General features: G+C 47.5%; 2 protein-coding genes across 2 annotated transcripts in view; both read left to right on the forward strand.

Annotated features, from left to right (window-relative positions):
* The window catches only part of LOC139241175 (zinc finger protein 226-like), a 7,776-nt gene extending 56 nt beyond the window's left edge, over positions 1-7,720 (forward strand). Inside the window, exons 1-2 of the mRNA XM_070869832.1 lie at positions 1-237; positions 5,740-7,720. The exon at positions 1-237 is cut by the window's left edge and continues 56 nt beyond it. Coding sequence (XP_070725933.1) covers positions 1-237; positions 5,740-7,045 — 1,543 coding nt within the window. The 3' untranslated portion in view covers positions 7,046-7,720. The remainder of the gene's footprint in view (positions 238-5,739) is intronic.
* Positions 7,721-16,910: 9,190 nt separating this feature from the next.
* On the forward strand, positions 16,911-49,580 carry LOC139241176 (zinc finger and SCAN domain-containing protein 2-like). The gene is made up of 2 exons (XM_070869833.1): positions 16,911-17,018; positions 48,516-49,580. The coding sequence occupies exons 1-2, from the start codon at positions 16,911-16,913 to the stop codon at positions 49,320-49,322; spliced, it is 915 nt and encodes a 304-aa protein (XP_070725934.1). The 3' UTR covers positions 49,323-49,580.
* The last annotated feature ends 13,146 nt before the right edge of the window (positions 49,581-62,726 follow it).

Consider the following 62,726-nt stretch of genomic DNA (forward strand, 5'->3'; position numbering starts at 1 on the left):
CTGGCACTGTCTGAGCAGCCGGCGCAAGCCCCGCCCCGCCCCTCCTACCCTGCTATTGGTGGAGGACCCGCCGCCACCCCGGGCCAAGCTCCGCCCACTCTCTCCCTATTGGTCGAAGCTGCAGTCAGTCATGGCCGTAACTGAGTCACATGGCCCAGCGAGGCTCCTGCCGGAGACACCGAGCGGCGGCCGCAACATCCGCTCTGCCCGGGGGCCGGGGGCCGGCTGCACGCTCCGGTTTGTATTGGCTTTTCATTTATCTGCCCGCGCTCCTCTCCGCGACCTATTTTGGAAAAGCTCCTCATAAAACTCACCCCGCCGGTGATCCGGGCCTGGCCCAGAATGCCTCACGGGGGCCCGCGCGCGGGGCGCCAGGAGCATGCGCAGTGTCCCGCCCGGCGCCGAGCATGCGCAGTGTCCCGCGGAGGGTGGGGAGGCGGGGCCTTTCACCTTCAGACCCAATCAGTGAGGCGGATCGGGCTGTTTGTGGAGCGGGGAGGACGCCATGTGATGAGCAGCCTGCCAGGGGAGGCCAAGTCGGTGCAATATGTGCACAGAGGAACAGGAAGCTCAGAAATGGGAGCAGGAGCCAGCCCCTCGAGCCTGCTCTGTGATTCAATCAGATCATCGAAACTTAGAAATTTACAGCGCAGGAGGAGGAGGCCATGTTGGCCCATCGTGTCCGCGCCGGCCGACAAAGCCACACGGCCCTCGGTCAGCAGCCCTAAAGGTTACATATAAACCTCTGAACAATGACCGAAAGGCTAAGAGCACCCAGCCCAACCCGTCCGCCTCACACAACTGCGACATCCCTTATACTGAAAACATCTACACTCCACCCCATCCGGAGCCATGTGATCTCCTGGGAGAGGCAACAGCCAGATAAAAACCCAGGCCAATTTAGGGGAAAAAAATCTGGGAAAATTCCTCTCCGACCCATCCAGGCGATCGACGCTAGTCCGGGAGATCACCCTGACCGTATTCGATTCCCTGCAGCACCTATCATTATATCTGTGCCAGCCAACAAGAGGTTATCAAGTCTAATCCCAATAAGCAGCTCTGGATCCGTAACCCTGCAGGTTACGGCACTTTTAAGTGCCCATCCAAGCACCTTTTAAATGTGGTGAAGGTTTCTGCTTCAACCACCCTTGCAGGCAGTGAATTCCAGACCCCCCACAATGCTCTGCGTGAAGAAGTCCCCCCATTCCCTCTGAACCTTCCACCAACCACCTTAAAACTATGCCCCCTCCTAATACGTGGAAGTGGTATTAGTGGGAGAGCACTTGGGTGTCAGTGACCATAATTCAGTCACTTTTAAGGTAATTATGGGTAAGGACAAGGATAGACCAGGAATAAAAGTCTCAAATTGGGGCAAAGCTAACTTTGGTAATTTGAGAAGTGATTTGACCACAGTGGACTGGAAACAGCTACATGTAGGTAAATCAGTGTTGGAACAGTGGGAGGCATTCAAGGAGGAGATCCAGAGGGCTCAGGCCAAACATGTGCCTTTAAAGAAAAAGGGTGGGAATAACAATTCTAGAGCTTCCTGGATGTCTAGGGACTTACAGGGGAGGATAAAGGAAAAAAAGGGAAGCTTATGTCATATACCGACAGCAAAATACTGTAGAATCTCTGGGGGAATATAGAAAGTTCAGAAGTAAAATTAAAAAGGATATTAGGAATGCTAAGAGAGAGTATGAAAAATGTTTGGCAAATAAAATTAAGGAAAACCCTAAGATGTTCTATAAATATATTAAGAACTAAAGAAAGGGTAGGGCCTATTAGAGACCATGAGGGTAATCTTTGTGTGGAGGCGGATGATGTTGGTATGGTTCTTAACGAATACTTTGCGTCTGTTTTCACAAAGGAAAGGGGCAATGCAGGTTCTGCTATCGAGGAGGGGTGTGATATTCTGGATGAAATAAACATAGTGAGAGAGGAGGCATTAAGGGGTTTAGCAGCTTTGAAAGTGGCACAGTCCCCAGGCCTGGATGAAATGCATCCCAGGCTATTGAGCGAAGCAAAAGAGGAACTAGCAGAGGCCTTGACTATCATTTTCCAGTCCTCTTTGAATTTAGGACTGCTTAATGTGGTACCCTGGTTTAAGAAGGGAGAAAGGGATAGGCTGAGTAATTATAGGCCTGTCAGCCTAACCTCAGTGGTCAGGAAATTACTGGAAAAAGTCCTGAAGGGCAAGATAGATCTACATTTAGAAAGGCAAGGATTATTCAGCCCGGATTTGTTAAGGGAAGATCATGTTTGACTAACCTGATTCAATTTTTCAAGGAGGTAACCAGGAGGGTCGATTAGGGTAGTGCGTGCGATGTAGTGTCGGGGCTGGTATAAAAGCAGGGAGGTTTTGCTACAGTTATACAGGGCATTGGTGAGGCCACACCTGGAATACTGCGTACAGTTTTGGTTTCCATATTTAAGAAAGGATATACTTTGGAGGCAGTTCAGAGAAGGTTCCCTAGGTTGATTCCGGAGATGAGGGGGTTGACTTAGGAGGAAAGGTTGAGTAGGTTGGGCCTCTACTCATTGGAATTCAGAAGAATGAGAGGTGATCTTATCGAAACGTATAAGATTATAAGGGGACTTGACAAGGTGGATGCTTCCACTGATAGGGGAGACTAGAACTAGGGGGCATAATCTTAGACTAAGGGGCCACCCATTTAAAACTGAGATGAGGAGGAATTTCTTCTCTCAGGGTTATAAATCTATGGAATTCGCTGCCTCAGAGAGCTGTGAAAGTTGGATCATTGAATAAATTTAAGACAGAGATAGACAGTTTCGTAACCAATAAGGGGTTATGTGGAGCGGGCAGGGAAGTGGACCTGAGTCCATGATTGGATCAGCCATGATCGTATTAAATGGCGGAACAGGCTCGAGGGGCCAAATGGTCTACTCCTCCTATTTCTTCTGTTCTTATGTATATGGACTTTAGCAAAGCTTTTGATAAGGTCCCAAATGGCAGACTGGTCACGAAAGTAAAAGCCCATGGGATCCAGGACAAAGTAGCAAGTTGGATCCAAAAATTGGCTTGGAGGTAGGAAACAAAGGGTAATGCTTGATGGATGTTTTCGGTTGATTCCGGAGATGAGGGGGTTGACTTATGAGGAAAGGTTGAGTAGGTTGGGCCCCTACTCATTGGAATTCAGAAGAATGAAAGGTGATCTTAACAAAACATATAAGATTAGGAGCGGGTTTGACAAGGTGTATGTAGAGAGGCTGTTTCCACTGATAGGGGAGACTAGAACTAGGGGGCATAATCTTAGAATAAGGTGCCGCCCATTTAAAACTGAGATGAGGAGAAATTTCTTCTCTGAGGGTTGTGGATCTGTGGAATTCGCTGCCTCAGAGAGGTGTAGGACATGAATAAATTTAAGATAGAAATAGACAATTTCTTAAATGATAAGGGGTTATGGAAAGCGGGCAGGGAAGTGGACCTGAGTCCAAGATCGGATCAGCCATGATCATATTAAATGGCGGAGCAGGCTCGAGGGGCCCTATGGCCTACTCCGGCTCCTATTTCTTATCTTAAGTTCTTATGTTTTTGTGACTGGAAAGATATTTCCAGTGAGGTTCCGTAGGGCTCAGTACTGAGTCCCTTGCTTTGGTATACATCAGTGATGTAGATTTGAATGTAGGGAGTATGATTAAGAAGTTTACAGATGACACTAAAATTGGCTGTGTGGTTGATAATGAAGAGGAAAGTCATGAACTGCAGGAGGATATCAATCTACTGGTCAGGTGGGCAGAACAGTGGCAAATGGAATTTAATTTGGAGAAGTGTGAAGTAAAGCACTTGCGGAGGGCTAATAAGGAAAGGGTATACACATTAAACGGTAGGCCACTTAGAAGTGTAGATGAACAAAGGGAACTTGGAAAGCTTGCCACAGAAATCTGAAAGTAGCAGGCCAGGTGGTTAAGAAGGCATATGGAATGCTTGCCTTTATTGGCTGAGGCGCAGAATATAAGAGCAGGGAGGTTATGCTTAAATTTTATAATACTCTGGTTAGGCCACAGCTGGAGTACTGCGTGCAGTTCTGGTCGCCGTATTATAGGAAGAATGTGATTGCGCTGGAGAGGGTGTAGAGGGGATTTACTAGGATGCTACCTGGAATGGAGCTATGAGGACAGATTGGATCGGCTGGGTTTGTTCTCCTTGGAGCAGAAGATGCTGAGAGGAGACCTCATTGAGGTGTATAACATTTTGAGGGACCTGGATACAGTGGATAGCAAGGGCCTATTTCCCTTGGACTGGTCAATTATGAGGGGGCATAGTTTTAAAGTGGTTGGTGGAAGGTTTAGAGAGGATTTGAGAGGAAGCTTCTTCACGCAGAAGATTGTGGGGGTCTGGAACTCATTGCCTGGAAGGGTGGTAGAGGCAGAAACCCTCACCACATTTCTTCATCATCATCATAGCCAGTCCCTCGAAATGAGGATGACTTGCTTCACCGCCAAAAAAGGATAAGTTCACAGGTGTTCCAATAAAGGACCTAAAATTCCAGATCCTGAACTACATCCTGAAGGGTGGAAGATGCCTGTGCGTGGATTTTTTTAACGTGAGGTGGCCGTTGCACACCAGCCACCACACGGGCTTGACAGAGCGAGGTCTTGGTCCAGTGGCAAGGGTTAACCAAGACGACTGGAGACCTGCTCTGCTGCACGGACCACATTTTAAAGGTGCTTGGATGGGCACTTGAAGTGCAGTAAGCTGCAGGGTTACAGACCTAGAGCTGGTAATTGGGATTAGACTGGATGACCTTTTGTTGGACAGAGTAGATATAATGGTAAGTACTGCAGGAAATAGAAAACGGCCAGGGTGATCTCCTGGACTAGTGTCGATCACCTGGATGGTTCGGAGAGGAATTTTCCAGATTTTTTTTTCCCCAATTGGCCTGGGTTTTTATCTTTTTGCTTCTCCCAAGAGATCACATGGCTCCGGTGGGGGGTGGGGAGGGGAAGGAATGTAAAATGTTGCGATACATGGGATATCGCAGTGTGGGGCGGACTGGTTGGGCCGGATGCTCTGTCTTTCCGCCATTGTTCATTGTTCCTAGGTTTATATGTAACCTTCAGGGCTGCTGACCGAGGGCCGTGTGGCTGTTTGTCGGCCGGCGCGGACACGATGGGCTGAAATGGCCTCCTCCTGCACTGTTTCTAATAGCCGTGAGCGGCCTGCGCAGGACCTTTCCCGTTGCTGCCCGACCGCGCAGCTTAGGAAAAAACAAAGACTTGCATTTTTGTAGCGCCTTTCACGACCACTAGATGTCTCCAAGCGTTTCACAGCCAATGAAGTACTGTTGGGGTGTGGTCACTGTTGTAACGTGGGAAAGGCTGCAGGCAATGTGTGCACAGCAAGCTCCCACACACAGCAACGTGATAATGACCAGATAATCGGTTTTAGATGTTGAGTAGGGGATAAATATTGGCCAGGACACCGGGGATAACTCCCCTGCTCTTCTTCGAAATAGTGCCATGGGATCAGTTGTGACCACCTGAGAGAGCAGACGGGGCCTCAGATTAACGTCTTGTCTGAAAGACGGCACCTCCGACAATGCAGCTCTCCCTCAGCACTGCACTGGAGGGTCAGTCTGGATATTTTCTGTGTTCAAGTCTCTGGCGCAGGACTTGAACCTACAGCCTTCTGACTCAGAGGCAACAGTGCTACCCACAGCCGACATTGGAGGGAACATTGTTTTTGCCCCTTCTTACCTTGTTTGTAATCTCTGACAGGGTGTTAGAAATGGAGGATTTGCAGACGGGAAGCTCAGACCAAACATCACGGCAAGATGCGACGGAGTCGCTCGATTCCCCGGGGCCCGAGTGCCGTCGGCTTTCGCGTGCAGAAGGGAGAAGCGCCGGGGAGAAACCGTATTCCTGCTCGGCGTGCGGGCTGGGCTTCAGCCGCTCATCCAACCTGGCCCGGCACCGGTGCAAGCCGATTGGGGAGCGGCCCTACCAGTGTGCAGACTGTGGGAAGGGCTTCAACTACCCGTCGGAGCTGGCCATTCACCGGCGTCGCCACACCCGCGAGCGGCCTTTCGTCTGCCCGGCCTGTGGGAAGGGCTTCCTTTACTCCTCCAACCTGCTGACCCACCAGCGGGTCCACACCGGGGAGCGGCCCTTCGCCTGCTCCCTGTGCGGGAAGGGCTTTACCCGTGCCTCCAGCCTGGCGGCCCACCGAGCTGTGCACTCACAGGACCGCCCCTTCGCCTGTCCCCACTGCCCCAAGCGCTTCAAGAGCGCCAAGGAGCTGAGGGTGCACGGCGCGGTGCACTCTGCGGCCCGGCCCTTCCCCTGCCCCGCGTGTGGGAAAGGCTTCACCCAGCTGGCCGCCCTGATAGCCCACCAGCGCGCGCACTCGGGGGAGCGGCCCTTCACCTGCTCCCTGTGCGGGAAGGGCTTTGCCCGCTCCTCCAGCCTGGCAGCCCACGGGGTGGTGCACTCCCAGGAGCGGCCCTTCCCCTGCCAGGCCTGCAACAAGAGCTTCAAAAGCGCCCGGGAGCTGAAGGTGCACGGGGCAGTGCACTCGGAGGCTCGACCCTTCCCCTGCTCCGTGTGCGGGGAGCGCTTCCGGCAGGCCCGCAACCTGCTGGCTCACCACCGCACTCACACCGGGGAGAGGCCCTTCGCCTGCGGCCAGTGCGGCCGGGCCTTCGCCCGCTCCTCCTCGCTGCTGTCCCACCGGCGGGTGCACAGCGACGAGCGCCCCTTCCCCTGCCCCCACTGCCCCAAGCGCTTCAAGAGCGCCCGGGAGCTGGCCACCCACGGGCGGGTCCACACGGGCCAGCGGCCGTACTCCTGCCCGCTCTGCCCCCGCCGCTTCACCCAGCCCTCCATCCTGCAGACCCATCGCCGCACCCACTCGGGCCAACGGCCCTTCGCCTGCCCCCTCTGCCCCCGCCGCTTCATCTGCTCCTCCAGCCTGCTCAACCACCGGCGCACCCACACCCGCGAGCGCCCGTACTCCTGCCCTGTCTGCGCCAAGCGTTTCCGCCAGTCAGCCAACCTGCAAGCCCACCGCCGGCTCCACCTCTGACTGACGCGGGACTGAACCACACCAACTGGGGCAGCGGGGGTGGATCGATCCGGATCAGCGGACGCAGGACTGAACCACACCAACTGGGGCGAGGGTGGTTCTGTTAATTCCCGGATTCTTTTACTTCAATCTGGTTCAGTAAAATTACTGAGTCGAATACCTCTTGTGCTTTGAACAAAGCAGTCTTTATTACCGGCCAGTAAGACCTATCAGACAGAAGATATACTCTCTGGATAGAGCGTACACACTCCCTACGGATAGGTGAAGTTACATCGTAAAGCGTTAACAGTTATACAGTTTAGAAATCAGATAACAAAATACAAATGGATTGACAGTCTAACTCAGCCACTCATTAGTCAATCTATATGAGATGTTCTTCTTGAAAGCTCAAGCATTGCCTCTAAATGTTTCAATCTAATGGTGTGACTATTAACTGAGACCTTGCAATTCTGCAGATGTATTTCATGTTACAATTATATATTATTGGCAGGATTAGTGACTTGAAACCTTGAGAAAGACTGTTAGCTATGCTGATGTTGCACTATTTGCAATCTGACATTCTCCCAGCTATTCTTCCATGGCTTATACATTTTCATATATCCCGTTTACCTTACTGTCCTTAATTCCATATATTCCGTTCAGATATCCACATCCCCCCTTTTATCATTCTATGATAACATTTAGGATCATTCTATGAGTATTGCATTGTTGAGTAGTTCTCTAGTTTGTTGGATCATAACCCGGGAACCCTTGACCACAAGAGGGTCTGCTAACCTTGTCATTACTTTACAGCAGAGGTTAAGGCAACCAACAATCAAACAGCAGGTAATTACGATGAGAACAATTGCCCCATGTATTAGATAGGATCTCCAAGATCCACCCAGAAACCAATCAAACCTGCTAAGTTCTTTTGCTGGTGTGGATAACTTTTTCACCTCCCTCCTTACGTGATCGGCAAGGTGGGTTATGTTTTCTGAACTATCAGGAATGTAAGTGCAACATTCAGATCCTATCAGGGCACACGTTCCCCCTTTCTCAGCTGACAGGTAATCGAGGGCCATTCGGTTTTGTAATGCTACGGTCCTTATCGCTACCATTTCAGCTGTGATGCCCTCCAGAGCCTCAGCAGTGCGGTTAGCTACCTGTTCCAATATCGTTTCTTTGAATCCATCTAACAGTCTCAGTTAGGGTCAGTGGAACGGTGTGCAAAGGAATTCTCCCTTTGGAATGTATAGGGATATGTGAACACACCCAGCATCTAGTGAAGTGCCCTTTTTCCGCATAAACGTAAGACATATACAAAAAGGTGTTTACATGGAGCTCTCGCCTTTGTCTTCCTTCCCGTGCACCAAAACTGTCATATATCAACACTATTATGCAGACAGTAGCATACAGACACAGTCTCATCTTATAAATAGTCCAATTATTTAGCTGATAAAAAGAGTTCTGTTTTCCCGTTTCCCTTCTTCAGGTCTCCGTCAGTGTATTTGGCTGTCTTATGGGTAAAAGTTCAAACTGATCCTCCTTCAACTGCCTTGTTCAGCTATGGGGAAGAGGAGATCTGGAACAGAAACAGGAATTAGACTAACCAACAAAATTTGTTTAAATGGTGATTTGCAATGGTGCAGGTGAACCCAGGCACTTTTCCCCTCAACCTTGGCTGCAGTGGGGGTAGTGAGTGACACCTAAAAAGGCCCCTCCCATTGTGGCTCTAATCCCTTCCGAATCCATACTTCCCTGGTGCCACGAGGGACAATTCGGGTAAAACTGGGAGGTCGAGGTGAGCAACTTGAACCTGGTTGTGAACTAGTCGCAGAGCCTGAGTCAGAGAAAGAACATAGGTGGTCATCAGTCTAGCTGAGATCTCATATCTAGGAACAATTTCCCTCATTAACACCTTAACAACAGTCTGAGTCTTATTGTCCAGGTTAGGGTAGGCTTCAATCCATCTGCTAAACACATCTACTATTACTAACACATATTTGTAACACTGAACTTTTTGCAACTCAATGTAGTCCAACTGAAATGTCTCAAAGGGACCTTCAGGTAGGGGCTTTTTACCCCAATCACAGGGGACTCCCTTCCCTGGATTATGTTGCTGGCCAACCAGGCAACGACTACTGATGTTCTGGGTGAGCGCCTGGAGTCTAGGGTGCCACCAAGTAGCCAAAAGCGTATCACTTGTTGCCCTTGCTCCACAATGAGTAGCAAAAAGCAGACATTCTATAACCCATGAGGCCAACTCGTCAGACATGCAAGTCTGTTCCGCGGGAGTGGTCCAGAGTTTAGAAACATTGTCATAAGTACATGCATAATATTTCCACAACAGTTTATCTTTTTCAGGAGCGTCCTCCTGTGCTTTTATAACATCTTGGATGGTTGGCATTGGTTTTTCCGAGGCTAACTTATCCTTCGCAGGATTTTTAGTCTGACTCATAATTTTGGGCACTACCATCTGTTGGTCACGAGAGGCCTGTTTGGCCTCTTGGTCAGGACAACGATTCCCTATATCAACCAGAGAATTTCCGGTAGTATGGGCGGTACATTTGACAATGGCAATGCGTTTGGGGAACATGAGGGCTTGCAACAAATCAGATACTAGCTGTTTATGAGATATCTCATTCCCCTGTGAGGTTAGGAATCCCCTATTTTTCCATAATTGTCTGAAATCATGGGCCACCCCAAAGGCATACCTAGAGTCGGTATAGATATTGACTTTGAGATCTTTGGCCAAGATACAGGCTCGGGTGAGGGCGAATAGTTCAGCTTGTTGAGCAGAATAGGCGGTTTCAAAGCGGCAGATTCCAAGACCTGATTCTCCTGGTTTACTATGGCGTATCCTAAGATTCGTGTATCTTCTGGATTAATAGAAGTACTTCCGTCAACATACATAAACAATCATGACTGGGTTCTTCCTCATCTTGGGGTGGCTCAGTAAGAATACAGTCTGGATCTTCCATTGGTACATCAACTAAATCTTCGCTGACTGATGTGGCCTCTTAAATTAAAGATAAGCAATCATGACTGGGTTCTTCCTCATCTTGGGGTGGCTCAGTAAGGAAACAGGCCGATTTAATTGCAGTACAGTGCCGAAAGGTCAGTTTAGGATTGCCTGTGATTTCAGTGGGTTCTGTCGGATAGAGGGCCAGTCCACACAGCCCTGCACTGGGATCTCAATCGGATCAATGGGAGTATAACCCACTTGGGAGGGGTTCTCTGCCCACACATGAGGATCCACATAGTCAGGTATGCCGGAGCCAGTATGATGCTGTAGAGTCCTTAAGACCTTCTCGGGGTCCCCATGAAATTGGACTGTTCGGCCATGTTTTACGATTTGCACATCCCGGCTGGTAGGGTCAGCCTCATCTATGGCCTTGCGTACCATAACTCCCAAATCTTTAGCATGGTGAGGGGCTAATACTTCACGAGCAATATGTGGTGCCATTGTTAGGGGCTGTTTCCACAGATTCTTATCCACTTCCACAAAATCTGCCTCTCTTTCCAGTCCAGTCACTCTAGCCCTTAATAGAATTCCCTTCACTTCCCCTTCGTGATCCTGATAAAAGTTCTGCAGGTCCTGATTCTTTCCACTGGGATCGTATGCTAGGGTCACGTGATAGGGTGCCTGCGGCAGGTCCAGAGACCACCACTGAGGGGTTCTAGTGGTATAATACTGCCGCTTAAGGGTTTCCTGTTTTACAATAATCCCATTATCTCCATACTCCAAATGCAACTGGAATTTGCAAAGGAGGTCTCTAGCCATCAAGTTACAGTCCAGATTGGTTGTGATAACAACTCGATGTTCCACCGATTCTTCCTGGTAACCCATTTTAACTGGTTCTGACACTGGGAATGTCGAGATTTGTCCCAGGAATCCTGAAAGTTCCTGTGTTTCAGTAGAGGCAGGGAGTTTAAGCTTTGATTGTACAGAAGACATGAAGGCTCCCGTATCTATCAAAAAGGGTTGCCACTCATTCAGAATGGGTTCGTCGTCCGGGGAGGATCCCTGCACAATCAAGCTGTGTAGTCAATTGGGGGACAATTGACCAAAGGTGTTGTTTCTGGGAGAAGTTAGTGTAAGATCCTCCTTGCCCCCCCCCCCTCCTCTTCCTTTTCCATGCTGACGGTAGGGGCAATTTTTATTCCAATGTCCTTCCTGCCCACAATTAACACAGTTAATTCCTCTTACCCAGTCCCGGCCTCTTCCCATACCATGCCGGGGACAATAGGGAGGTTTATTAGCAGGGCTCGGGCCGTTTGGTTGTTTAGTATAACCGTATCCTTGCTTATCCATCCAATCCTGTATGCAACACTACGGTTCTATTGATCCTTCCTCCCGAGATGGCTCTTCCTTTCTAGTCACGTATTCAGTCTTGACCCGGGTTGGGGGCGCACCTTCCCCCTCCCCTTTCTATCTAACTATCCTCTCCATCTGTCCGGATAGCGTGAGCAATCAAATAGTTGTTTGAAGATCACAGACATCTATAGAGAGATGGTCTGCAGCTTGTTGTGCATCAGGGTTTGGCATTGGTCTGACAGGGAATTGGTGTTGGGACTTTGGGATCTTGGAAATCATTTCTAGGTCGGAGGATGTTTCGGAGCTGTCTGACTGCTTGACAGTTCTGCGTCTCGATCGGCGGGGGTGTTTGCTATGTCTTTCACAACTTGGACTGGTAGATTGACTAGAAGATTTACGGGACTGTTTGTGATGTTGAGATATAGTTCTGCCCTTTCGCGTGTGAGATCTGGTCCTTTCGGCTATATTGCCTGTGAACTGGGGATCCGAATCGCTATCAGAGGATGAGGAGTCAGTTTGGGTTAGTTGCTTTGGTGATATGGGGTTGTTCCTAATTCTTTTTACCGGAGTGTTAGGTGGAGGGTGTTGGGAAGAGGACTGGAGCAAGAGGCCAGGGGGTGCGGGAGGCGCCGTTGGGCGCTGAGTCAGTGGCCACTCATCAATTTCATCATCAGCCTCGGTTAACACAATGCCAGCCATTTTAACTCGTAGTTGATCAATACCTTTCTCAGAGGTCCCAGAGGATCTCTTAGTAAGTTTCTCGTGCGCACATTCTTTCTTTAAGACGTCTACAGTTTTAACATGTGTTCCCTCTGTCAATGCAAATCCTAATTTAATAGCATTTGTTTGCCAACTTGACAGAAGTGATGCATCTTATAATTTCTGACAATAATGTCGCCAGGTTGCAATTAAATTTTTATCCCCTTTTCCTCGTCCCCTTCTTCAAATTAATCCCTGTGCTTTTTTTGCTACCTCTACGCTTCTAGTGCCACCTAGAGGCCACTGGTCATCCCCTAATAATTTGTTCAGGGCTCCTGATAATTTTCTAAAGTCTTCAGCTCTTTCAGGGAATTCCTCACATAGCTTTTGTAGCGGACTATCCGCATCCGTGGTTTTATCTAACTGATTACCCATTTTCACGCTGCCTCTCGTATTACTGTGTCGCTACGCGTTCGTGTCGTCGTGCAATTTAAACAAACTTAAAAATAGACACAGACTTTACAGAAACTAACACTGACTTTAACTCCAAATAACCAAACTTTACTAATGCTAACACTTACCCGCGTCGCCGCGCGATTTAGGATACTAAAACTACCACGTCGCCTCGCAGTTCACGTCGCCGCGCAATCCGCGTTGCCTCGCAGTTCACGTCGCCGCGCAATCCGCGTCGACCCGTGGCTCGCGTCGCCGCGCGAGTTAAGATACTTAAAACTTTAAAAGATAAATAAGGACTTCTAACACTTACCCGCGTCGCCGCGCGGTTCACGTCGCCGCGCGATTTCAATACTTAAAACTTTACTTAAAACTCTAAACACTTAAGACTTACTGACATTAGCACTGACTTTTGCGATTCGCGTTGCTGCGCCTCTACGTCACTGCGCGTTTACGTACTGCGCGTCTACGTCACTGCGCGTCTACGTCACTGCGCGTTTACGTCACTGCGCGTCTACGTCACTGCGCGTCTACGTCACTGCGCGTTCGCTTTACTGCGCGTTCGCTTCCCTGCGCGTTCGCTTCGGCCCTTCTCTCGGCCGCACGCTCGCGTTGTTTGTGCGTCTGCGCCGCTGCGCGTCTCGCGTTGGCCCTACCTTCCGAGTTGCTGCGGGGTTTTTTTTTTAATTCAATCAGAGCCTAGACGGGCCAAGTGATATACAAGGTCGACGTCGTACCTGAGTTGAACACCTATCCTCTATTTAAATCCCCATTTTATTCCCTGTGAGTCTAATTTTCTAATTTTGATTTCTTATGAGCCTTAATTTCTTTCAGTTTCCAAATTTCCCTATCCTTTCACGTTACTGCGCAGTTTAAATTCAATCAGTCAATGAAAGCCCTAATTTAATGGAGTTTTTCTGCCAACTGGACAGGAGTGATTTATTTTACTGCAGTGGAATTTTTTTCATAATTTAAAATCTCAGAACATTTTTTTTTCAGCACCTATTTAGTACGTAACTTTTTTTTATAACTCGAGAGAAGTCTGGCACGTAGGCTGTGGACTGCTTTTCGTTATCTCAATTGTTCCAGCCTCAAGGTCGTGTTATTTAATATAATTTTTTTTTTTTTAATCCTTTTGAATCCATCTCGGTTGTTTTGCTGTGCCTTCTCTGAATGTTTTCTTTCAACAAGTTTTTCTCTTTTTTTTAACCACCGGGACCATGTAATTTTTTCTTTTTTTTTTCAACAAACCTATCCTTTGGGCATTTCCTGGCTCCGTAACTTATCATCCGAATATACGTAATTCAATAAGGTTCACACTCTTAAACTTCCCACATACAGGACAACACTACGAAGGGTTAAAACAAACTTTCATTCTGTTTGAGATAAAACAAACCACAACTCCCCGGCTTTTTTTTCTACAGTAAAAATCACAGAAGCATTTCTCATTTAAACAGACATTCACAAGAGTCTCTTTTCTTTCCTATTAATTTTTGGATCCATGATTGATCATCTATTCCTATCTAGCTCTAACTATAACCTATCTTTCCAAGTCGCCGCTTGGTTTGCGTCATCGCGCAATTTCCCTATCTCTATCCCTATTCTAAGTTTGAAAGGTATTCACCAGATTGTCCTGGATCTCGTTCAGACACTACCTGAGAACCAGCGAGTGGCTAAACTTTCCTCAGACTTTTGAAACCGGGGGAAACTGGAGCAGTATTGAAATCATACTCACTCCAGTGGCCACTTTCCCCTCGTCTCGTCCAAGGCTAGTCTGGCTCTTAATTCGCAAGTTTTCGGCAGTCGTCCGTTGAGATCCCACTTCTGACACCAAATGATAATTCCCGGATTCTTTTACTTCAATCTGGTTCAGTAAAATTACTGAGTCGAATACCTCTTGTGCTTTGAACAAAGCAGTCTTTATTACCGGCCAGTAAGACCTATCAGACAGAAGATATACTCTCTGGATAGAGCGTACACACTCCCTACGGATAGGTGAAGTTACATCGTAAAGCGTTAACAGTTATACAGTTTAGAAATCAGATAACAAAATACAAATGGATTGACAGTCTAACTCAGCCACTCATTAGTCAATCTATATGAGATGTTCTTCTTGAAAGCTCAAGCATTGCCTCTAAATGTTTCAATCTAATGGTGTGACTATTAACTGAGACCTTGCAATTCTGCAGATGTATTTCATGTTACAATTATATATTATTGGCAGGATTAGTGACTTGAAACCTTGAGAAAGACTGTTAGCTATGCTGATGTTGCACTATTTGCAATCTGACATTCTCCCAGCTATTCTTCCATGGCTTATACATTTTCATATATCCCGTTTACCTTACTGTCCTTAATTCCATATATTCCGTTCAGATATCCACAGTTCTATCCAGATCAGTGGACATGGGACTGAACCACACCAACTGGGGCAGCGGGGGTGGTTCAATCCGGATCAGCGGACACAGGACTGAACCACACCAACTGGGGCGAGGGTGGTTCGATCCGGATCAGTGGACGTGGGACTGAACCACACCAACTGGGGCAGCAGGGGTGGTTTGATCCGGATCAGCGGACACGGGACTGAACCACACCGACAGGGGACGGGGGTTCAGGGGGCAATGTTCCCTTTAACCTTTCCTGTGGCTGCACGTCCCACTCACATTTCCACGGTATTTAAGAGACGGCTGTGCGGGACCTCGAGACCAACGGGAACATTGGTGCTGGGTACGGTGGAATCGTGCAGCACAGACAGAGGCCGTTCAGCCCGTTGTGCCTGTGCTGGCTCTGTAAAAGAGCTGTCCAATTTTGGGTTGTTAACGTTACAAATCTCTCATCAGAACATTGGCTTTATTAATCCAGTACAAACACAAGGATGTTGTTGCTCAAACCTTTATGCATCGCTGGTTCGGCCTCAGCTGGAATATTGTGTTCAATTCTGGGCAGACACTTCAGGAAGGATGTCAAGGCCTTGGACAGGGTGGAGAAGAGATTTACTAATGGCACCAGGGATGAGGGAATTCAGTTATGTGGAGAGACTGGGTTTGTTCTCCTTGGAGCAAAGAAAGTTAAGAGGAGATTTAATAGAGGGGTTCAAAATGATGAAGTATTTTGATGGAGTAAATAAGGGGAAACTGTTTCCACTGATAGAAGGTTGGCAACCTGAGCGACACAGATTGATGGTAATTGCAAAAGCACCAGAGGCGAGATGAGGAGAATTTGTTTTTACGCAGCGAGTTGTGATAATCTGGAATGCACTGCCTGAAAGGGTGGAGGCAGCAGATTCAGTAATAACTTTCAAAAGAGAATTGGATAAATACTTAAAAAGGAAAATGTTGCAGGGTTGTGAGGAAAGAGCAGGGGCACCATGATGTCATTACCACAGTGACGGTGTGCATAGTTCAGAGGTCATCCTAATGTCTTCTCAGCAAAACCAACCATTCAGCCTGTACCGGCTCTTTGAAAGAGCTATCCAGCCTAATCCCACTTTCCAGCTCTTGGTCCGTAGCCTTGTGGATTGCAACACATCAAGTGCCTAACCAAGTACTTTTTAAATGTGATTAGAGTCTCTGCCTCCACCACCCTTTCAGGCAGTGAGTTCCAGACCTCCATGGGTGACAAATGTTCTCCTCTCCCCTTTAATCCTTCTACCAATTACTTTAAATCTATGCCCTCTGATTATTGACCTTTCTGCTAAGGGAAATAGGTCCTTCCTATCCACTCTTAAGCCCCTCATAATTTTATCTATGAGAAAAGAAGTAGGTCCATTCATCCCTCTTGCGCCTGTTACATTGGAACAGGAGGAGGCCTATTTAACACCCTCGAGCCTATTGCATAGGAACTGGAGTAGACCCATTCAGCCCCTTGAGAGTGTTACATAGAAACAGCAGGGGGGAGGGGCTGGATTTCCACTCGCTTTTGTGTGAAGAAGTGCTTCCTGATGTCGCCCCTGAACGGCCTAGCTCTAATTTGAAGGTATAAGAACAGAAAATGCTGGAAACACTCAGCAGGTCCGGCAACATCCATAGCGGGAGAAGCAGAGTTGACTTTTCAGGTCGATAACCTTTCGTCAGAACTGTAACTTAGAGATGTAACGATTTATAAGCAAAAAAGAGACCCAGAGAAAGGGGAGGTGGGGAGGAATGTACAGAAGGGGCTGTCTGTGATAGAGTGGAAGGCAGGAGTGATGAAATGACAAAATGATGAAATGATCATGGTGAAAGGCAAAATGGGGTGGAAATGGGACAAGTAAAAAAACAAAATACAATTTCAGAAGGCAATTGGACAAGTGTTTGAAGAGAACTAATTTGCAGGGTTATGGGGAAAAAGCTGGGGTGTGGCACTAAATTGGACAGCTTTCAAAGAGCCAGTACAGGCATGGCCAGCCGAATGTGCTGCGCTGTAAGTTTCTGCGCAATGGGGGTCCAGAGGAGCTGTAAATGTCAACAGCATCACCAGGACCTGCTGTGTGAAAAATGGGAGCAGCGGTTGCGATCTGAAATTGTTGAACTCGATGTCGAGTCCGTAAGGTGGTAAAGTGCCTGATTGGAAGATAAGGTGCTGTTTCTCGAGCTTCCGTTGGAACAGTGTGGGAGGCTGAGGTTATAGCGGGAGTAGGGCGGAGAATTAAAATGGCAAGTGACCGGATGCTCAGGGTCGAACTTGCAGACTCAAAGGTGTTCAGCAAAGTGATCACTCCACCTCATTTTAAGGTTATACCTTCGCGCCCGCCCCCTACTCTGTGATTTCCCTTCCAAGGCAATATGGAGAAACTGATTTTCCTCATGTGTGACTCTTGTAATTTTTATGATTGAGCATTAAATCGATCATTTAATCTCTCTATATTCTATCTGTACAGATTTATTTTGTAAACCTATTAAAAATGGACATTGTTCTTTTCATATAACTTAACGTGGTGGACCAGTCTATAACTTAATGAGAGACTCTTTTGATCAAAAATTAGTGACGATGAAAGCTCCAATGGTGGATCAGACACTGAAGTTGGAGAATAGGTAAAAGCCCATTAAGATTTAGTTAAGATTACATTAAATAGAAGAAAAGAGAGAGCATGAAAGAATGTTGCCAAGTAAAATCAGGGAAAACCCAAAGATGTTTTATAAATACATTAAGAACAAGAGGATAACTAGAGAAAGAGTGGGGCCTATTAGAGACCATAAAAATAATCTGTGGAGGCAGAAGACATGGGTATGATTCTTAATGAATACTTTGCAGCGGTTTTCACAAAAGAGAGGGGTGATGCAAATCAGAGAGGAGGAGTGTGAAATATTAGACGAGATAAACACAGTGAGAGAGGAAGTATTAAGGGGCATAGCAGGTTTGAAAGTGAATGAAATATATCCCAGGATGTTAAGAGAAGCAAAAGAGGAAACAGTAGAGGCGCTGACCATCATTTTCCAATCTTCTCTGGCTACAGGTGTGGTGCCAGAGGACTGGAGGACTGCTAATGTTGTACCTTTGTTTAAAAAGGGAGAAAGGGATAGACAGAGTAATTACAGGCCAGTCAGCCTAACCTCAGTGGTGGGAAAATTATTGGAAATAATCCTGAGGGACAGGATAAATCTTCATTTGGAAACATAAGGATTAATCAAGGACAGTCAGCATAGATTTGTTAAGGGAAGGTCGCGTCTGACTAACTTGATTGAAGTTTTTGAGGATGTAACCAGGAGGGTCTATGAGGGCAGTGCGTATGATGTTGTGTATATGGATTTTAGCAAGGCTTTTGATAAGGTCCCACATGGCAGACTGGTCATGAAAGTAAAAGCCCATGGGATCCAGGGCAAAGTGGCAAATTGGACCCAAAATTGGCTCCGAGGCAGGAAGCAAAGGGTAATGGTTGATGGGTGTTTGTGACTGGAAGGTTGTTTCCAGTGAGGTGCCGCAGGGCTCAGTAATGGGTCCCTTGCTTTTTGTATATATCAATGACCTGGACTTGAATGTCGGAGGTATGATTAACAAGTTTGCAGATGACATTAAAATTGGCTGTGTGGTTGATAATGAAGAAGAAAGCTGCGGGCTGCAGGAAGACAGGTGGGCAGAACAGTGGCAAATGGAATTCAATTCGGATTAGTATGAGGTAATGCATTTGGGGAGGTCTAACAAGGCAAGGAAATACACATTAAATAGTACACTGAAAAGTGTAGAGGAACGAAGGGACCTTGGTGTGCAGGGCCACAGATCCCTGAAGGTAGCAGGCCAGGTAGATAAGGTGGTTAAGAAGGCATATGGAATACTTGCCTTTATTCGTTGCGGCATGGAATACAGAGCAAGGGGGTTATGCTTGAACTGTATAAAACATTAGTTGGGCCGCAGCTGGAGTACTGCGTGCAGATCTGGTCACCACTTTACACGAAAGATGTGATTGCACTGGAAAGGGTGCAGAGGGGATTTACAAGAATGTTGCCTGGACTGGAGAATTTTATCTATGAGGAAAGATTGGAGATGCTGGGTCAGTTTTTTTTTTGGAACAGAGGAGGTTGAGGGAGATATGATTGAGGTGTATAAAATTATGAGGGGCCTGTTTCCCTTGGCAGAGGGGTCAACAACCAGGGAGCATAGATTTAAAGTAATTGGGGGGAGGTTTAGAGGAGATACGGGGGGGGAAATTTCTTCACCCAGAGGGTGGTGGGGGTCTGGAACTCACTGCCTGAAAGGATGGTAGAGGCAGAAACCCTCACCACTTTTAAAAAATACTTTGGACGTGCACTTAAAGTGACATAACCTACGGGGCTACGGACCGAGAGCTGGAAAATGGGATTAGGCTGGATAACTTTTGGTCAGCCGATGCAGACATGATGGGCCGAAATCGTCTCCTTCTGTGCTGTAAATTTCTATGATTCTATTGAACGTACAGCACAGAAACAGGCCATTCAGCCCCGCTGGTCTGTGCCGGTGTTAATCCTCCACACAAGGCTCCTCCCACCCGTACTTCATCCTACCCTATCGACATAACCTATTCCTTTCTCCCTCGTATGGTAACCTGGCTTCTCCTTAAATGGATCTATGCTATTTGCCTCAACCACTTCATGTGCTAGCGAGTTCCACATTCTCACCACTCTCTGGGTGAAGAATATAAGAACTAGGAGTAGGAGTCGGCCATTTGGCCCCTCGAACCTGCTCCGCCATTCAATACAATCATGGCTGATCTGATCATGGACTCAGCTCCACTTCCCTGCCCGCACCCCATGACTCACTTATTGCTCAAAAATATATCTTCCCCCTCGAATATATTCAATGAGCCAGCCTCCATAGCTCTCTGGGGCAGAGAATTCCACAGATTTGCAACCCTTTGAGAGAAGAAATTCCTCCTCATAGTTTTAAATGGGCGACTCTTTAATCTGACAATATGCCCCCCGCCTCCAGTTCTAGAATTCCCCATGAGTGGAAACATCCCCTCTGCATCTACCTTGTCGAGCACCCTCATTATCTTATACATTTCAATAAGATCACCTCTCTCAACTCCAATGAGTACAGGCCCAACCTGCTCAACCTTTCTTCATATGTCAACCCCCTCATCTCATCTACTGAACCCTCTCTGAACAGCCTCCAATGCAAGTATATCTCCTCGGAGACCAAAACTGTATGCAGTACTCCAGGTGTGGCCTCACCAATACCCTGTACAGTTGTAGCAGGACTTCTCTGTTTTTATACTCCATCCCCCTTGCAATAAAGGCCTTCCTGAACCTGCATACTAACTTTTTTTGTGTGTTTCTTGCACAAGGACCTCCAGGTCCTTCTGTACTGCACCATTTTTAAATTTTTCTCCATTGAAATAATAATTTGCTTTTTAATTTTTCTGCCAAAGTGGATAACCCCACACTTCGCCACATTATACTCCATCTGCCATAAGTTTCTTCAGAATTCCCTATTGGATTTATTAGGGACTATCTTTTTATCGCCCCTAGTTTTGAAACTCCCCATCAGCGGAAACATCTTCTCTACGTCCACCCTATCAAAACCCTTTCATAATTTGAAACACATCTACCAGGCCACCCCTCAGCCTTCTGTTCAAGAGAAAAGAACCCCCAGCTTGTTCAGTGTTTCCTGGTACTCAATTTGAAAAATTCTCTTCCTCGTTTTCCCACTCCTCCCCATCTCTGTAACCTCCAGCCCTACAAGCCTTTGAGATCTCTGCGGTCCGCTACGGCCTTTTACAGATCCTCAGTGTTAATCGATCCACCGTTGGCGGCCGTGCCTTCAGCTTCCTGGGCCCTAAACTCTGGAATTCCCTCCCTAAACCTCTTCACCTCTTTCCTCCATTAAGATAGTCATTAACACCTACCCCTTTGAGGAAGCTTTTGGTCATCTGCTCTAATATCTCCTGTGGTTCGGTGTCGAATTTTGTCTTTGTAATGCCTGTGGGCGTTTTTACTGCATTAAAGGACCTGTATAAATGCAAATTGCCATTGACAGCATTGGGAATAGTCGAGCAACCAATCTGCTATCCTCTGCTGTGAAGTTACAACATTGTATTCAAAATGATCCACTTCACTCGTCTTCAGGAGTTAGTCCCTGGAATATCATGAGGACAGTTTGGGCAACTTCCAGTCTTGGTGGCTTGTACAGTCAGCTGAGAGCAGACAACCTGCTTTCTCGGCTGTATACAGTGAACATCACAAGTCCCAGCCTGAATGGAGATGATTGGGTAATTCCCCCGTCAATCACGGCTGGAGACAGCACTGCTGTAAGTGACCCAGCAGGCTGAGCGCCCCAGGCCTGCGAGCACCATCGGAGCAGGCCGGGGAGCGGAAGGAGCAGCGTAGCAGCCTGGCCCTGCAGGGAGCAGCACATGCTGGAGCAGGAGAACAACGGAAGGGAAGAGTGACATCATCAAGTTCCCGGTCGGTGCTTGGAGCGTGGGCAGGTACAGCAGGAGCGGTAAGGTCGGGGCGAAGGAGCGGCGAGAGACTAGAGGGACGTGATCGGGGTCCAGGAGAGGCATGAGTTCGGGGCCCAGGAGAGGCGAGGGCCCAGGGACAGCACTGCGATATGTGTGCGCACTAGGTCCGTGCAGCAGAGCTGGTCTCCAGTCAACTTGGTTAATCCTTGCCACTGGACCAAGACCTAGCTCTGTCAAGCCCGTGTGGTGGCTGGTGTGCAATGGCCACCCCACGTTAAAAAAATCCATGCACAGGCATCTTCCACCTTTCAGGATGTAGTTCGGGACCTGGAATTTCAGGTCCTTCATTGAAACATCTGTAAACTTTTTGACGCGGAAGCAAGTCATCCTCGATTCAAGGGACTGCCGATGATGATGATGACGATGTGATGGAGATAGCTTTTACGCACGTAATTTGTATCATGGAACTATCGGCCACTCACTGCATTTATCGGGAGACATTGTAGATTCAGTCACCAGCTCTGTTTGCCGCAATGCTGAGGATGACATGAATAGCACATTTAGCGAGTTGGTCTCACCACAGGTAAACGGTACATAGCCAGATAGGGGATGGGTGACCAGCAGGAAGAGCAGTGTAAGGAAGGTAGTGCAGGGGTCCTCTGCGGTCATCCCTCTGCAAAACAGATACACCGCTTAGGGAACTGTTGAGGGGGATGACTCTTCAGGGGAAGACAGCAGCAGCCAAGTTCATGGCACCGTGGATGGCTCTGCTGCACAGGAGGGCAGGAAAAAAAGTGGAAGAGCTATAGTGATAGGGGATTCGATTGTAAGGGGAATAGATAGACGTTTCTGCAGCTGCAACCGAGACTCCAGGATGGTATGTTGCCTCTTTGGTGCAAGGGTCAAGGATGTCTCAGAGCGGGTGCAGGACAATTTGAAGAGGGAGGGTGAACAGCCAGTTGTCGTAGTGCATATAGGTACCAACGATATGGGTAAAAAACGGGATGAGGTCCTACAAGATGAATTTAGGGAGTTAGGAGATAAATTAAAAAGTAGGACCTCAAAAGTAGCAATCTCAGGATTGCTACCAGTGCCATGTGCTAGTCAGAGTAGGAATCGCAGGATAGCTCAGATGAATATGTGACTTGAGGAGTGATGCAGAAGGGAGGGATTCAAATTCCTGGGACATTGGAACCGGTTCTGGGGGAAGTGGGACCAGTACAAACCGGACGGTCTGCACATGGGCAGGACCGGAAACAATGTCCTAGGGGGGAGTGTTTGCTAGTGCTGTTGGGGAGTGGTTAAACTAATATGGCAGGGGGATGGGAACCTATGCAGGGAGACAGAGGGAAATAAAATGGGGGCAGAAGCAAAAGATAGAAAGGAGAATAGTAAAAGTGGAGGGTAGAGGAATCCAAGGCAAAAATCAAAAAGGGCCACATTACAGCAAAATTCTAAAGGGACAAAGAGTGTTAAAAAGGCAAGCCTGAAGGCTCTGTGCCTCAATGCGAGGAGTATTCGGAATAAGGTGGATGAATTAACTGCACAGATAGCAGTTAACGGATATGATGTAATTGGCATCACGGAGACATGGCTCCAGGGTGACCAAGGCTGGGAACTCAACATCCAGGGGTATTCAACATTTAGGAAGGATAGACAGAAAGGAAAAGGAGGTGGGGTGGCGTTGCTGGTTAAAGAGGAAATTAATGTCATAGTAAGGAAGGACATTAGCTTGAATGATGTGGAATCGGTATGGGTAGAGCTACGGAATACCAAAGGGCAGAAAACGCTTGTGGGAGTTGTGTACAGACCACCAAACAGTCGTAGTGAGGTTGGGGACAGCATCAAACAAGAAATTAGGGATGCGTGCAATAAAGGTACAGCAGTTATCATGGGTGACTTTAATCTACATATTGATTGGGCTAACCAAACTGTTAGCAATTTGGTAGAGGAGGATTTCCTGGAGTGTATTAGGAATGGTTTTCTAGACCAATATATCGAGGAACCAACTCGAGGGCTGGCCATCCTAGACTGGGTGATGTGTAATGAGAAAGGACTAATTAACAATCTTGTTGTGCTAGACCCCTTGGGGAAGAGTGACCATAATATGGTGGAATTCTTTATTAAGATGGAGAGTGACACAGTTAATTCAGAGACTAGGGACCTGAACTTAAGGAAAGGTAACTTCGATGATATGAGACGTGAATTGGCTGGAATAGACTGGCGAGTGATACTTAAAGGGTTGACGGTGGATAGGCAATGGCAAACATTTAAAGATCACATGGATGAACTTCAAAAATTGTACATCCCTGTCTGGAGTAAAAAATAAAATGGGGAAGGTGGCTCAACCGTGGCTAACAAGGGAAATTAAGGATAGTGTTAAATCCAAGGAAGAGGCATATAAATTGGTCAGAAAAAGCAGCAAACCTGAGGACTGGGAGAATTTTGTAATACTGCAGAGGAGGACAATGGGTTTAATTAGGAGGGGGAAATTAGAGTATGAGAGGAAGCTTGCTGGGAACATAAAAACTGACTGCAAAAGCTTCTATAGATAGGTGAAGAGAAAAAGATTAGTGAAAACAAACGTAGTTCCCTTGCAGTCAGACTCAGGTGAATTTATAATGGGGAACAAAGAAATGGCGGACCAGTTAAACAAATACTTTGGTTCTATCTTCACGAAGGAAGACACAAATAACCTTCCAGAAATACTAGGGGACCGAGGGTCTAGTGAGGAGGAGGAAAACTGAAGGAAATCATTATTAGGTGGGAAATTGTGTTAGGGAAATTGATGGGATTGAAGGCCGATAAATCCCCAGGGCCTGATAGTCTGCATCCCAGAGTACTTAAGGAAGTAGCCCTAGAAATAGTGCTGGAATTTCCTTTTGGTGGCATTAAGTGTTTCTATGAAATTGTCCTGTCTGCTGTTTTAATACAGATGGCAACCCGGGGTTAACGTCTGCAATAAACTAGCTGAGAAATGTGACTCAACTGTGTTGAGCTCATCATAGAATTTACGGCATAGTAAGAAGGCCATCATACCTCTTCGAAAGAGCTATCCAATTAGTCCCACTCCCTGTACCCCGCCCCCCTTTCCCCCATAGCCCTGCAATTTTTGCCTTGTTTTCTAATCCTTCCATGGCATTGCCCCTCCCTATCTCTGTAATCTCCTCCAACCCTCCACTATCACTCCTCATGCACATCCCCTTAAGCTGAACTGTCGGAGAGGTGGTACTGAGGGAGTGCAGCACTGTCGGAGTGGCGATCCTAACTGAGTGTTGCACTGTCAGAAGAGCAATACTGAGGGAGCGCTGCACTGTCGGAGCGGCAGTATATAGCTGGGTACACGCACTATAAGCTTATGTATTCTGTGAAAGAAAGAATTCTTGCATTTATACAGAAAATGCTGGAAATCTCAGCGGGTTATGCAGCGTCTGTGGAGAAACAGAGTTAACATTTCAGATCGATGACCCTTCATCAGAACTGACTGACCCGCTGAGACTTCCAGCATTTTTGGTTTTTATTTCAGATTCCAGCAACCACAGTATTTTGCTTTTGCATTTTAACAGCATGTTTCACAACCTCAGGACGTCGCATAGCACTTTACAACCAGCGGAGTACTTTTGAAGTATAGTCACTGTTGTAACATAGCAAACACAGCAGCCTGGATGAGTGTAGCTTGAACAACACTTAATAAGCTCGACGCCATCTAGGTTAGAGCAGCCCGCTTGATTGGCACCCAATCCACCACTGTAATAATGGGGAACAGGGAAATGGCAGAGACGTTGAACAAATATTTTGTATCAGATTTCACGGTAGAAGACACTAAACACATCCCAATCGTGGATAATCAAAGGGCTATAGGTAGGGAGGAACTTAATACAATCACTATCACTAATGAAGTAGTTCTAGGTAAAATAATGGGACTAAAGGCGGATAAGTCCCCAGGACCTGATGCCTTATATCCTAGGGTCTTAAGAGAAGTGGCTGCAGAGATATTGGTTGTAATCTCCCAAAATTCCCTGGGGCAATACCAGCAGATTGGACAACCGCAAATGTAACGCCGCTATTTAAAAAAGGAGGCAGACAAAAAGCAGGAAACTATAGACCAGTTAGCCTAACATCTGTCGTTGGGAAAATGTTGGGGTCCATTATTAAGGAAGCAGTAGCAGGACATTTGGAAAAGCAAAATTCAGTCAGGCAGAGTCAGCATGGTTTTATGAAAGGGAAAGCATGTTTGACAAATTTGCTGGAGTTCTTTGAGGATGTAACGAACAGGGTGGATAAGGGGGAACCAGTGGATGTGGTGTATTTGGATTTCTAGAAGGCATTCGATAAGGTGCCACATAAGAGGTTACTGCACAAGATAAAAGCCCACGGGGCTGGAGGTAATATATTAGCATAGCTAGGGGATTGGCTAACTAACAGAAAATAGAGTGTCAGGATAAATGGGTCATTTTCCGGTTGGCAAACAGTGACTGCTGGGGTGCCGCAGGGATCGGTGCTGGTCCTCAACTACTTACAATCTATATTAATGACTTGGATGAAGGGACCAATTGTAACGTAGCCAAGTTTACTGATGATGTAAAGATGGGTGGGAAAGCAAATTGTGATGAGGACACAAAAGATCTGCAAATGGATATCATAGGCTAAGTGAATGGGTGAAAATTTGGCAGATGGAGTATAATGTGGGAAAATGTGAAGTTATCCACTGGGGCACAAATAATAGAAAAGCTAATTATAATTCAAATGGAGAAAAATTGCAACGTGCTGCAGTACAGAGAGACCTGGGGGTCCTTGTGCATGAAATATAAAGTTAGTATGTAGGTACAGCAAGTGATCAGGAAGGCAAATGGAATGTTGGCCTTTATTGCAAGGGAGATGGAGTATAAAAGCAGAGAAGTCCTGCTACAACTGAATAAGGTATTGGTGAGGCCACACCTGGAGAACTGCGTACAGTTTTGGTCTCTGTATTTAAGGAAGGATATATCCATGCTCCTATTTCTTATGTTCTTATATTCTCCCCGGTGTCCTGGCCAATCCCTCAAACAACATAACAAAAACAAATTATCTGGTCATTATCACATTGCTATGTGGGAGCTTGCTGTGTGCAAATTAGCTGCCATGTTTCCTAGATTACAACAGTGATTACAGTTCAAAAGCATACCATATACAGTAGACATCTCAAATTGCTGGAGAATTACCACCAGCGATGTTGCAGGAAGATCCTGCAAATCCTGTGGGAGGACAGACGCACCACGTCAGTGTTTTCGATCAGTCCAACATCCCCAGCATCGAAGCACCGACCACACTCGACCAGCTCCGCTGGGCAGGCCACATTATTCGCATGCTTGACACAAGACTCCCAAAGCAAGCGCTCTGCTCAGAACTCCTCCAAGGCAAGCGAGCCCATGATGGGCAGAGGAAACATTTCAAGGTCACCCTGAAAGCCTCCTTGATAAAATACAACATCCCCACCAGCACCTGGGAGTCCCTGGCCAAAGACCGCATTAATTGAAGCATCCGGGAGGGCGCTGAGCACCTCGAGTCTCGTCGCCGAGAGCGGGTAGAAAACAGGCGCAGGCAGCGGAAGGAGCGTGCGGCAAACCAGACTCCCCACCCTCCCTTTCCCCCAACCACTGTCTGTCCCACCTGTGATAGAGACTGTAATTCCTGCATTGGACTGTACAGCCACCTCAGAACTCATTTTTAGAGTGGAAGCAACTCTTCCTCGATTCCGAGGGACTGCCTATGGTGACTTCATTGGCTGTAAAACGCTTTGTGACGTCGGTTGGGCGTGAAAGGCGCTATAGAAATGAAAGTCTTTCCCCGCACTGCTGACTTGGCAGCCAGCTCGCCCGGCTCAGCCTCCGCCGTAAGCTGGCTGCTGGGCAGGGCCGAGTGGCTGAGGGCCCCGTGAGCTCTCGGGGCCCGGGGGGAGGGGAGGTGAGGGGCCCGGGGTGCGGGCTCTGGGGCTGGGAGTGGGGGGGGGGGGAAGCGGCTGCTCACCAATGAACACAAACGTTGACCTGATGCGCGGCTTCCCCCCCCACGCCGTTCCCACTCGCTGCTCTCGGGGGCGGGGCACAGTTTAATTGACCTGAGCTTCGACCAATGGGAGGGTCGGAAGCGGGACCACTGTGGCAGTTGACGGCTCGTCCTCCAACCAATCGGAGTGCGGGGCTACAGTCACGTGCCGGGACCAGGCCACACAGCTGCCGAGATCGTCCCCGACCAATCAGGGAGCGGAAGGGGAGGGGCGGGAAGCGGTTCTGCAGGTGTGGCGAGAGCCATGTGCGGGCAGGCCAACCTGTTTTGCATCCCCTTGGAATGAGTGATCATAGCATGATTGAATTTCAAATTCAGATGGAGGGTGAGAAAGTTGGATCTCTAACCAGCGTACTAAGCTTAAATAAAGGAGACTACAAAGGTATGAGGGCAGAGTTGGCTAAAGTGGACTGGGAAAATAGATTAAAGTGTAGGACGGTTGATGAACAGTGGTGTACATTTAAGGAGATATTTCATAACTCTCAAGAAAAATATATTCCAGTGAGGATGAAAGGGTGTAAGTAGCATCCATGGCTAACTAAAGAAATAAAGGATGGTATCCAATTAAAAACAAGGGCATACAAAGTGGCCAAAACTAGTGGGAGAACAGAAGATTGGGAAGCTTTTAAAAGCCAGCAAAGAATGACTAAAAAAATGATTAACAAAGGGGAGATAGACTATGAAACCAACTAGCATAAAATATAAAAACAGATAGCAAGAGTTTCTATAGGTATATAAAAAGGAAAAGAGTGGCTGAAGTAAATGTTGGTCCCTTAGAGGACGTGACCAGGGAATTAGTGATGGGGAACATGGAGATGGCAAAAACTCTGAACAAATATTTTGTATCAGTCTTTACGGTAGAGGACACTAACAATCATCATCATCATCATCATCATCATAGGCCGTCCCTCGGGATCGAGGAAGACTTGCTTCCACTCCTAGCATGAGTTCTTAGGTGGCTGTACAGTCCAATACGAGAACAACAGTTTCTGTCACAAGTGGGACAGATAGTCATTGAAGGAAAGGGTGGGTGGGGAGCCTGGTTTGCCGCACGTTCCTTCCGCTGCCTGCGCTTGATTTCTGTATGCTCTCGGCGACGATACTCAAGGTGCTCAGCGCCCTCCCGGATGCACTTCCTCCACTTAGAGCGGTCTATGGCCAAGGACTCCCAGGTGTCAATGGGGATGTCGCACTGTATCAGGGAGGCTTTGAGGGTGTCCTTGTAACGTTTCCTCTGCCCGCAGTGGATAGTCAAGGGGCTATGGGAGGGGAGGAACTTAACACAATCACAATCACTAAGGTACTCAGTAAGATAATGGACAAAAGGCAGATAAATCCCCTGGACCTGATAGCTTGCATCCTAGGGTCTTAAGAGAAGTAGCGGCAGGGATAGTGGATACATTGGTTGTAATTTACCAAAATTCCCTGGATTCTGGGGAGGTCCCTTCAGATTGGAAAACTGCAAATGTAATGCCCCTATTTAAAAAATGAGGCAGACAAAAAGCAGGAAACTATAGACCAGTTGGCGTAACATCTGTGGTTGGGAAAATGTTGGAGTCCATTATTAAAGAAACATTTGGAAAAGCATAATTCAGTCAGGCAGAGTCAGCATGGATTTGTGAAAGGGAAGTCATGTTTGACAAATTTGCTGGAATTCTTTCAGGATGTAACGAACAGGGTGGATAAAGGGGAACCAGTGGATGAGATATATTTGGACTTCCAGAAGGCATTTGACAAGGTGCCACATAAAAGGTTACTGCACAAGATAAACGTTCACAGGGTTAGGGGTAATATATATATTAGCATGGATAGAGGATTCGCTAACTAACAGAAAACAGAGAGTCGGGATAAATGGTTCAATCTCGGGTTGGCAATCAGTAACTAGTGGGGTGCCGCAGGGATCAGTGCTGGGACCCCAACTATTTACAATCTATATTAATGATTTGGAAGAAGGGACAGAGTGTAATGTAGCCAAGTTTGCTGATGAAACAAAGATGGGAGGAAAAGCAATGTGTGAGGAGGACACAAAAAATCTGCAAAAGGACAAAGACAGGCTAATTGAGTGGGCAAAAATTTGGCAGATGGAGTATAATGTAGGAAAGTGTGAGGTTATGTACTTTGGCAGAAAAAAATCAAAGAGCAAGTTATTATTTAAATGGAGAAAAATTGCAAAGTGCTGCAGTACAGCAGGACTTGGGCATCCTGATGCATGAAACACAGAAGGTTAGTATGCAGGTACAGCAACTGATCAGGAAGGCCAATGGAATCTTGGCCTTTATTACAAAGGGGATGGAGTATAAAAGCAAGGAAGTCTTGCTAAAGTTGTACAGGGTGGTGAGGCCACACTTGGAATAATGTGTACAATTTTGGATTCTATATTTAAGAAAGCATATACTTGTTTTGGAGGCAGTTCAGAGAAGGTTCACTAGGTTGATTCCGGGGATGAGGGGGTTGACTTATGAGGAAAGGTTGAGTCGGTTGGGCCTCTACTCATTGGAGTTCAGAAGAATGAGAGGTGATCGCATCGAAACGTATAAGATTATGAGGGGGCTTGACAAGGTGGATGCAGAGAGGATGTTTCCACTGATGGGGGAAATTAGAACTCGGGAGCATAATCCTGGAATAACGGCCCGCTCATTTAGTAAATCTGTGGAATTTGCTGCCTCAGAGAGCTGTGGAAGCTGGGTCATTGAATAAATTTAAGACAGAGAAAGACTGTTTCTAAACTGATAAGGGAATAAGGGGTTATAGGGAGCGGGCAGGGAGGTAGACCTGAGTCCATGATCGGATCAGCCACGATCGTATTAAATGGCGGAGCAGGCTCGAGGGGCCGTATGGCCTACTCCTGCTCCTATTTCTTACGTTCTTATGCCGTAATCGTGACCATCTTTAAAAAAGGGACAAGTCCGACTGCGGTAACTACAGAGGAATCTCCCTGCTGTCGGCCCGTGGGAAAGTCATCGCTAAAATCCTCCTCAACTGTCTTCTCCCTGTGGCTGAAGAGCTCCTCCCAGAGTTGCAATGCGGATTCCGTCCATTAAGGGGTACAACGGACATGATCTTCACCATGCAACAACTACAAGAGAAATGCAGGGAACAGCACCAACCCTTGTACATGGCTTTCTTTGACTTACAAAAGCCTTTGACACTGTCAACCGTGAGGGACTATGGAGCATCGTCCTCTGTTTCGGTTGCCCCCAAAAGTTTATCACCATCCTCCGCCTGCTCCACGGCGATATGCAAGCCATGATCCTGACGAACGGATCCACCACAGACCCAAACCACGTCCGGACCGGGGTCAAGCAGGGCTGCGTCATCGCGCCAATGCTCTTCTCGATCTTACTCTCTGCAATGTTCCACCTCACAGTCAACAAGCTCCCTGCTGGAGTGGAAGTAAACTATAGAACCAATGGAAACCTGTTCAACCTTCGCCGTCTCCAGGCTAGATCCAAGGTCTTCCCGTCCTCTGTCATTGAACTATAGTACGCGGACGATGCTTGTGTCTGCGCAGATTCAGAGGCCGAACTCCAAGCCATCGTTCACTAGGTTGATTCCGGAGATGAGGGGGTTGAGTTATGAGAATAGGTTAAGTAGGTCGGGCTTATACACATTGGAGTTCAGAAGAATGAGAGGTGATCTTATTGAAACATATAAGATAATGAGGGGGCTTGACAAGGTGGATGCAGAGAGGATATTTCCACTCAGAGGGGAAACTAAAACTAGGGGACATAGTCTCGGAATAAGGGGCCGCCCTTTTAAAACTGAGATGAGGAGAAATTTCTTCTCTCAGAGGGTTGTAAATCTGTGGAAATTCTCTGCCTCAGAGAGTTGTGGAGGCTGGGTCATTGAATATATTTAAGGTGAAGGTCGACAGATTTTTGAGCAATAAGGGAGTAAAGGGTTATGGGGAGCGGGCAGGGAAGTGGAGTTGAGGTCAAGATCAGATCAGCCATGATCTTATTGAATGACGGAGCAGGCTCGAGGGGCAGTATGGCCTACTCCTGTTCCTAATTCTTATGTTCTTATATCAACATCTTCACTGAGGCGTACGCAAGCATGGGCCTTACACTAAACATCTGTAAGACAAAGATCCTCCACCAATCTGACAGTGCGACCTTGGACAACGTGAACCATTTTCCATACCTCAGAAGCCTACTATCAGCAAGGGCAGACATCGACAACGAGGTCCAACACTGCCTCCAATATGCCAGTGCAATCATTCGTCACCTGAGGAAGAGAGTGTTTGAAGACCAGGACCTCAAATATGGCACCAAGTTTATGGTCTACAGGGCTGTAGTGATTCCCGCCCTCCTATATGGCTCAGAGACGTGGACCATATACAGTAGGCACCTCAAAGCACTAGAGAAATACCACTAACGCTGCCTCTGCAAGATCCTGCAAATCCACTGGGAAGGATAGACGCACCAACGTCAGTGTTCTCGATCAGGCCAACATCCCCAAGCACCGACACACTCGACCAACTTAGCTGGGCGGACCACATCGTCTGCATGCCTGATACGAGAGTCCCCAAGCAAGGGCTCTACTTGGAACTCCTACACAGCAAACGAGGCCCAGGTGGGCAGAGGAAACGCTTCAAGGGCACCCTTGATAAAGTGCAACATCCCCACTGACACCTAGGAATCCCTGGCCAAAGACACGGAGCACCTCGAGTCTCGTCGCCGAGAGCAATTGCAGGCAGCGAAAGGAGCGTGCGGCAAACCAGACTCCCCACTCACCCTTTCCTTCAACCACTGTCTGTCCCACCTGTGACAGAGACTGTAATTCCCGTATTGGACTGTTCACTCCCCTCAGGTACTGCCTATGATGATGATGACCGCCCTTCCAGGCAGCACATTGCAGATTGTGAGCCTCCATGGTCAATAACCCAGACGGTGTGCAGGGGAAGAGTGATGGTACCCAGGGCGGTGAGCAAGGCCAGCATGGTGGTGACTGTGATTCCCTGGGATTCAAACACTAACCAGCTATACAATTGTACATATTTCCGGGGAGTGAGGGAAGGCTGTGAGCAGATTGACTGTGGAGGGGAGTGGGTTGGCACTGGGGCAATAATGCAGAAGTACCGTGGTGGACTGCTGCTCCTCAGGCATGTTGTTAATGGGACAGCGACGCTTGCTTTGAAATATATTCTGCACCTCTCTTTCAAAATTCCCCTCACGAAGGGCCCGGGGTCCCTTTCAACTCGTCTGAGCTGTGGTGACTGAACCGGGACAGCGGTTGAGCTGCTCCTTCTGGACGCAATCCTGCTGATCCTGAGCAAATCAGCTGCATTTCCTGTTGCTGAAAGTTATTCAGTGACCCCTTGTTCCTACATTATAACAGCGACGAAATGTTAAGTCCTTTGTTGGCTGCAAAGCGATTTGATTTCGTGCCTTTCATGAGCTCCGGATGTTCCAAAATGATTTACAGCCAATGAAGGAGTTTTAAATGTCGGCACTGTTGTAATGTAGGAAATGAGCCAGTCAATTTGCACACAGCAATATAATAATGACCAGCAATATGATAATGACCAGATAATCTGTTTTAGTGATTTTAGCAGAGGCGTGAGTGCTACCCACTAAACCACAGCTGACACACTGGGATGGTCTGAGGTCATGAAAGGTGCTATAGAAACGTGAGTTCTTTCATAGAAACATAGAAAATAGGTGCAGGAGTAGGCCATTCGGCCCTTCGAGCCTGCACCGCCATTCAATGAGTCCATGGCTGAACATGCAACTTCAGTACCCCATTCCTGCTTTCTCGCCATACCCCTTGATCCCCCTAGTAGTAAGGACTTCATCTAACTCCTTTTGAATATATTTAGTGAATTGGCCTCAACAACTTTCTGTGGTAGAGAATTCCACAGGTTCACCACTCTCTGGGTGAGGAAGTTTCTCCTCATCTCGGTCCTAAATGGCTTACCCCTTATCCTTAGATCTTTCATTCATGCCTGTTTAGTCCTCAGGTGAGGCCTGGTTTGGAATCTGTTGCGTCCCAATTCAAGTCTTCAGAAACATTCTCATACTCACTACTTATCCTTTAATGTGCTTCCTTTTCAAATAACTATCTAATCTCCTTGTTGACTGTTGTAACAATGGTTTGCAGCAGACAGTTCCACATTCAAACCACACTCGCTCTGAGGAGAGGGTGCAGAGGAGATTAGTACCAGGAATTGAAGGACTTCAGTTATGTGGTGAGACTAGAGAAGCTGGGCTTGTTCTCCTTAGACCAGAGAAGGTTAAGGGGAGATTTAATCGCGGTGTTTTCTGCGGGATAGAGTAGATCGGGAGAAATTGTTTCCTTTGGCAGGAGGGTTGGTAACCAGTGCACACACAGATTGAAGGTGATTGGCAAATGAACCAGAGGGGAGGGGAGAATTCTTGTTCATGCAGCGAGTTGTGATGATATGGAATCCACTGCCTGAAAGGCAGCTTCAATAGTAACATTCAAAAAGATATTTGCAAATGACAGGTCTATGGGGAAAGAGCCGGGGGGTGGGGGGGGGGGGACTAATTGGATAGATTAAAGAGCCAGCACAAGCATGATGGGCTGAATGGCCTGTTTCCGAACAGTAAGATCGATGAAAGCCCAAGAAGAAGGTTGGATAATGTTTTGAGCAAAGCATTGAGCCACGGAGATCCTTTTGTTTTTTAACCCCACGATGATCAATTAAATACGTTAATCGGCAAAAAGAATTCACATGTTAGCCACAGAAGTTAACGAAGATTAACTAATATTCCCTGGTGGCAATAAACATCCAATTAACTTGTTTAATTATTTGTTTTACACGGTGTTAGAAGTGGAACAATTGCAGGCGGGAAGCTCAAACCAAACCTCACGTCGAGATCGGACAGAGTCTCCCCATTCATCAGGACCTGAATATCATCGGCCTTCGCACATGGAAGGAGATCGCAGCGTGGACAAACTGTTCCATGTGTGGACGTGGATTTTTTATTTTTAATTTGATACTCTCTTTTATTTCCTTGGTTATCCACAGCTGGTTATCCCTTCTCTTACCGCCCTTCTTTTTCACTGGAATATATTTTTGTTGCGCACTATGAAAGAGCTCCTTAAAAGTCCTCCACTGTTCCTCAATTGTGCCACCGTTTAGTCTGTGTTCCCAGTCTACTTTAGCCAACTCTGCCCTCATCCAACTGTAGTCCCCTTTGTTTAAGCATAGTATGCATGTTTGAGACACTACTTCCTCACCCTCAATCTGTATTACAAATTCAACCATACTGTGATCACTCATTCCGAGAGGATCTTTTACTTGGAGATCATTTATTATTCCTGTCTCATTACACAGGACCAGATCTAAGATAGCTTGCTCCCTTGTAGGTTCTGTAACATGCTGTTCCAAGAAACAATCCCGTATGCATTCTATGAATTCCTCCTCAAGGCTACCACGTGCGATTTGATTTGACCAATCGATATGTAGGTTAAAATCCCCCATGATTACTGCCATTCCTTTTTCACATGCCTCCATTATTCCCTTGATTATTGCCCGCCCCACCGTGAAGTTATTATTTGGGGGCCTATAAACTACACCCACCAGTGACTTTTTCCCCTTACTATCGAGTCCTTTGCTGGGTCCATCATGAAGGACGCGGGCATTAGAGGGGTGACGCGGAGGCGCTCAGGTCAAGACCTCCCTGTACGTGGACGACGTAGCCATCTTTTGCTCGGATCCGCAGATTGCTCACAATCTGCGACCAGTTTGAACTGGCCTCGGGAGCAAAGGTCAATCGCAGCAAGAGCGAGGCCATGCTCTTTGGCAACTGGGCCGACCGATCCTTTATTCCCTTCACCGTTAAGGCAGATTACCTGAAGGTGTTGGGAATATGGTTCGGAGCGGACGGGGCGTGCGCCAAAAACTGGGAAGAGCGTATCGCCAAAGTGAAGCAAAAACTGGGATGGTGGAAGCTGCGCTTCCTCTCCATGGCAGGAAAGAACCTGGTCATCAGGAGTGAGGTGCTCTCGGGGTTGTTGCACGTGCCACAGGTCTGGCCCATCTCTCGCTCCTGTGCCGCGGCAGTCACCCGGGCCGTCTTCCACTTTGTCTGGAGGTCCAAAATGGAACGTGTCCACAGAGACACAATGTATAAATCTCTGGACAGTGGAGGAAAGGATGTTCCGAACGTGGCCCTCATCCTGATGGCCACCTTTGTGTGCGGCTGCATCAAGCTGTGCACAGACCCCCGGTACGCAAACACCAAGTGTCACTACGTGCTGAGGTTCTACCTGTCCCCGGTGTTGCGAAGGATGGGTCTGGCCACGCAGCCGCGAAACGCCCCCACCAGCTGGACCATGCCTGTCCACCTGTCCTTCGTGGAAAAGTTTTTCACAAAAAACCCCTTTGACCACAAAGCCATAAAACAGTGGTCAGCACGTAAGGTCCTGGACGCCCTACGAAAGAAGGAGAGGGTGGACCCTGTCGGGTGGTTCCCTGAGCAGATTGTCGAACTTGTTTGGCAGAACGTCTCATCGCCAGAGCTTTCACACAAGCACCAAGATGTAGCTTGGTTGGCGGTGAGGAGGGCCCTACCCGTCAGAGCGTTCAGGCACAGCCGGCGTCTCAGCAACACGGCACGGTGCCCCCGAGTCGGCTGCGGGGCGGACGAGACTGTCACCCATCTCCTTCAGGATTGCGCCTTTGCAAGGCAGGTCTGGAAAGAGATGCAGTGGTTGCTGTCGAGGTTGATCCCGAGCAGCTCCGTAACACAGGACTCTGTGCTCTACGGGCTGTTCCCAGGGACACACACCGAGACAGACATCACCTGCTGCTGGAGGGCCATCAACTTGGTCAAAGACGCACTTTGGTCTTGCCAAAACTTGCTGGTCTTCCAGAGCAAGGAGATGTCCACGTCTGCGTGTTGCAGACTGGCGCAATCCAAGATCCAGGACTACGTGCTGAGGGACGCACTGAAAATTGGTGCAGTCGCCGCAAAGGGAAGGGCCACAGTTTAAAGCCCTTCTGCCACGGTAAACCCAGGGGATGGAACAATATAAAACTCCCCTCGGGCTGGTAAACCATAGAGCACCATGATCTGCAAACACCTATGTAGTGCCATGTATAATGCAAGTTCTGTTGCGTAATGCATGTTGGAAACAAATGTAACTGTACCCTCACTGTGTACCGTATGGTGACACATGTAATGTAACTTGATGAACGGACCACAATGTATCCTGGATTGTATGAATCGTAGCTTGAAATGCAAAGTAAAGAAATGTATTGAACGGAACTGCAGTCAGCATCCAAATGTACTGAACTGCTTTCCACTGTATTGTGCAAATTTTTATATGAATAAAGTATATTTTGAAATTATCAAAGGAGCAGGGAAGTTATGCTTGAACTGTATAACACACTGGTTAGGCCTCAGCTGGAGTACTGCATGCAGTTCTGGTCACCACATTACAGGAAAGACGTGATTGCACTAGAGAGTTTCCACATGTTCGCTGATGACACCCAGCTCTCCCTCTCCACCACTTCTCTCAACCTCTCCACAGTCTCTAAATTGTCAGACTGCTTGTCCAACATCCAGTATTGAATGAGAAGACATTTTCTCCAATTAAATATTGGGGAGACCGAAGCCATTGTCTTTGTTCCCGTCACAAACTGCGTTCCCTAACCACTGACTCCACCCCGCTCCCTAAGATCTGTCTGAGGCTGAACCAGACTGTTCCCAACCTAGGCGTCATATTTGATCCTTTTTAAAATTCCGGCCACATATCCACGGCATAACTAAAACCGCCTTTTTCCACCTCCATAACATTGCCTGCCTCCGCCCCTGCCTCAGCTCTTCTGCTGCTGAAACCCTCATCCATGCCTTTGTTACCTCTAGACTTGACTACTCCAACTCACTCCTGGCTGGCCTCCCCACATTCTACACTACGCAAACTTGAGGTCACACAAAACTTGGCAGCCTGTCCCGCTCGCCCATTACCCATTACCACTGTGCTCGCTGACCTACATTGGCTCCTGGTTAAGCAAAGCCTCAATTTCAAAATTCTCATCCTTGTTTACAAATTCCTCCATGGCCCTCACCCTTCCCTATCTCTGTAATCACCTCCAGCCCCACAACCCCTCGAGATGTCTGTGCTCCTCAAATTCTGCCCTCATTATAACTGCTCAACCATTGGTGGCCGTGCCTTCAGATGTTTGGGCCCTAACTCTGGAACTCCCTCCCTGAACCTCTCCGCCTCTCTACCTTTCTTTCCACCTTTACGACGCTCCTTAAAACATACCTCTTTAACCAAGCTTTTGGTCATCTGCTGTAGTTTCTTACGTGGCGTCGTGTCAAATTTATCTATTTTGCCTTGTAACTCTGCTTGGGACATTTTACTATGTTAAAGGCACTATATAAATAAAATATGTTGTTGTTGAGATGGTACAGAGGAGATTTACAAGGATGTTGCCAGGACTGGAGAATTTTAGCTATGTGGAAAGATTGGATAGGCTGGTGTTGTTTTCTTTGGAACAGAGGAGACTGAGGAGAGATCTTATTGAAGTGTATAAAATGACATGGGGCCCAGATAGAGTGGATAGGAAGGACCAATTTCCTTTAGCCGGGGGGTCAACAACCAGGAGGCATAGATTTAAATTAATTGGTAGAAGGTTTGGAGAGGATTTGAGGGGAAATTTTTTCACCCAGACGGTGTTGGGGGTCTGGAACTCACTGCCCGAAAGGGTGGTAGAGGCAGAAACCCTCACCACATTTAACCTACTTGGTTGTGCACTTGAAGTGCCGTAATCTACAGAGCTACGGACCTAGTGCTGGAAAGTGGGATTCGGCTGGATAGCTCTTTGTTGGCCTGCATGGACATGATGGACCTAAATTGCCTCCTTCCATGCTGTAAATTTCTATGACTCTATTCCCCACAGGGGCCGGGGGGGTCAGGTCCCCATAGGACTTACACTTGTGCATTGGGCACATGGGTCATATATTGGACTGGTGACTGTAGAACTGAACCCAGCCAGAGTTAGCACCTTCAGGGGAGGAGCGAGAGGGGAACCAGTGAGTGTAGAACTGAACTTAGCCAGAGTCAGCGCCTTCATAGAATCATACAAATTTACAGCACGGAAGGTGGTCATTTCGGGCCATCGTGTCCGCGCTGGCCGACCAAGAGCTATCCAGCCTAATCCCACTTTCCAGCTCTTGGTCTGTAGCCCTGTAGGTTACGGCACTTTAAGTGCACATCCAAGTATCCTTTAGTGAACCAGATGGGTTTTTACGACAATCCAATAGTTTCATGGTCACCATTACTGATACTAGCTGTTTATTCCAGATTTATTTAGTGGGATTTTAACTCACCCCTCCGAATCATTAGCCCAGACCTCTGGACTCCAATAACTTAACCACTACTCTCTGTTTTCTTCCCTTTGCCCAATTTGCTATCCAGGCTACCTTACTCCCTTTAATATCTGAACCTTAATTTTATCACAAGCCTCCTGCCCGGCATCTTATCAAACATCCACTGCATTTCCTTTCATATAATCATAGAAATTTACAGCACGGAAGGAGGCCATTTTGGCCCATCGTGTCCATGCTGACCAACAAAGGGTTATCCAGACGAATCCCACTTTCCATGTCTTGCTCCGTAGCCCTGTAGGTTACACCATTTCAAGTGCACATCCAAGCACTTTTTAAATGTGGTCGCAGGCAGGTGTTGACGCGATGTGATTTCTGCCCAGTACTCTGGCTCAAGGTCAGATCCACCGACGTCACGCCGGTGTTCTTCTCTGACCACTGCCTCCTACTGGCCGACTGTCGCCCACAGGAAAACCAGAAAGTTGGCAGAGGGATATGGAAGCTGAACGTGAAACTGTTGACTCCGGAAAACGTGGAGGAACTCGAGAGGGATTACAAAGGTTGGAGAACCGTAAAACCCCTCTGCGATTCCCCGATGCACTGGTGGGAAACAATCAAGACAAACATCAAGAGGTTCTTCATCCTCAAAGGTGTTCAGGAGGTGAGAGGGAGACAGAGGGAATTGTCCCAACTCCAGAAGAGCATGCAAAACCTGCTCCTGCTGCAGTCGATGGGGGTCGATGTCACGGAGGAACTCGAAGAGGTGAAGGGCCAGCAAGCCTCGCTCTTTGCCTCAGAGTCCTCCAAAATCATTTTCCGCTCCAGAGTCCGCTCCGTCGAGCAGGATGAGACGTGTTCGCGTTTCTTCTTCCAAAAGGTACACAGGGGGAGCTCTGTGATCACCAGCCTAAAGGAAGAAGACGGTTCTGTGACGTTTTCGCAGCCTGACATGCTGAGGATCAGCAAATCCTTCTATGCCAGGCTGTACGACGTCAAGCCCACAGACCGCGCGGCCTCCCAGTCGTTCCTGTCGTCTATTTCGGAGGTCCGAGACGACAGTGAGCAGGAGAGTCTGGACCACCCGCTAACTCTGGACAAGATGACAAAGACCGTCCGGTCCCTTGCGACGATTAAAACTCCCGGAAGCGACGGCTTACCGGTCGAGTTGTATTCGCTCTGTGGGACTGGATGGGCCCAGACCTGCTGGAAGTGTACGGGGGTATGCTTCTGGCTGGTAGTATGTCAGAATCAATGAGGAAAGGCATCATCACCCTCATCTACAAGCAGAAGGGGGAGAGGGAGGAAATCAAAAACTGGCGGCCCATTTCGCTGCTCAATGTGGACTACAAGATCCTGTCAAAGGTCATCGCCAACAGGGTCAAGTCTGCTCTTGAGCTGGTGATTCACCCGGACCAGACATGCGCTGTCCCCGGCAGGAAGATCTCTGATAGCCTGGCGCTACTCAGGGATACGATCGCCTACGTGCGGGACAGGAGGGTGGACACCTGCTTAATCAGCTTAGACCAGGAGAAGGCCTTTGACAGGATATCGCACACGTACCTGATGGACGTGCTCTCCAAAATGGGGTTTGGGGAGGGTATCCGCAATTGGATCCAACTGCTCTACACAGACATCAGTCGTGCAGTTCTAATCAACGGGTGGGAAACTGAAAGCTTTCCGATCAGATCTGGAGTCAGGCAAGGCTGTCCTCTCTCGTCTCTCTTGTTTGTGTGTTGTATCGAGCCCTTTGCCGAGTCCATCAGGAAGGATGCGGGCATTAGAGGGGTGACGATCCCAGGCAGCAGAGGCGCTCAGGTCAAGACCTCCCTATACATGGACGACGTAGCCACCTTTTGCTCGAATCCGCAGTCGGTCCGCAGATTGCTCACAATCTGCGACCAGTTTGATCTGGCCTCAGGAGCGAAGGTCAATCGCAGCAAGAGCGAGGCCATGCTCTTTGGCAACTGGGCCGACCGTTAAGCCAGATTACCTGAAGATGTTGGGAATATGGTTCGGAGCGGACGGGGCGTGCGCCAAAAACTGGGAAGAGCGTATCGCCAAAGTGAAGCAAAAACTGGGATGGTGGAAGCTGTGCTCCCTCTCCATGGCAGGAAAGAACCTGGTCATCAGGAGTGAGGTGCTCTCGGGGCTGCTGCACGTGGCACAGGTCTGGCCCATCTCTCGCTCCTGTGCCGCGGCAGTCACCCGGGCCGTCTTCCACTTTGTCTGGAGGTCCACAATGGACCGTGTCCACAGAGACACAATGTATAAATCTCTGGACAGTGGAGGAAAGGATGTTCCGAACGTGGCCCTCATCCTGATGGCCACCTTTGTGTGCGGCTGCATTAAGCTGTGCACAGACCCCCGGTACGCAAACACCAAGTGTCACTACGTGCTGAGGATCTACCTGTCCCCGGTGTTGCGAAGGATGGGTCTGGCCAGGCTGCCGCGAAATGCCCCCACCAGCTGGACCATGCCTGTCCACCTGTCCTTCGTGGAAAAGTTTTTCACAAAAAAACCCTTTTAACCACAAAGCCATAAAACAGTGGTCAGCACGTAAGGTCCTGGACGCCCTACGAAAGAAGGAGAGGGTGGACCCTGTCGGGTGGTTCCCTGAGCGGACTGTCGAACTCGTTTGGCAGAACATCTCATCGCCAGAGCTTTCACACAAGCACCAAGATGTAGCTTGGTTGGCGGTGAGGAGGGCCCTACCCGTCAGAGCGTTCATGCACAGCCGGCGTCTCAGCAGCACGGCACGGTGCCCCCGAGTCGGCTGCGGGGCGGACGAGACTGTCACCCACCTCCTTCAGGATTGCCCCTTCGCAAGGCAGGTCTGGAAAGAGATGCAGTGGTTGCTGTCGAGGTTCATCCCGAGTAGCTCCGTAACACAGGACTCTGTGCTCTACGGGCTGTTCCCAGGGACACACACCGAGACTGACATCACCTGCTGCTGGAGGGCCATCAACTCGATGAAAGACGCACTTTGGTCTTGCCGAAACTTGCTGGTCTTCCAGAGCAAGGAGATGACCACGTCTGCGTGTTGCAGACTGGCGCAATCCAAGATCCAGGATTACGTGCTGAGAGACGCACTGAAAATTGGTGCAGTCGCCGCAAAGGGAAGGGCCACAGTTTAAAGCCCTTCCGCCACGGTAAACCCAGGGGATGGAATCTGTATAAAACTCCCCTCGGGCTGCAATGGTAAACCTTTTGTATCCATAGAGCACCATGATCTGCAAACACCTGTGTAGTGCCATGTATAATGCAAGTTCTGTTGCGTAATGCATGTTGGAAACAAATGTAACTGTACCCTCACTGTGCACCGTATGGTGACACACGTAATGTAACTTGATGAACGTACCACAATGTATCCTGGATTGTATGAATTGTACCTTGAAATGTAAAGTAAAGAAATGTATTGAACGGAACTGCAGTCAGCATCCAAATGTAATGTATGGAATTGCTGACCATATCCAAATGTACTGAACTGCTTTCGAATGTATTGTGCAAATTCTTATATGAATAAAGTATATTTTGAAATTAAAAAAAACTTTTTAAATGTGGTGAAGATTTCTGCCTCTACCACACCTTCAGGCAGTGAGTTCCAGAACCCCACAACCCTCTGCATGAAGAAACTTCCCGTCATATCCCCTCTAAACCTCCTAGTAATTACTTTAAATCTATGTCCCTTAGTTGTTGACCCCTCTGCTAAGGGAAATGATTCCATACTATCCACTCTATCTCGGCCCCTCATAATTTTATACACCTCAATAAGGACTCCCATCAGCCTCCTATGTTGCAAAGAAAACAAACCCAGCCTATCCAATCTTTCCTCATAGCTAAAATTTTCCCATCCAGGCAACGTCCTCGTAAATCTTCTCAGTACCCTCTCTAGTGCAATCACATCTTTCCTGTAATGTGGTGACCAGAACTGCACGCATTACTCTAGCTGTGGCCTAACTAGTGTTTTATACAGTTCAAGCAAAACCTCCCTGTGCTTGTATTCTGTGCCTCGGCTAATAAAAGCAAGTATTCTGTATGCCTTCTTAACCACCTTATCTACCTGGCCTGCTACTTCAGGAATCTGTGGACATGCACTCCAAGGTCCCTTTGTCCCTTTTCAGTGTCCTACCATTTAATGTGTATTCCCTTGACTTGTTAGCGCTCCCAAAATGCATTACCTCACACTTCTCCGGATTGAATTCCATTTGTCATGTTCTGCCCACCTGACCAGTTCATTCATATCTTCCTGCAGTCTACAGCTTTCTTCTTCATTATCAACCACACGGCCAATTTTTGTATCATCGGCAAACTTCTTAATCATATTCCGTACATTCAAGTCTAAATCATTGATATATACCACAAAAAGCAAGCGATCCAGTACTGAGCCCTGCGGAACCCCACTGGAAACAGCCTTCCAGTCACAAAAGCACCCATCAACCATTACCCTTTGCTTCCTGCATCGGAGCCAATTTTGGATCCAACTTGCCACTTTGCCCTGGACAAGTATGCCATGTGGGACTTTATCAAAATCCATATAAACTACATCAAATGCACTGCCCTCATTGACTCTCCTTGTTAACTCCTCAAAAATTTCAATCAAGTTAGTCAGACACGACTTTCCCTTAACAAATCCGTGCTGACTGTCCTTGATTAATCCGCGCACTTCTAAATGGCGATTAATACTGTCCCTCAGGATTTTTTCCAATAATTTTTCCACCACCGAGGTTAGGCTGACTGGCCTGTAATTTCTTGGCCTATCCCTTTCTCCCTTTTTAAACAAAGTTACAACATTAGCAGTCCTCCAGTCCTCTGGTACCACACCTGTACCAGAGAGAACTGGAGAATGATGGTCAGAGCCTCTGCTATTCCCTCCCTTGCTTCTTTGTGCGTGCACGATGTTATTGCCTGCAGTAATGCCTGCTCTCTGCCCGGAGGGGATGCAGCTCACTACCAGATGTGGACGATTTGCTCCACACCACAGATGTTTGCAGTCACAGCTCCAGTCCAGTCCAGCTCCAGCTCTGTGCCGGAGTTTGGGAGAAACCAACTTGAAAAATGCTGCAGACTTTCAGCCAATAAGAGAGCGCCGCGCTTAGTCCCACCCCCCCTCTTCTGATTGGTCCGGAGCCCCGTCACTCAGGACCGGTGAGCATGCGCGGTGCGGCGGAGCGAGACGGTGCGGCGAGGCCGGGAAAGGCCGGGTGCGGAGAGGCCCCGGGGTGGGGGGAGGCCGGTGCGGCCCCACAACATTCAGCAGCCGCTCCCCCACCCAGCCGCCAGTTTAAGGCCCAACTCCGGACAACCAGCGAGACCTCAGCAGGCAGGGAGCGTCTGTAAATGCAGGAGCAATGGTGACTGGTTAGGGAGCGTCTGTAAATGCAGGAGCAATGGTGACTGGTTAGGGAGCGTCTGTAAATGCAGGAGCAATGGTGACTGGTCAGGGAGCGTCTGTAAATGCAGGAGCAATGGTGACTGGTCAGGGAGCGTCTGTAAATGCAGGAGCAATGGTGACTGGTCAGGGAGCGTCTGTAAATGCAGGAGCAATGGTGACTGGTCAGGGAGCGTCTGTAAGTGGAGGAGCAATGGTGACTGGTCAGGGAGCGTCTGTAAATGCAGGAGCAATGGTGACTGGTCAGGGAGCGTCTGTAAGTGGAGGAGCAATGGTGACTGGTCAGGGAGCGTCTGTAAATGGAGTCAACAAGGTGACTGGTCAGGGAGCGTCTGAAAGTGGAGGAGAAACGGTGACTGGTCAGGGAGCGTCTGTAAGTGGAGGAGAAACAGTGACTGGTCAGGGAGCGTCTGTAAGTGGAGGAGCAATGGTGACTGGTCAGGGAGCGTCTGTAAATGGAGGCGACAAGGTGATTGGTCAGGGAGCGTCTGTAAGTGGAGGAGAAATTTCGACATTTAAGGAGATATTTCATAACTCAACAAAAATATATCCCAATGAGAAGGGAGAACCATCCGTGGCTAACTAAGGAAATAAGGGGTGGTATCATTGAAAATAAGGGCATACAATGTGGCCAAGACTAGTGGAAGGCCAGAGGATTGGGAAACTTTTAAAAGCCAGCAAAGACCAACTAAAAAAATGATAGAGAGGGAAGATAGATCATGAAAGTAAACTAGCACTAAATATAATAAGACAGTAAGAGTTTCTACAGATCATCTAAAGCAAAAGAGTGGTTAAAGTAAATGTTGGTCCCCTGGAGGATGAGACTGGGGAATTAGTAATGGAGAACACGGAAATGGCAGAGTCATTGAACAAATATTTTGTATCGGTCTTCACAGTAGAAGATACTAAAAACATCCTAATCACTAAAGTAGTAGTACTCGGTAAAATAATGGGACGAAAGGTGGACAAGTCCCCTGAACCTGATGGCTTACATCCTGGGGTCTTAAGAAAAGTGGCTGCAGAGATAGTTAGATGCATTGGTTGTAATCTACCAAAATTCCCTGGATTCTGGGGTGGTCCCAGCAGATTGGAAAACCGCAATTGTAACACCCATATTTAAAAAAGGAGACAGGCATAAAGCAGGAAACTAGACCAGTTAGCCTAACATCTGTCGTTGGGAAAATGCTGGAGTCCATTATTAAGGAAGCAGCAGCATGACATTTGGAAAAGCATAATTCAATCCAGCAGAGTCAGCATGTGTTTATGAAAGGCAAATCATGTTTCACAAATTTGCTGGCATTCTTTGAGGATGTAATGAGCAGGGTGGATAAGGGGGAACCAGTGGATGTGTATTTGGATTTCCAGAAGGCATACGATAAAGTGCCACATGAAAGGTTACTGCACAAGATAAAAGTTAACGGGGTTGAGGGTAATATATTAGCATGGATAGAGCTTTGGCTAACTAACAGAAAACAGAGAGTCGGGATAAATGGGTCATTTTCCGGTTGGCACACAATAACTAGTGCGGTTCCACAGGGATCGGTGCTGGGGCCTCAACTATTTACAATCTATATTTGGTTGCCTGAGCAAGAGAGTGTTCGAAGATCAGGCCCTCAAATCTGGCAGCAAGATTATGGTCTACAGGGCTGTAGTAATACCCGCACTCCTGTATGGTTCAGATTCATGGACCATAGACAGTAGACACCTCAGATTGCTGGATAAATACCACCAACGATGTTTCCACAAGATCCTGCAAATCCCCTGGGAGGACAGACGCACTAACGTTAGTGTTCCCGACCAGGCCAACATCCCCAGCATCGAAGCACTGACCACACTCGATCAGCTCCATTGGGCAGGCCACATTGTCCGCATGGCCGACACAAGACTCCCAAAGCAAGCGCTCTACTTGGAACTCCTACACGGCAAGCGAGCCCGAGGTGGGCAGAGGAAACGTTACAAGGATACCCTCAAAGCCTCCCCGATAAAGTGCAACATCCCCACTGACACCTGGGAGTCCCTGGCCAAAGACTGCCCTAAGTGGAGGAAGAGCATCCGGGAGGGTGCTGAGCTTATCGCTGAGAGCATGCGTGCGGCAAACCAGACTCCCCACCCATCCTTTCCTTCAACGACAGGGACTGTGGTTCTCGTATTGGACTATACAGTCAACTGAGAACTCACTTTTAGAGTGGAAGCAAGTCTTCATCGATTTTGAGGGGCTGCCTATGATGATGATGATAATGACTTGGATGAAGGGACCGAGTGTAATGTAGCCAACTTTGCTAATGATACAAAGATGGGTGGGAAAGCAAATTGTGAGAAGGACACAAAACATCGCAAAGGGATATAGACAGGCTAAGGGAGTGGGCAAAATTTTGGCAAATGGAGTATAATGTGGATAAATGTGAGGTTATCTACTTTGGCAGAAAAAAATAGAAAAGCAAATTATAATTTAAATGGATAGCATTTGCAAAATGCTGCAGTACAGAGAGACCTGGGGGTTCTTGTGCATGAAACACAAAAAGTTAGTATGCAGGTACAGCAAGTGATCAGGGAGGTAAATGGAATGTTGGTCTTTATTGCAAGGGGGATAGAGTATAAAAGCAGAGAAGTCCTGCTACAACTGTACAGGGTATTGGTGAGGCCACACCTGGAGTACTGCGTACAGTTTTGGTCTCCGTATTTAAGAAAGGATATACTTGCATTGCAGGCTGTTCAGAGAAGGTTCACTCGGCTGATTCTGGAGATGAGGGGGTTGACTTCTCGGAGAGCGTCTGTAAATGGAGGAGAAATGGAGACTGGTCAGGGAGTGTCTGTAAATGGAGAAATGCAGACTGGTCAGGGAGCGTCTGTAAATGAAGGAGACATGCAGACTGGTCAGGGAGCGTCTGTAAATGGAGGAGAAATGCAGACTGGTCAGGGAGCATCTGTAAATGGAGGAGAAATGCAGACTGGTCAGGGAGTGTCTGTAAATGGAGAAATGCAGACTGGTCAGGGAGCGTCTAACTGCAGGAGAAATTGAGGCTGGTCAGCGAGCATCTGTAAATGGAGCAGAAATGGCGACCAGTTGGGGAATGACTGTAAATGGCATCTGGTCAGGGAGCGTCTGTAAATGAAGAAATAGAGACTGGTCAGGGATTGTCTGTAAAAGGCAGAGAAATGCAGACTGGGCAGTGAGTGTCTGTAAATGTTGGCGAAATGGAGACTGGTCAGGGAGCATCTGTAAATGGAAGACAAATGCAGACTGGTCAGGGAGCGTCTGTAAATGGACAAGAAATGCAGACTGGTCAGAGAATGTGTAAATGGAGAGGAAATAGAGACTGGTCAGTAAATGTCTTTAAATGGAGGAGAAATGGAGACTGGTGAGGGAGCGTCTGTAATTGGAAGTGAAATGCAGACTGCTGAGTGAGTGTCTGTAATTGAAGGTGAGATGACGATGGGTCAGGGAGCGTCTGTAAATGGAGGGGAATTGGTGACTGGTCAATGAGAGTCTAAGTAGAAACTTCTCAGGGAGTGTCTGTAAATGGAGATGAAATGGTGACAGGTCAGGGAGCGTCTGCAATTGGAGGATAAACTGAGACTGGTGAGGGAGCGTCTATAAATGGAAACTGGTCAGAGAATGGTGACTTATTTTGAAGCCATTGTTTTGTGACACAGTCCGGTCTGTGCAGGGTGTCCAGTCCCTAGTGAGAATAGAACTGAACCCAGCCAGAATCGGCTCCTTCAGGGGAGGAGAGGGAGAGGAACCAGTGAGTGTAGAACTGAACCCAGCCAGAATCGGCTCCTTCAGGGGAGGAGAGGGAGAGGAACCAGTGAGTGTAGAACTGAACCCAGCCAGAATCGGCTCCTTCAGGGGAGGGAGAGGGAGGGGAAACCAGTGAGTGTAGAACTGAACCCAACCAGAATCGGCTCCTTCAGGGGAGGAGAGGGAGAGGAACCAGTGAGTGTAGAACTGAACCCAGCCAGAATCGGCTCCTTCAGGGGAGGAGAGGGAGGGGAAATCAGTGAGTGTAGAACTGAACCCAGCCAGAATCGGGGGAGAAAACTGGGAGAGGAGGACAAACTGTTGTCGATGGATTCTGATTTCAGCACAAGGAGGAGGGAGAGTGTGTGGGACAGAGAATTGCATCTTTGGGGAACGAGAGAGGAAAGAATGTTCCATAGAAACTAGAATTGTCTGTTCTGAATTTCTATCCTGTATTTAGTGATGACTTTTGTAAACTCCTTTTACAGGGTATTAGAAAGGGACAATTTGCACACGGGAAACTCGAACCAAACATCTGACAGAATCACTCGATTCATGAAGACCTGAATATCATCGGCCCTTGAATGTGGAAGGAGAAATGTTTGTCTGTTCTGTCTGGGCACAGATTTCAAACATCAGTGTGACTGGAAAAGCACCGAGACACTGAGTGAGAGTGTTCCAGTGCACTGACTGTGGAAAGAGTTTTACACAGCTGAAAAACCAGCGCACCATTCACAGCGGGGAGAAACCGTACACGTGTGTGTGTGTGTGTGGACAAGGCTTCAACCTGGAGAGACACAAAGACACCCACACCACGGAGAAACCGTGGAAATGTGGGGACTGTGGGAAGGGATTCAATTACCCGTCCCGTCTGGAAATCCATCAGCGCAGTCACACCGGGGAGAGGCCATTTGCATGCTCTGTATGTGGGAAGGGATTCAATTACCCGTCTGAGCTGGAAACTCATCGGTACAGTCACACTGGGGAGAGGCCGTTCATCTGCTCTGTATGTGGGAAGGGATTCACTAATTCATCCCACCTTCTAAGGCACCAGCGAGTTCACACTGACGAGAGACCTTTTAAATGTGCGGACTGTGCGAACTGCTTTAAAAGCGCTGAGGAACTGATGCAACACCAGCGAGTTCACTCTGACGAGAAACCGTACAGATGCTCTCACTGTGGGAAAAGGTTCAGGCAGTCGTTTAATCTCATTGTACATCAACGCACTCACACTGGGGAGAGGCCATTCACCTGCTTCATGTGTGGGAAGGGTTTCACTCAGTCATTCCATTTGCTGACACACCAGAGAGGCCACACTGGGGACAGGCCATTCACCTGCTCCGTGTGTGGGAAGGGATTCACTTGTTCATCCACCCTGCTGACACACCAGAGGATTCACACTGGGGAGAGGCCGTTCACCTGCTCTCTGTGTGGGAAGCGATTCTCTCGATCATCCAGCCTGCTGTCACACCAGCGAGTTCACACGTGATTCCAGGGGTTGGATTCTGCTGTTACTGCTGCTGGGAATCACATCCAGGACAGAACCATGTTCATTCTGACACTTGGAGTTTGTTGCTGCTGATATTAACCCTCTAACTAGTCTGGAGATTAACATTCTGGATATATAGCTGATTGACTTGTTGGGGCTGCAGTGTCCCTTTAAGAACCACTGTCTGTGATCTTTCCCCTTAATTCAGGGACTCTCATCAGAAATTATTTTACAATAAAATAATGTATTTTACTTCAACCCTAAATTGATCTTTGGTACAATTGAATGTCTGAAAGGTTTAGCTGATTAACATCTCCAGTTAGAAAGTGCTGATGAATCCTTACTGACAATTCTTGCTGACTTGCTCATTACACACACTGACACTTCCATTATCCACCAGAAAGAAGGGGAATGGGAATTAGTGGAGAACCGAGAGTCCCCAAATGCTGCTCCTCCCGTCTGATACAGCAATCCTGTCGGCACGGGAATGGAGACAAGTCCAATCCAAGATAGAGAGTAAGATGAAGCAGAAAAAGCGGGTGTATGATAGATGTCAGGTTGAGAATACAACTGAAAACCAGGTTGAATATAGAAAGTTCAGCGGGGCAGTGAAAAGGGAAATAAGATAGGCAAAGGAAGAGTATGAGAATAGAATGGCAGCTAACATAAAAGGGTATCCAAAAAGTCTTCTGTAGGCATATAAATAGTAAACGGGTAGTAAGAGGAGGGGTAGGGCTGGTTAGGGACCATAAAGGAGACCTACGCATGGAGGCCGAGGGCATAGCTGAGGTACTAAGTGAGTACTTTGCAACTGTCTTTAACAAAGAAGAGGATGCTGCCAAAGTCACAGTGAAAGAGGAGGTAGTTGAGATACTGGATAGGCTAAAAATTGATAAAGAGGAGGTACTAGAACAGCCGGCATAACAAAGTAGATAAGTCACCAGGACCGGATGGGATGCATCCTAGGATGCTGAGGGAAGTAAAGGTGGAAATTGCAGAGGTACTGGCCGTAATCTCCAATCCTCCTTGGAAACGGGGCTGGTGAAAGGACTGGAGAATTTCAAGTATTATACTTTTGTTCAAAAAAGGGTATAAAGATAGACTCAGCAACTACGGGCCAGTCAGTTTATGCTCAGTGGGGAAGCTTTTAGAAACGGTAACCTGGGACAAAATTAACAGTCTCTTGGACAAATAGGGATTAATTAAGGAAAGCCAGCACAAATTTCTTAAAGGCAAAACTAACTTGATTTGAGTATTTTGAAGAGGTAACAGAGAGGGCTTTTGAGGACAATGCGGTTGACGTGTACATGGACATCCAAAAGGCGTTTGACAAAGTGCCACATAGTAGGCTTGCCAGCAAAGTTGAAGCCCATGGAATAGTATAGTATAGTATTAGTCAGACCCTTGTAGTGAAGATGACCCACTTCCACACCAACAAGGGATGAGTTCACAGGTGTTTCAATGAGGGACCTGATATTACAGGTCCCGAACTACAGATTGAAGGGTGGAAGATGCCTGTGTGTGGATTCTTTTAACGTGGGGTGACCGTTGCACACCAGCCACTACAAGGGCTTGACAGAGCTAGGTCTTGATCCAGTGGCAAGGGTTAACCAAGATGACTGGAGACCAAGCTCTGCTGCATGCACCTAGTGTGCACACATACCCCTACTATCCATAGATTGCAGAGTGGACTGGCCTGTGCTGCCCCTGGGGCCCCGAACCCTCGCCTCTCCTGGGCCCTGATCACGATGTTCCTGGGTCCTGATCTCTCTCCGCCCTGACCTCCCCGCTGTACCTGGATCCCGCCGGTGGTCCTGCCCACGCTCCACTCAGTGACCTGGGTTTTGGTGATGCACCAGCCACAGGTCGGGGCTACAAGAGGAGGAGTGTAGTGGTGGCTCTGGACAGCGAGGTAACATGCCACTACAAGGTGCAGCACGTGCCATTCCAGGGGGGCAACTGGGTGACTATCCAAGTGTACTGCAGCTACCGTTAGCTGTACATCACTGTGAATGAAACACGTTTGCAGGTGAACATCAATGACAGTTTAGTCGCAGCTACAAATAGATCCGTACAAGAATTGCCTCAATTATATTTTGATACCATCAGTGAAGAATAGACACAGAGCAAAGTCGCTGTTTGTAAGCAATCTTGGCAGGTTGGAGGACAGTGGTAAGAATAAACAAAAGCAGCCTCTAATGGTACAGGGAAAAGATTATCCAGAGCTTTTAAATAAAATCAACTGAAATTACCACCACTGCACGGGCCAATTCACAAGACAAGTTTGGAATTATCTTAGCATCAAAGAAAATCTGGTCTAGAACTAATAAACAATAAAGCTCTTCATCTGAGCTAAATTAAAAAGTAGGACCTCAAAAGTAGTAATCTCGGGATTGCTACCAGTGCCACTTGCTAGTCAGAGTAGGAATCACAGGATAACGCAGATGAATACGTGGCTTGAGCAGTGGTGCAGCAGGGAGGGATTCAAATTCCTGGGGCATTGGAACTGGTTCTGGGGGAGGTGGGACCAGTACAAACCGGACGGTCTGCACCTGGGCAGGACCGGAACCAATGTCCTAGGGGGAGTGTTTGCTAGTGCTGTTGGGGAGGAGTTAAACTAATATGGCAGGGGGATGGGAACCCAGGAGACAAATGCAGGGAGACAAAGGGAAACAAAATGGAGACAGAAGCAAAAGACAGAAAGGAGATGAGTAAAAGTGGAGGGCAGAGAAACCCAAGGCAAAAAACAAAAAAGGCCAATGTACAGCAAAATTCTAAAGGGTCAAAGTGTAATAAAAAGGCAAGCCTGAAAGCTCGGTGCCTCAATGCGAGGTGTATTCGGAACCCAGGAGAGGGCTCTGAGCTAGTTAGAGTGGGTGAGAGCGCAGATGAACAGGACCCCAAGAAAGAATGCAAAAGGCAGGAGGCAACAGAGCAGAGTAGCACTGGGGTAAGTGTAAACCACAAGGTGATAGGAAGGGACAATATGTTTGAATATAAAGGGGCTGCAGGAGGGGTCAAAACTAAAAATCATGGTTTAAAAACTAGTATTAAAACACTCTACCTGAACGCACGCAGCATTCGAAATAAAGTAAATGAGTTGACGGCACAAATCATTACAAATGGGTATGATTTTGTGGCCATTACAGAAACGTGGCTGCAGGGTGGCCAAGACTGGGAATTAAACATACAGGGGTATCTGACAATTCGGAAGGATAGACAAGAAGGGAAAGGAGGTGGAGTAGCTCTGTTAATAAAGGATGATATCAAGACAGTTATGAGAGATGATATTGGCTCTAATGAACAAAATGTTTAATCATTGTGGGTGGAGATTAAAGATAGTAAGGGGAAAAAGTCACTGGTGGGTGTAGTTTATAGGCCCCCAAATAATAACTTCACGGTGGGGCGGACAATAATCAAGGGAATAATAGAGGCATGTGAAAAAGGAATGGCAGTAATCATGGGGGATTTTAACCTACATATCGATTGGTCAAATCAAATCGCACGGGGTAGCCTGGAGGAGGAATTCATAGAATGCATACGGGATTGTTTCTTAGAACAGTATGTTACAGAACCTACAAGGGAGCAAGCTATCTTAGATCTGATCCTGTGTAATGAGACAGGAATAATAAACGATCTCCAAGTAAAAGATCCTCTCGGAATGAGTGATCACAGTATGGTTGAATTTGTAATACAGATTGAGGGTGAGGAAGTAGTGTCTCAAACGAGCGTACTATGCTTAAACAAAGGGGACTACAGTGGATGACGGCAGAGTTAGCCAAAGTAGACTGGGAACACAGACTAAACGGTGGCACAATTGAGGAACAGTGGAGGACTTTTAAGGAGCTCTTTCATAGTGCTCAACAAAAATATATTCCAGTGAAAAAGAAGGGCGGTAAGAGAAGGGATAACCAGCCGTGGATAACCAAGGAAATAAAGGAGAGTATCAAATCAAAGACCAATGCGTATAAGGTGGCCAAGGTTAGTGGGAAACTAGAGGATTGGGAAAATTGTAAACGACAGCAAAGAATGACAAAGAAAGCAATAAAGAAAGGAAAGATAGATTACAAAAGTAAACTTGCGCAAAACATAAAAACAGATAGTAAAAGCTTTTACCGATATATAAAACAGAAGAGAGTGACTAAAGTAAATGTTGGTCCCTTAGAGGATGAGAAGGTGGATTTAATAATGGGAAATGTGGAAATGGCTGACCTTAAACAATTATTTTGCTTCGGTCTTCACAGTGGAAGACACAAAAACCATGCCAAAAATTGCTGGACACGGGAATGTGGGAAGGGAGGACCTTGAGACAATCACTATCACTAGGGAGGTAGTGCTGGACAGGCTAATGGGACTCAAGGTAGACAAGTCCCCTGGTCCTGATGAAATGCAACCCAGGGTATTAAAAGAGATGGCGGAAGTTATAGCAGATGCATTCGTTATAATCTACCAAAATTCTCTGAACTCTGGGGAGGTACCAGCGGATTGGAAAGCAGCTAATGTAATGCCTCTGTTTAAAAAAGGGGTTGACAAAAGGCAGGTAACTATAGGCCGATTAATTTAACATCTGTAGTGGGGAAAATGCTTGAAACTATCATTAAGGAAGAAATAGCGGGACATCTAGATAGGAACAGTGCAATCAAGCAGACGCAACATGGATTCATGAAGGGGAAATCATGTTTAACTAATTTACTGGAATTCTTTGAGGATATAACGAGCATGGTGGATGGAGGTGTACTGATGGATATGGTGTATTTAGATTTCCAAAAGGCATTCGATAAGATGCCACACAAAAGGTTACTGCAGAAGATAAAGGTACGCGGAGTCAGTGGAAATGTATTCGCATGGATAGAGAATTGGCTGGCTAACAGAAAGCAGAGAGTCAGGATAAATGGGTCCTTTTTGGGTTGGAAATCAATGGTTAGTGGTGTGCCACAGGGATCAGTGCTGGGACCACAACTGTTTACAATATACATAGATGACCTGGAAGAGGGGACAGAGTGTAGTGCAACAAAATTTGCAGATGACACAAAGATTAGTGGGAAAGCGAGTTGTGTAGAGGACACAGAGAGGCTGCAAAAAGATTTAGATAGGTTAAGTGAATGGGCTAAGGTTTGGCAGATGGAATACAATGTCGGAAAATGTGAGGTCATCGACCTTGGGAAAAAAAACAGTAAAGGGGAATATTATTTGAATGGGGAGAAATTACAACATGCTGCGGTGCAGAGGGACCTGGGGGTCCTTGTGCATGAATCCCAAAAAGTTAGTTTGCAGGTGCAGCAGGTAATCAGGAAGGCGAATGAAATGTTGGCCTTCATTGCGAGAGGGATGGAGTACAAAAGCAGGGAGTTGTTGCTGCAACTGTATAGGGTATTGGTGAGGCCGCACCTGGAGTACTGCGTGCAGTTTTGGTCACCTTACTTAAGGAAGGATATACTAGCCTTGGAGGGGGTACAGAGATGATTCACTAGGCTGATTCCGGAGATGAGGGGGCTATCTTATGATGATAGATTGAATAGTCTGGGTCTTTACTCGTTGGAGTTCAGAAGGATGAGGGGTGATCTTATAGAAACATTTAAAATAATGAAAGGGATAGACAAGATGGAGGCAGAGATGTTGGGAGACTAGAACTCGGGGGCACAGCCTCAAAATACGGGGGAGTCAATTTAAAACCGAGTTGAGAAAAAATTTCTTCTCCCATAGGGTTGTGAATCTGTGGAATTCTCTGCCCAAGGAAGCAGTTGAGGCTAGCTCATTGAATGTATTCAAATCACAGATCGATAGATTTTTAACCAATAAGGGAATTAAGGGTTATGGGGAGCGGGCGGGTAAGTGGAGCTGAGTCCACGGCCAGATCAGCCATGATCTTGTTGAATGGCGGAGCAGGCTCGAGGGGCTAGATGGCCTACTCCTGTTCCTAATTCTTATGTTCTTATGTTCTGATCACTGCCCTCTACAATTGAAGGTTCTTTCTTACTGCTTCGTCAGAACCTAGTTTCCTTGCATCGTCTTTACATTCCTCAGGTCTTGGCTGTGGTTCTTACTCCGTGCTCCCAGTCTCTACCTCTTCCACTTCATGCTCCTGCTGGCAACTTTCCGTCCCGTTCGTACTTTCAGTCGTGTCCACCTTTGCCTTGGCAGGCTACTTACAATCAGTCTCCATCCAGATGCATTTCACCATCCTCGTCCAACATAATTGTGTTCTCCACTTGAACCTCGGTTAGAGCGTTCTTTTCCTCTTTCTGGAATAAAAGGGACTGGCAGCATGGATATGGAACTGGCTCAGTGACAGGAAACAGAGAGTAGTGGTGAACAGTTGTTTTTCTGGCTGGAGGAAGGTATACAGTGGTGTTCCCCAGGGCTTGGTTCTAGGATCACTGCTTTTTGTGATATATATTAATGACTTGGACTTAGGTGTAAAGGGCACAATTTCAAAATTTGCAGATGACATAAAACTTGGAAGTACGGTGAACAGTGAGGAGGATAGGGATAGACTTCAAAAAGACAGACAGGCTGATGGAATGGTGGATACGTGGCAGATGAAATTTAATGCATAAAAGTGCGAAGTGATACATTTTGATAGGAATAACGAGGGGAGACGATATAAACTAAAGGGTACAATTCTAAAAGGGATGCAGGAACAGAGAGACCTGGGGGTATATGTGCACAAATTGTTGAGGGTGGCAGGGCAGGTTGAGAAAGTGGTTAGAAAAGCAGACGGGATCCTGGGCTTCATAAATAGAGGCATAGAGTACAAAAGCAAGGAAATTATTGTTATGTATGCAACCCTATGTAACCAGCATTCTACCACCACCAGAGGGTGCATCTGTTGGAGTCCCAAGGGATCCCAGCATCCCTTGGGAGCACTGTATATAAGCAGGCCTCCCATGCTGTACCAGCACTCTGGAGTCAGAATAAAGAGACTAAGGTCACACTTACGTCGACAGTACTCAGTCACATTGCTTTATTCAAGACATAACAACGGTTGATGAGATAATGAACTATGCAGAGAATGCAGGGAACTGTTGGTATCCTGGAGAAATTCTCAGAAGGTGACGATTGGGAAGCCTTCGTGGAGCGACTCGACCAATACTTCATGGCCAATGAGTGGAAGGGAATGAGAACGCTGCCAAACGAAGGTGAATCCTCCTCACTGTCTCCGGGGCAACAACCTATGGCCTCATGAAGAATCTTCTTACTCCGGTGAAACCAATAACCAAATCATATGAAGTACACTGGTCCGGGAGCACCTCAATCCGAAGGAGTGCGTTCTGATGGCAAGGTATCGATTTTATACATGTCAACGATCTGAAGGCCAGGAAGTGGCGAGCTACGTCGCCGAACTAAGGCACCTTGCAGGACATTGCGAATTCGATGGATTCCTGGACCAAATGCTCAGAGACTTTTTTGTGCTTGGCATTGGCCATGAGGTTATCCTTCGCAAACTATTGTCTGTCGAAACACCGAACCTGAGCAAAGTCATAACGATAGCCCAGGCATTTATGTCCACCAGCGATAACACCAAACAAATTTCACAGCATAAAGATGCATCGGCAAGTACTGTACACAAAGTAACGACGTTTTCAGGCAGGAATGCATATGGCAGAACGTACACGCCTGCAGCTGCATGACCTCAGATGACTCAGAGTCCGCCACCAAGTGTGAATGTGAGGCAATTAACAACTTGTTGGCGCTGCGGAGGTGATCATCGAGCCCATCAATGCCGCTTCAAACACTATGCGTGCAAAGGCTGTGGAACAATGGGACACCTCCAGCGAATGTGCAGACGAGCAGCAAATCCTGCAAATCACCACATCGCAGAGGAAGACCGATCCATGGCAGATAAAACCAACTAGAGACTCAAACCGAGGAGGCAGAAGTGTACAGGGTACACACCTTCACCACGAAATGTCCACTGATCATGTTAAAAGATGAACTGAACGGAATTCCAGTATCCATGGAATTGGACACGGGTGCGAGTCAGTCTATCATGAGCAAAAAGGCCTTCGAGAGGCTGTGGTGCAACAAGGCACAAAGGCCCAAGCTGAGCCCTATTCATACCAAGCTGAGAACTTACACTAAAGAGCTGATCCCTGTAATTGGCAGCACAGCAGTTAATGTCTCCTATGATGGAGCGGTGCATGAACTACCGCTGTGAATTGTACCAGGAGATGGCCCCACACTGTTCGGCAGAAGCTGGCTGGGAAAAATCCGTTGGAACTGGGACAACATCCGAGTGCTTTCGTCCGTCGACGACGCCTCATGTGCCCAGGTTCTTAGCAAGTTTCCATCGTTGTTTGAGCCAGGCATCGGAAGTTTCTTGGGGGCGAAGGTACAGATCCACTTGGTTCCCGGTACACGGCCCATCCACCACAAGGCACGTGCGGTGCCATACATGATGCGAGAGAAAGTGGAGATCAAGCTGGACAGGCTGCAATGAGAGGTCATCATCACGCCGATGGAGTTCAACGAGTGGGCCAGTCCGATTGTTCCGGTTCTCAAGGGCGATGGCATGGTCAGAATTTGTGGGGACTATAAAGTAACGATTAATTGTTTTTCGCTGCAGGACCAGTACCCGCTACCCAAGGCAGATGACCTATTTACGACGCTGGTAGGAGGGAAGACGTTTACCAAGTTGGACCTGACCTCGGCCGACATGACGCAGGAGCTGGCGGAATCTTCGAAAGGTCTCACCTGCATCAACACGCACAAAGGTCTGTTCATCTACAATAGATGCCCATTTTGGGATTCAATTGGCCGCGGCTATTTTTCAAAGGAACACGGAGTCGGTTCCACGAACCGTGGTTTTCCAGGACGACATATTGATCACAGGTCGGGACACCATCGAACACTTGCAGAACGTGTGGGACTCAGGTTGAAACGCTCGAAGTGTGTTTTCCTGGTGCCAGAGGTCGAGTTCTTAGGGAGAAGAATCACGGCAGACGGCATCAGACCCACCGACGCCAAGACGGAGGCCATCAAGAACGCGCCGAGACCACAGAACGTGACGGAGCTGCAGTCGTTCCTGGGACTTCTTAATTATTTTGGTAATTTCCGACCCGGGTTAAGCACCTTGCTAGTGCCTCTACACGTGTTGCTATGCAAGGGAGATAACTGGGTATGGGGGAAATCACAAGAGACAGCTTTTGAGAAAGCCAGAAATCTGTTATGTTCCATCAAACTGTTTGTCCTGTATGATCCTTGTAAACGTTTAGTGCTAGCTTGCAATGCATCTTCGTATGGGGTCAGGTGTGTGTTACAACAAGCAAACGAATCGGGAACATTGCAACCGGTTGCTTATGCATCCAGGAACTTGTTCAAGGCCGAAAGGGCCTGCAGCATGATTGAAAAAGAAGCTCTGGCATGTGTTTATGGGGTAAAAAAAAATGCATCAGTATCTGTTTGGGCTTAAGTTCAAATTAGCCGCTCATATCGCTATTCTCAGAGATCAAAGATATCAATACCAATGCCTCTGCTCGCATCCAAAGATGGGCACTCATGCTACCTGCATATAACTATGTCATTACCTGTGTCCCTGACGACAACGTGTGCGGGAAGTGTATCCGCCTCCAGCTCCTGACGGACCGCGTTGCGGAGTTGGAGCTGAGGGTGGATTCACTCTGGAGCATCCACGATGCTGAGAATGACATGAGTAGCACGTGTAGCGAGTTGGTCTTACCACAGGTGAAGGGTCCACAGCCAGATAGGGAATGGAAGACCAGCAGGAAGAGCAGTGCACGGAAGGTAGTGCAGGGTCCTCTGTGGTCATCCCCCTGCAAAACAGATACACTGCTTTGAGTACTGTTGAGGGGGATGACTCATCAGGGGAGGGCAGCAGCAGCCAAGTTCATGGCACCGGGGCTGGCTCTGTTGCACAGGAGGGCAGGAAAAAGAGTGGGAGAGCTATAGTGATAGGGGATTCAATTGTAAGGGGAATAGATAGGCGTTTCTGCGGCCACAACTGAGACTCCAGGATGGTATGTTGCCTCCCTGGTGCAAGGGTCAAGGATGTCTCGGAGCAGGTGCAGGACATTCTAAAAAGGGAGGGAGAACAGCCAGTTGTCGTGGTGCACATTGGTACCAACGACATCGGTAAAAAAAGGGATGAGGTCCTACGAAACAAATTTAAGGAGCTAGGAGCTAAATTAAAAAGTAGGACCTCAAAAGTAGTAATCTTGGGATTGCTACCAGTGACACGTGATAGTCAGAGTAGGAATCGCAGGATAGCGCAGATGAATACATGGCTTGAGCAGTGGTGCAGCAGGAAGGGATTCAAATTCCTGGGGCATTGGAACCGGTTCTGGGGGAGGTGGGACCAGTACAAACCGGACGGTCTGCACCTGGGCAGGACCGGAACCAATGTCCTAGGGGGAGTGTTTGCTAGTGGTGTTGGGGAGGAGTTAAACTAATATGGCAGGGTGATGGGAACCAATGCAGGGAGAAAGAGGGAAACAAAAAGAAGACTAAAGCAAAAGACAGAAAGGAGATGAGGAAAAGTGGAGGGCAGAGAAACCCAAGGCAAAGAACAAAAAGGGCCACTGTACAGCAAAATTCTAAAAGGACAAAGGGTGTTAAAAAAACAAGCCTGAAGGCTTTGTGTCTTAATGCAAGGAGTATCCGTAATAAGGTGGATGAATTAACTGTGCAAATAGATGTTAACAAATATGATGTGATTGGGATTACGGAGACGTGGCTCCAGGATGATCAGGGCTGGGAACTCAACATCCAGGGGTATTCAACATTCAGGAAGGATAGAATAAAAGGAAAAGGAGGTGGGGTAGCATTGCTGGTTAAAGAGGAGATTAATGCAATAGTTAGGAAGGACATTAGCTTGGATGATGTGGAATCTATATGGGTAGAGCTGCAGAACACCAAAGGGCAAAAAACGTTAGTGGGAGTTGTGTACAGACCTCCAAACAGTAGTAGTGATGTTGGGGAGGGCATCAAACAGGAAATTAGGGGTGCATGCAATAAGGGTGCAGCAATTATAATGGGTGACTTTAATATGCACATAGATTGGGGCTAACCAAACTGGAAGCAATACGGTGGAGGAGGATTTCCTGGAGTGCATAAAGGATGGTTTTCTAGACCAATATGTCGAGGAACCAACTAGGGGGAGGCCATCTTAGACTGGGTGTTGTGTAATGAGAGAGGATTAATTAGCAATCTCGTTGTGCGAGGCCCCTTGGGGAAGAGTGACCATAAGAACATAAGAATTAGGAACAGGAGTAGGCCATCTAGCCCCTCGAGCCTGCTCCGCCATTCAATAAGATCATGGCTGATCTGGTCGTGGACTCAGCTCCACTTACCCGCCCTCTCCCCGTAACCCTTAATTCCCTTATTGCTTAAAAATCTATCTATCTTTGACTTGAAAACATTCAATGAGCCAGCCTCAACTGCTTCCTTGGGCAGAGAATTCCACAGATTCACAACCCTCTGGGTGAAGAAATTCTTTCTCAACTTGGTTTTAAATTGGCTCCTCCGTATTTTGAGGCTGTGCCCCCAAGTTCTAGTCTCCCCCACCAATGGAAACAACCTCTCTGCCTCTATCTTGTCCATCCCTTTCATGATTTTAAATGTTTCTATAAGATCACCCCTCATCCTTCTGAACTCCAAGGAGTAAAGACCCAGTCTACTCAATCTATCATCATCAGGTAACCCCCTCATTTCTCGAATCAGCCTAGTGAATCGTCTCTGTACCCCTTCCAAAGCTAGTATATCCTTCCTTAAGTAAGGTGACCAAAACTGCACGCAGTACTCCAGGTGCGGCCTTACAAATACCTTATACAGTTGCAGCAACACCTCCCTGTTTTTGTACTCCATCCCTTTTGCAATGAAGGCCAACGTTCCATTTGCCTTCCTGATTACCTGCTGCACCTGCAAACTAACTTTTTGGGATTCATGCACAAGGACCCCCAGGTCCCTCTGCACCACAGCATGTTGTAATTTCTCCCCATTCAAATAATATTCCCTTTTACTGTTTTTTTCCCCAAGGTGGATGACCTCACACTTTCCGACATTGTATTCCATCTGCCAAACCTTAGCCCATTCGCTTAACCTATCCAAATCTCCTTGCAGCCTCTCTGAGTCCTCTACGCAACCCGCTTTCCCACTAATCTTAGTGTCATCTGCAAATTTTGTTGCACTACACTCTGTCCCCTCTTCTAGGTCATCTATGTATATTGTAAACAATTGTGGTCCCAGTACTGATCCCTGTGGTACACCACTAACCACTGATTTCCAACCGGAAAAGGACCCATTTATCCCGACTCTCTGCTTTCTGTTCGCCAGCCAATTCTCTATCCATGCTAATACATTTCCTCTGACTCCGCGTACCTTTATCTTCTGCAGTAACCTTTTGTGTGGCACCTTATCGAATGCCTTTTGGAAATCTAAATACACCACATCCATCGGTACACCTCGATCCACCATGCTCGTTATATCCTCAAAGAATTCCAGTAAGTTAGTTAAACATGATTTCCCCTTCATGAATCCATGCTGCGTCTGCTTGATTGCACTATTCCTATCCAGATGTCCCGCTATTTCTTCTTTAATGATAGTTTCAAGCATTTTCCCCACTACAGATGTTAAACTAACCAGCCTATAGTTACCTGCCTTTTGCCTGCCCCCTTTTTTAAACAGAGGCGTTACATTAGCTGTTCTCCAATCCGCTGGTACCTCCCCAGAGTCCAGAGAATTTTGGTAGATTATAACAAATGCATCTGCTATAACTTCCGCCATCTCTTTTAATACCCTGGGATGCATTTCATCAGGACCAGGGGACTTGTCTACCTTCAGTCCCATTAGTCTGTCCAGCACTACCTCCCTACTAATAGTGATCATCTCAAGGTCCTCCCTTCCCACATTCCTATGACCAGCAATTTTTGGCATGGTTTTTGTGTCTTCCTCTGTGAAGACGGAAGCAAAATAATTGTTCAAGGTCTCAGCCATTTCCACATTTCCCATTATTAAATCCCCCTTTTCATCTTTTAAGGGACCAACATTTACTTTAGTCACTCTTTTCCGTTTTATATATCTGTAAAAGCTTTTACTCTCTGTTTTTATGTTTTGCGCAAGTTTACCTTCGTAATCTATCTTCCCTTTCTTTATTGCTTTTTTAGTCATTCTTTGCTGTTGCTTAAAATCTTCCCAATCCTCTAGTTTCCCACTAACCTTGGCCACCTTATACGCATTGGTCTTTGATTTGATACTTTCCTTTATTTCCTTGGTTATCCACGGCTGGTTATCTCTTCTCTTGCCGCCCTTCTTTTTCACTGGAATATATTTTTGTTGCGCATTATGAAAGAGCTCCTTAAAAGTCCTCCACTGTTCTTCAATTGTGCCACCGTTTAGTCCTTGTTTCCAGTCTACTTTAGCCAACTCTGACCTCATCCCACTGTAGTC

The sequence above is a fragment of the Pristiophorus japonicus genome (genome assembly GCF_044704955.1).
Source record: "Pristiophorus japonicus isolate sPriJap1 chromosome 24 unlocalized genomic scaffold, sPriJap1.hap1 SUPER_24_unloc_1, whole genome shotgun sequence".
Taxonomy (NCBI): Eukaryota; Metazoa; Chordata; class Chondrichthyes; family Pristiophoridae; genus Pristiophorus; species Pristiophorus japonicus.

Excerpts from the sequence above, each read along its gene's own strand:
- LOC139241176 (XM_070869833.1), top strand. The coding sequence starts at position 16,911 with ATGGGGGTCCAGAGGAGCTGTAAATGTCAACAGCATCACCAGGACCTG. Across the intron at positions 17,019-48,515 it reads TTGAACTCGATGTCGAGTCC|TGCACTGACTGTGGAAAGAG; the intron begins GTAAGGTGGTAA and ends AGAGTGTTCCAG.